Source organism: Trachurus japonicus, chromosome 8, assembly GCF_045865225.1.
Source record: "Trachurus japonicus isolate A0001 chromosome 8, Traja_1.0".
Classification (NCBI taxonomy): domain Eukaryota; kingdom Metazoa; phylum Chordata; class Actinopteri; order Carangiformes; family Carangidae; genus Trachurus; species Trachurus japonicus.
Genome location: NC_140914.1, coordinates 19848950 through 19910855, shown reverse-complemented (window position 1 = coordinate 19910855; position 61906 = coordinate 19848950). Strand labels below are relative to the sequence as shown.

The 61906-nt window shown below is 39.6% G+C and overlaps 3 protein-coding genes and 1 gene segment (V, D, J or C); all 4 read left to right on the top strand.

Annotated features, from left to right (window-relative positions):
* Nucleotides 1-1498: 1498 nt before the first annotated feature.
* LOC146983115 (Ig mu chain C region membrane-bound form-like) lies at nucleotides 1499-5112 on the top strand. The segment is given in 5 exon segments: nucleotides 1499-1569; nucleotides 2412-2711; nucleotides 3728-4069; nucleotides 4175-4480; nucleotides 4622-5112. Coding segments are annotated over 5 exon segments (1362 nt in total).
* A 1768-nt stretch (nucleotides 5113-6880) lies between these two features.
* Nucleotides 6881-18737, top strand: LOC146983114 (uncharacterized). The gene is given in 22 exon segments (XM_085784543.1): nucleotides 6881-7251; nucleotides 7347-7664; nucleotides 7902-8189; nucleotides 8285-8596; nucleotides 8685-8969; nucleotides 10398-10685; nucleotides 10781-11092; nucleotides 11181-11465; nucleotides 11650-11937; nucleotides 12033-12344; nucleotides 12433-12666; nucleotides 12669-12713; nucleotides 12898-13185; nucleotides 13281-13592; nucleotides 13681-13965; nucleotides 15400-15687; nucleotides 15783-16094; nucleotides 16182-16466; nucleotides 16947-17273; nucleotides 17451-17768; nucleotides 17914-18198; nucleotides 18335-18737. Coding segments are annotated over 21 exon segments (5595 nt in total). The 5' UTR covers nucleotides 6881-7251; nucleotides 7347-7576; the 3' UTR covers nucleotides 18493-18737.
* An 11603-nt stretch (nucleotides 18738-30340) lies between these two features.
* On the top strand, nucleotides 30341-36185 carry LOC146983113 (uncharacterized). The gene is made up of 11 exons (XM_085784541.1): nucleotides 30341-30470; nucleotides 30664-30954; nucleotides 31034-31345; nucleotides 31434-31709; nucleotides 32531-32818; nucleotides 32914-33225; nucleotides 33308-33583; nucleotides 34443-34766; nucleotides 34931-35248; nucleotides 35394-35678; nucleotides 35768-36185. The coding sequence occupies exons 1-11, from the start codon at nucleotides 30383-30385 to the stop codon at nucleotides 35923-35925; spliced, it is 2928 nt and encodes a 975-aa protein (XP_085640667.1). The 5' UTR covers nucleotides 30341-30382; the 3' UTR covers nucleotides 35926-36185.
* A 6450-nt stretch (nucleotides 36186-42635) lies between these two features.
* On the top strand, nucleotides 42636-58569 carry nacc1a (nucleus accumbens associated 1, BEN and BTB (POZ) domain containing a). Of its 3 annotated transcripts, none has more exons than XM_085784539.1 (8): nucleotides 42636-43020; nucleotides 47068-47221; nucleotides 49229-49501; nucleotides 50318-50936; nucleotides 51163-51333; nucleotides 51910-52015; nucleotides 52217-52314; nucleotides 54087-58569. In XM_085784539.1, exons 2-8 carry the CDS (start codon nucleotides 47096-47098, stop codon nucleotides 54395-54397), a joined length of 1704 nt encoding a protein of 567 aa, XP_085640665.1. In that variant the 5' UTR covers nucleotides 42636-43020; nucleotides 47068-47095; the 3' UTR covers nucleotides 54398-58569. The 3 variants fall into 3 exon arrangements, with proteins under 3 accessions (XP_085640665.1, XP_085640664.1, XP_085640666.1); XM_085784538.1 differs by lacking the exon at nucleotides 42636-43020 and adding an exon at nucleotides 43200-43719; XM_085784540.1 differs by lacking the exon at nucleotides 42636-43020 and adding an exon at nucleotides 43543-43719 and having other exon boundaries at nucleotides 51166-51333.
* The last annotated feature ends 3337 nt before the right edge of the window (nucleotides 58570-61906 follow it).

Genomic DNA, 61906 nt, shown 5'->3' with positions numbered 1-61906 from the left:
TTTAAGAAACATTTTGTGAAAGTGGTCTCTTATTTTGACCACTTTCACAAAATGTTTCTTAAACAGTATGTGTTTTTTGTGAGTTTTATCTGTCAACAGTAGTGGTTTCTTCCCAGGAGTTGATGGTAGTGGCATAGTGATTGAGTGAGGTCTCTGCTGCAGGATCTGGAATTGACAGGAGGGTCTGACAAAGAGGAAGTTCACTAACCGTTGGCAAACACAACATTTTATATAAGACAGACCACAGGAACTGAATATCTCAAGGGAAATGGTTTATAAATACCACAGTGGAAACTGCTATGTCAGTGAAACATGTTTATGTTTCTACATTAAGGGGAAAAACATATTATGTATTTGTATTAGGATCAGATTGTAATGTATGACCGTGATGGCTACTTTGACTACTGGGGGAAAGGGACACAAGTCACTGTGACTTCTGGTGAGTAACAATCAATCTACTTATAATTGAATTATTTACAGGTTTACTATCACATTTGATTTTGTTTAAATTGTACTTAAACTAGGATGCAGTCTGCAGAAAAGAGTAGATCAGGTCAAACCTGAGGAATACACAACAATTACTGATTAACTACTTTAGTTTATTAGTAAATTAGATAATACAAACTGTAAAATATTTTTTGCACTGATGCACTATTGAAATCTATCACTGTGACTACTACTTTGACTACTGGGGAAAAGGAACAATGGTGACTGTCACATCAGGTAAAATAATCTTTACTTTATCTTCATATGAAAAATGTAATATTTCCATTGTTTAATACGGCATATTGGCGTCAAAGTGGCATCAAAAGCCCTTTACGGCTAGTTTTTGCATGTTGAATGTGTTAACATACTACACTGTGACAATGCTTTTGACTACTGGGGAAAAGGCACATTGGTCACAGTAACATCAGGTAAGCAAAGTTTTCCTTTCTCTATTAATTTGATTTTTTTATTATAATTATGTATTTTTTAAAGAAATGCAGCCGTGATACCTTGCAAGTAATTGATTTATTGAATAATGTATTCTAAATGTGTTCAACGCATTCAATTTTAACTTGAACTTCTTTGCAAAGGCCAAAGAAAATATGAAAAAACGGTAGGTTGTCGCAAAATAAACTATCACGGTAAGGGAAGATATTTGGGAACAGGTTTTTGTATGTAGTGAGTAATACTTTGCTGAACTGTGACTACGCTTTTGACTACTGGGGAAAAGGAACTATGGTCACAGTCACTTCAGGTATGTCAATTTGTTCTTTCTGATGTGAAAATTAAATTACTAATTGTTTCAGAAAAATTGATATTACCACTTTTATATAGTCAGAATGACCAATAATCAGACAGCCAACAGCTGACAAAGAATTTGACAAAAGTCTAAAACGAAATTGGTTGTTAGTTCAAATATTTATTTCTCTTTGGTTTTAACAATTGTTCAAACCAAACTCTGGCATGAAGGAATGGGTTACTAGTGTAATGAGTTTTTGTGACAAGTGTGAATTGACTCTCTTAACTGTGACAACTGGGCTTTCGACTACTGGGGGAAAGGCACAATGGTAACTGTGTCATCAGGTAAGATTTATACCATTTAAAATGCACAGTTTCAGAATGTCAAGTGTCTTGTTTAAGTTATATTGAAACTTTTCATTATCTTAAGTCTCAGTTCAAGAGGGAATAGGTTTTACACAATATATATGGTAAAAAGTCAAACAGCGATAATCTCAGTAGAACACAATGATTTATGACATTCATGGCTGATGCGTTTTAGGTCATTTCAATGGATTTTATAAGATTTGTATTAAATGAATTTCTGGTAGACTTTTTGCACTCGGCAGTAGCAGCTGTAGCCTTTTTATACTAAGAGCTAAGTAGATTCAGCACTGTGCTACTACGGTGCTTTTGACTACTGGGGAAAGGGTACAATGGTAACCGTTTCATCAGGTAAGAACACTTTTTATCGCATACAAAATTGCTGAATTTGAACAAAAATGATACATTTTTGCCAGAAAATGCCATCAGCTCACTTGATGAATCTTCACTGACTTTACACCTTCCTTCCTTCAAATTCAAAAACTTATTAATGAATATTGTCAAAGTTATGCATTGAAAGTATTTCACCAATTTGTATCTAGAATAACACAATATTGCCACAATTTATATTGTTGAGGGAGGTTAATCTTGGCACAACAAAAAACTTCTAAATAAATGGGATAGAGAAACATAAAGCTCTTTGTTTGGAGGTTACTTGAAATTTCATCATTCAACATTTTAAAGGTAATGTCTTACATGCTGAGCGTTGTTCCAAGAATCATGGCTCAGTTCACGTCTGTCTGTTTTAACCGATGAAAAATTCCCATGTATGTCACATTCATGTTTTTGGTTCTTTAATCCCATCTTTCTTGTTTCTTTCTTAGCCACGGCAACTGCACCAACTGTGTATCCCGTGATGGCATGTGGTTCAGGGACTGGAGACATGATCAGTCTTGGCTGCCTTGCCACCGGCTTCACACCGTCATCACTGACTTTCTCATGGAAAAAAAATGATGCTGCCTTCACGGACTTCATTCAGTACCCTGCAGTACAGAAAAACGACGTCTACACAGGAGTCAGTCAAATCCGAGTAAGGAGAGAGGACTGGAATGATATCGATACTTTCAAGTGTGTTACAACTCATCCAGGAGGATCGGGAGAAAAAGCCATCCCGCGCCCACCAAGTAAGACCTTTGCTAAGGCTTATATGATTCCCTTTTTAATTGTTGGTTTCAGTTGTTTTACATTGTAGAGCTGTTGGCATTTTTTAAATTTCTGCAACATTTTTTAAATCTCAAGATGAAATGTATTGAATAGAAAATGTGACAATGTAAGGGTAGGACTGTAATAGTAATTGATAATTGATAACTGTAATACTGATAACACAGAAAAAGAGGTACAATGCAGTTGGAGACAGTAAATTAATAAATAAATTACTCTAATTGAGCATTAATACGATACTTATGACAATGAGGATACGTGCATACTTTACTTAGAATTATGCTTTGTAGAAGATCTAATTCAAGTTGTTAATCATCACATTTATTATATTTCTACAAACCAAATTGATTAATACATGTCAAGGGATCATTCAATAAACACAGAATGTAAGTGTTTCAGAAAAAACTATGCCGCTACTCCTGATCCTGTCAGGAAAAGGAACAACAAGTATTTCTAGCAGGCAAACCAAACAGTGAGGTGGAATTAGAAGGCTGAGTCTTGCTGGTGTATATTCTTCCTGCTTCTGAATGTTTTTTACTAATACTCTGTTGTCTGTAAGAACAGTTACAGTGCACTCCGCTTCTTTCCATCTGTCTGCGTAATACCTTCTTCCTAATCTGTCTGCTACCTTTTTCAATGTGTGTTGACATTCCACTTAATTGTAACAATCATTCATTAACATGAAATCTGTGTTAGCCCGCCTGAAAAGTCAATATAGATGCAGAGGCAAGCATTGAAGAACTGGTATTCAATTATGTAAATGTTTTATTTGTAGGTCTTGTTTTCCTTTGGTTAGTTCTGACCAAGTTTTATATCATACAGAAGGAAAACTCATGAAATTGGCTATATTCCAAATCTACTGTAAATTTAAACTACATGAACTTTGTTAATCTCTGCTTACGTAGAAAGATGCGCCCTGTGCTACAGCTTCTGCACATATACATGTATCTATATATTTGTGTATGTGTTTGTTTTTCAGAGGAATTTTGTCATCTGCCAACTCTTAAAGTGTTGGCCTCCTCTGACGACACAAACGAGGCTTCCTTCTCCTGCTTTGCTTATGATTTTGCACCAAAAGATTATGAGATCAAATGGCTGAAAAATGAAGAGGAAATTACCGGCACAGTAAACAAGATCACAACACCCCTTGGGGAAAGACAGTTGGAGAATGGAACTAAGTTGTACCAGGTAGCAAGTTTTCTCACACTCCAAGATGTGCATGCTCAGACCCAGTTCACATGTGAGTTCAAGGGGAAATGTAAGGAAGGAGATGTATTCACTAATTCATCTGTGATGTACAGTCCCCGTTCCGTTAATCCTGGTGAGTAAATTTCTGCCTCTCCCATTTTTTTAAAGATATGATTTCAGTTTCTGTTGTTCTCAGTCATTTCTGTTTATTGGTATGGTTTATAACTATGTCTTTCAGACTGTCCTGGATCCGTGGAAGACATTGTTATCGAAGGGCCCACATGGGATGATATGTTCATGCGTCATACAGGAACTATAAAATGTTTCGTTAAGGGAAACAAGATATCTGTTGCTAACATTTATTGGCAGGATGAAAGTGGAAAAGACCTCACTGACAGCCAAGCAACCCCCTCTAACGGAAAACCATCAAGCAAATCACTTGACATCACATATGATGAATGGAGCAAGGGAATAAAAGTCTTCTGTGTTGTTGAAGATAACAATTCACCAGAGCCATTGAAGAAAGCCTATGAGAGGAAAATTGGTAAGACTATTCATCAGTTATCATACTTATTATACTTATTAGTTATGAGTGTTATTTGTGGCTGTTTGTCAGCACACAGATTACTTCTTGTACACACTTTTATAAGCAGCAGAATGGCTAATTGTTCTCTGATGCTTTCAGGAGGAGAGATTCAGCGCCCTTCTGTGTATATGCTCCCACCAGTAGAACATAGAACAAACACAGTGACCCTGACTTGCTATGTGAAAGACTTCTTTCCTCAGGAGGTTTTGGTGTCTTGGCTTGTCAATGATGAGGCAGCAGGCACACCATACACGTTCAGTACCACAAACCCTGTCAAAAGCAGTGGCTCCTCATCCTACTACGCTTATGGCCAGTTATCACTCGACCTCGATGAGTGGAAAAACAATGACAACGTGTATAGTTGTGTTGTTTACCACCAATCTGTGGTCAACAATACTAAAGCCATTGTCAGATCCATTGGGCACAGAACATTTGAAAAAACCAACCTGGTCAACCTCAACATGAACATCCCTGAGACGTGCAAGGCCCACTAGATGTTATGTTGTGTTGGTGTGTCCTCTGCTGTTTGTTGTTAAATGTCGTCTTTTTAATGCAGATTCAAAATCAAAATAAAAAAAAGCACTTTGTAACTCTGTTGTTGTTTTGTCGCTTGCAGTTCATGTCTTTATTCAACCAGTGTTTTGAGCTACATGTTGATTATATGTGTGTAGCCACTAAAATTGCAATGCAAAAAAAGAATTGGTGGACTTGGAGGATGTTTGACTTCTCAAGCAGTAACAGTAATAATATACCAAAATATCAACATCATAATGTAGGATCACTAGAAAAATGCTGCAAAACCACCTCACTAACCTCTAGAGCAAAGTCTATTGAGCAAATCATATTTGTTCATTTCTGTTTGTAGATGTTGCATGAACGGTGTGTAACCTGTCCTTGTGTATGTGTGTTTCCTCTACTGGGTCTTGCATCCCAAACACAAGTTAGATGACTTACTCTGTGGTTTCTCAGTCAAATGATGAATATACTCATTCACAAGCCAAGTCATGCATGTCACACTAATAATGTAGTCTTTCAAAAGCAAATCAGTATCACTGAAGGTCATTTAAATCAACAGTATTCGGGCAATATTTTAGATGATCATTGACTTTACAATGCACTCATATCAATGCAGTTATAAATATTTTGATTTACTGTGGGTAACTAATTTACCTCACTGATCATTGTCTCACAAGTCTTTATTCAAAGTTTAGTGTGTGCATTAACTGAGTAATTACTTTATAGCCAATCCAGTGGTAGAATTTGATCCAGACAGTACCATAGAGGCCGAGGAAGATAACATGGGAGGCACAGCCATCACCTTCATCCTTCTTTTCCTCATCACTCTGCTCTTCACCATTGGAACCACTGCCTTCAAGGTAACAGTCAATTTATGAGTGAGATGTGCAAAGATTTGCAGATAATACTTTAGAATTGTTGCAATAAATCTGTGCTAACATGTTGCATATCTAATCAAAGTTTGATCATTTCTATCACGTTATAGGGTTATGTTAATTCATTGTTTGATGTGCATTGCTTATTTTTGCATATTCAACATCCAATAATATTATTTTTATTCAATTCAAGCTTAATTAATTTATAAAATATGTCCAGAAACCTAAAAAAAAATAGGCCAGTTGAAGCATATAGTATATTTAATTTGCAATTTAAGTAGTTTAGTGCAACACTTCCAAGTTGAGACCTCTATTTATCATTTCCAGTCAGTGAATGTTTTATTTGAATAATGTAAGACACTCTTTAGACCAGCATTCAGTATAGGGTTGTATTGTAATATTTTATCATGCTGCAAAGTTGCAACTGTTATGCATTAGTTGTTTGTATAGTACATTTTCTGGATAATCGCATCTTTGGGTGGTGGCAAATAAGAATTCAAGGATTTGAGTGCATATTACTAATCCATGCTTTTTTTTATTTCATATCATTTCAGGTCAAATGAAACAAAACAAACTTTATAAGAAAAAAATGTATATATTTCTCTCGTTTGTTTTTCTGATATACTCATAACATCATGTAAATAATCACTATAATCCTCTTTTCATTTTCAAAAATTACAGAATTTAAAAATATGTGTTAAAGCACTGTTTTGTTTTGTTTTTAATAAATGTTTATATGATGATAACACGTGACTGACATTATTTTCTTTATTTTGAACACATTTTATCTACTTTTACTTACTGATGTGTAAAACACAATCAGTTAGAGATCTATTAATATTTAAATATGTATTATTTTTTTATGTAATGTGATGCTATGTGCACTACCAGCACCTGGATTCAACAGACCCTTTTCAGCTAAATATGTAAATGTAAAGATTTTACAGTTGGCCAGTTTTCAAAATTAAGAGCACATGAAGACTTTGTGAAAAAAATGCAAATGTTATGAGATATTAAAATGTGTTTTTTGTTTCTCTTACTGGCACAACCGCACCCCACACCTGGTGTGAGTGATGCACCGTTGCTCCTTGTGTGCTTTCACTTCTGCATTTTCATATTTTTGGGACCTGGGTGTTACTCAATGCTTCCGCTTGCTGCTTGCTCTGATTGCTCTTGCTTGTCGTGCCACACCATCTGTGCAACGGACTTCCAGCCTGATCTCCACCTGACTTTGAAACACCAGAGAGTGAAAGTAGAACTCTGCCATCTAACCTAAATACCCAGTTATTACATGTAGCACTGAGATTATATAGTTGATAACTTGACCAAAATCAGAAGGTATGTATAACTGAACAGATCATATCAGCTCATACTTTCTCATATCTAATAATTGGAATGAGAAAGTTAAAGACTAACTCTCTGTTCTATCTCAGAACCAAGGGTCGTCTCTCCAAACATCACACTGTACCCTGTCTGGGACGGTAAAATTGGAGCTTCACCAGTCCGACTCATCTGCACCCTTAGTGGCTTCTTTCCAGACCAACTGACAGTGGAATGGAAACAGGAAAACAAACGTTTAAACACTGTGCCAATTGAAAGGAAGCTTCAGAGTGTGGGGGAAAAGGAGGAAACCTTCAGTCTAAGTAGCGAGATTCAACCACAAATGAAAGAGTGGGAAAAAGGCTCAAGGTTTACATGCAGCGCTGTTCACAACAAAATAACCTTTGAAAGAGGAACATATATTTGTGAAAGTGAGTATATCTACTGATAAAGAGAACTATGTAAACATTGCCATAATAAAGAGAAAAAAATAAATTCAGAAAGAGATCATCGGGTAAATATGTTGTATATTGGTGGATGATGTGGTTGTGTTTAAAATATCACTTCAACAGTCTCACTATGTACACAAGCATCTTTTAGAACTGTACAGAGTACGCAGTATTTCACCTTGCTTCATGATTGTTTTACTTGGTTGTTTTCACTGACAGTTTCTTCAAGTTCTCCTCCACCAATTCATGTGGAGATTCCCAGCTTCAGGACTGTAATGACAGCAGGATCTGAAGTGACTGCAACATGCTCTGTCCTCACTGGTTTTGATGTCAGCATTACTTGGCTGATGGATGGAAAACCAGAAAGCTCTGTGAGAAAGGTTGATAACACAACGCATAAAATCAGTCATGTGACAGTTGCTGTGAATCGGTGGAAAAAGGCCGGGATGATAACCTGTGAAGTTGATCATAAGTGTTTCTCTTCCAATGAAAGAGTACCTGTTTCAGGTGAGGCGACTAGACAAGATGAACATCACATACATTATAACTGTAAGGTACTGTTAAGAAATAATTTTGCTTTCTTTTCTTTCTCTATTATACAGGAGCTGCAGTTGGAGTCCCATCAGTGGAGATCAAGAGATCTCTCACAGATCTGTTGAAGGGGAACCCTTATGTGCTGGAGTGTCACATCACACAACTGTCCTCAAGTGACCTCTACGTCACCTTTCAGGCCGACAATGTTGACATGTCTGACAAACAGTTTATTGATCTACCTGAAACCCCAGACCTTTATTCAGTCATTAAACACTTCACTATCCCAAACCCTAATCAGAAGAAAGGCACAAACTTCAGCTGCACAGTCAATCAAGGCTTCTCCTTAAACTTCAGGTCAAACACAACAGGCAATATCTTTGGTGAGAGGAGTTACTCTTCTTTCTCAATGACCATTGAGTTTATGTCTCACATTATCTTCATTAATGCACGAATTTGTCTCCCTTTTAGTGGACCCATCTGTGGAACTTGTGTTGGTCCCCAGTCAAGAGTCAGGACCACAGAGACTCTTGTGCACTGGATGGGGCTTCAATCCTCAAATCGAATGGTTTCCTGACTCTCAGCCACTAAATGCTTCAAAAACTGATGTCACCATGGGTGCAGGTGGACATGTGGCAGTGACCAGTGAACTTCACATTGCTCAAGACCAGTGGGCAACAGGGATGGTTTTCACTTGTAAAGTGTCTGACAGCTCTCTGAAGAAAGAAGTCAGCAACAATATCAGCCTGTGTTCAGGTAAAAATTTGTTACATTTTGCAGCCCCAGTTTTTTTTTCTTTAAACTGTGTGCCCGTATTGAATGAACTAAAATGTCACTTCCACAGTCTCGCTATGTACACAAGCATATTTTAGAACTGTACAGAGTACGCAGTATTTCACCTTGCTTCATGATTGTTTTACTTGGTTGTTTTCACTGACAGTTTCTTCAAGTTCTCCTCCACCAATTCGTGTGGAGATTCCCAGCTTCAGGACTGTAATGACAGAAGGGTCTCAAGTGGTTGCAACATGCTCTGTCCTCACTGGTTTTGATGTCAGCATTACTTGGCTGATGGATGGAAAACCAGAAAGCTCTGTGACAAGGGCAGATAACACAACTCATAAAATCAGTCAAGTGACGGTTGCTGTGAATCGGTGGAAAAAGGCCGGGATGATAACCTGTGAAGTTGATCATAAGTGTTTCTCTTCCAATGAAAGAGTACCTGTTTCAGGTGAGGCGACTAGACAAGATGAACATCACATACATTATAACTGTAAGGTACTGTTAAGAAATGATTTTGCTTTCTTTTCTTTCTCTATTATACAGGAGCCTCAGTTGGAGTCCCATCAGTGGAGATCAAGAGATCTCTCACAGATCTGTTGAAGGGGAACCCTTATGTGCTGGAGTGTCACATCACACAACTGTCCTCAAGTGACCTCTACGTCACCTTTCAGGCCAACAATGTTGACATGTCTGACAAACAGTTTATTGATCTACCTGAAACCCCAGACCTTTATTCAGTCATTAAACACTTCACTATCCCAAACCCTAATCAGAAGAAAGGCACAAACTTCAGCTGCACAGTCAATCAAGGCTTCTCCTTAAACTTCAGGTCAAACACAACAGGCAATATCTTTGGTGAGAGGAGTTACTCTTCTTTCTCAATGACCATTGAGTTTATGTCTCACATTATCTTCATTAATGCACTAATTTGTCTCCCTTTTAGTGGACCCATCTGTGGAACTTGTGTTGGTCCCCAGTCAAGAGTCAGGACCACAGAGACTCTTGTGCACTGGATGGGGCTTCAATCCTCAAATCAAATGGTTTCCTGACTCTCAGCCACTAAATGCTTCAAAAACTGATGTCACCATGGGTGCAGGTGGACATGTGGCAGTGACCAGTGAACTTCACATTGCTCAAGACCAGTGGGCAACAGGGATGGTCTTCACTTGTAAAGTGTCTGACAGCTCTCTGAAGATAGAAGTCAGCAACAATATCAGCCTGTGTTCAGGTAAAACATTTTGCAGCCTCAGTTTTTCTTTCTTCAAACTGTGTGCCCGTATTGAATGAACTAAAATGTCACTTCAACAGTCTCACTATGTACACAAGCATCTTTTAGAACTGTACAGAGTACTCAGGATTTCACCTTGCTTCATGATTGTTTTACTTGGTTGTTTTCACTGACAGTTTCTTCAAGTTCCCCTCCACCAATTCATGTGGAGATTCCCAGCTTCAGGACTGTAATGACAGCAGGATCTCAAGTGGTTGCAACATGCTCTGTCCTCACTGGTTTTGATGTCAGCATTACTTGGCTGATGGATGGAAAACCAGAAAGCTCTGTTACAAGGGCTGATAACACAACTCATAAAATCAGTCATGTGACAGTTGCTGTGAATCGGTGGAAAAAGGCCGGGATGATAACCTGTAAAGTTGATCATAAGTGTTTCTCTTCCAATGAAGGAGTACCTGTTTCAGGTGAGGCGACTAGACAAGATGAACATCACATACATTATAACTGTAAGGTACTGTTAAGAAATAATTTTGCTTTCTTTTCTTTCTCTATTATACAGGAGCTGCAGTTGGAGTCCCATCAGTGGAGATCAAGAGATCTCTCACAGATCTGTTGAAGGGGAACCCTTATGTGCTGGAGTGTCACATCACACAACTGTCCTCAAGTGACCTCTACGTCACCTTTCAGGCCGACAATGTTGACATGTCTGACAAACAGTTTATTGATCTACCTGAAACCCCAGACCTTTATTCAGTCATTAAACACTTCCCAATCCCAGAAACTAAGCAGAAGAAACGCACAAGCTTCAGCTGCACAGTCAATCAAGGCTTCTCCTCAAACTTCACGTCAAACACAACAGGCAATATCTTTGGTGAGAGGAGTTACTCTTCTTTCTAAATGACCATTGAGTTTATGTCTCACATTATCTTCATTAATGCATTAATTTGTCTCCCTTTTAGTGGACCCATCTGTGGAACTTGTGTTGGTCCCCAGTCAAGAGTCAGGACCACAGAGACTCTTGTGCACTGGATGGGGCTTCAATCCTCAAATCAAATGGTTTTCTGACTCTCAGCCACAAACTGCTTCAAAAACTGATGTCACCATGGGTGCAGGTGGACATGTGGCAGTGACCAGTGAACTTCATGTCGCTCAAAACCAGTGGACAACAGGGATGGTCTTCACTTGTAAAGTGTCTGACAGCTCTCTGAAGAAAGAAGTCAGCAACAATATCAGCCTGTGTTCAGGTAAAAAATTAGTTACATTTTGCAGCCCCAGTTTTTTTTCTTTAAACTGTGTGCCCGTATTGAATGAACTAAAATGTCACTTCCACAGTCTCGCTATGTACACAAGCATCTTTTAGAACTGAACCAAGTACGCAGTATTTCACCTTGCTTCATGATTGTTTTACTTGGTTGTTTTCACTGACAGTTTCTTCAAGTTCTCCTCCACCAATTCATGTGGAGATTCCCAGCTTCAGGACTGTAATGACAGCAGGATCTCAAGTGGTTGCAACATGCTCTGTCCTCACTGGTTTTGATGTCAGCATTACTTGGCTGATGGATGGAAAACCAGAAAGCTCTGTGAAAAAGGTTGATAACACAACGCATAAAATCAGTCATGTGACAGTTGCTGTGAATCGGTGGAAAAAGGCCGGGATGATAACCTGTAAAGTTGATCATAAGTGTTTTTCTTCCAATGAAAGAGTACCTGTTTCAGGTGAGGCGACTAGACAAGATGAACATCACATACATTATAACTGTAAGGTACTGTTAAGAAATAATTTTGCTTTCTTTTCTTTCTCTATTATACAGGAGCCTCAGTTGGAGTCCCATCAGTGGAGATCAAGAGATCTCTCACAGATCTGTTGAAGGGGAACCCTTATGTGCTGGAGTGTCACATCACACAACTGTCCTCAAGTGACCTCTACGTCACCTTTCAGGCCGACAATGTTGACATGTCTGACAAACAGTTTATTGATCTACCTGAAACCCCAGACCTTTATTCAGTCATTAAACACTTCACTATCCCAAACCCTAATCAGAAGAAAGGCACAAACTTCAGCTGCACAGTCAATCAAGGCTTCTCCTCAAACTTCAGGTCAAACACAACAGGCAATATCTTTGGTGAGAGGAGTTACTCTTCTTTCTAAATGACCATTGAGTTTATGCCTCACATTATCTTCATTAATGCATTAATTTGTCTCCCTTTTAGTGGACCCATCTGTGGAACTTGTGTTGGTCCCCAGTCAAGAGTCAGGACCACAGAGACTCTTGTGCACTGGATGGGGCTTCAATCCTCAAATCAAATGGTTTTCTGACTCTCAGCCACAAACTGCTTCAAAAACTGATGTCACCATGGGTGCAGGTGGACATGTGGCAGTGACCAGTGAACTTCATGTCGCTCAAAACCAGTGGACAACAGGGATGGTCTTCACTTGTAAAGTGTCTGCTCTCTGAAGAAAGAAGTCAGCAACAATATCAGCCTGTGTTCAGGTAAAAATTTGTTACATTTTGCAGCCTCAGTTTTTCTTTCTTCAAACTGTGTGCCCGTATTGAATGAACTAAAATGTCACTTCAACAGTCTCACTATGTACACAAGCATCTTTTAGAACTGTACAGAGTACGCAGTATTTCACCTTGCTTCATGATTGCTTTACTTGGTTGTTTTCACTGACAGTTTCTTCAAGTTCCCCTCCACCAATTCATGTGGAGATTCCCAGCTTCAGGACTGTAATGACAGCAGCATCTCAAGTGGTTGCAACATGCTCTGTCCTCACTGGTTTTGATGTCAGCATTACTTGGCTGATGGATGGAAAACCAGAAAGCTCTGTGAGAAGGGCTGATAACACAACTCATAAAATCAGTCATGTGACAGTTGCTGTGAATCGGTGGAAAAAGGCCGGGATGATAACCTGTGAAGTTGATCATAAGTGTTTCTCTTCCAATGAAGGAGTACCTCTTTCAGGTGAGGCGACTAGACAAGATGAACATCACATACATTATAACTGTAAGGTACTGTTAAGAAATAATTTTGCTTTCTTTTCTTTCTTTATGATACAGGAGCCTCAGTTGGAGTCCCATCAGTGGAGATCAAGAGATCTCTCACAGATCTGTTGAAGGGGAACCCTTATGTGCTGGAGTGTCACATCACACAACTGTCCTCAAGTGACCTCTACGTCACCTTTCAGGCCAACAATGTTGACATGTCTGACAAACAGTTTATTGATCTACCTGAAACCCCAGACCTTTATTCAGTCATTAAACACTTCCCAATCCCAGAAACTAAGCAGAAGAAAGGCACAAGCTTCAGCTGCACAGTCAATCAAGGCTTCTCCTCAAACTTCACGTCAAACACAACGGGCAATATCTTTGGTGAGACGAGTTACTCTTCTTTCTAAATGACCATTGAGTTTCTGTCTCACATTATCTTCATTAATGCATTAATTTGTCTCCCTTTTAGTGGACCCATCTGTGGAACTTGTGTTGGTCCCCAGTCAAGAGTCAGGACCACAGAGACTCCTGTGCACTGGATGGGGCTTCAATCCTCAAATCAAATGGTTTTCTGACTCTCAGCCACTAAATGCTTCAAAAACTGATGTCACCATGGGTGCAGGTGGACATGTGGCAGTGACCAGTGAACTTCATGTCGCTCAAAACCAGTGGACAACAGGGATGGTCTTCACTTGTAAAGTGTCTGACAACTCTCTGAAGAAAGAAGTCAGCAACAATATCAGCCTGTGTTCAGGTAAAAATTTGTTACATTTTGCAGCCCCAGTTTTTTTTCTTTAAACTGTGTGCCCGTATTGAATGAACTAATGGCGCATTTCCACTAGCACGGCTCGGCTCGATACGGCTCGGCACGGCACGGCTCGGCTCGGTTTGGTTGTGTTTCCATTACAACTGAGTATCACTAGTGCCGCCGTGACGTCATTTACACGGCGCCGAGCAACGCTCTAAACTCTGTAAATATATAACTTTAGCAACATTTGAAACATTTTCAGGCGAGAAAGTAGTCGTTTAGATCCCCAATGTGTTGAAAATATGACAAAATACCAGCTGTTTACAATTTTGTTTCAACGAAGTCGGCGTTACTAAAGCTAGCCGTAGTGAGCAACGCACTTCCGGTTATTTTCACAAAATAAAACACCTGTTGCCTTTTATCATAAGGAAAGCCATTACGATAGAACTGGTGCTTTTACTTTGTAAACAGGAAGTGAACCTACCCTCGCTGTAGCTAGCTTTAAACCGCCGTTTTGACTGCTCTCGTCCCCATAACGGCATTTAATTTTCAATATGCCTTACCGGAGAGTCTTGCCAGCTCCGAGATCGGCCTGGTTCATTGTAAAACATTTATTTATTGATGTAAATGTGGTGTTTTCTGTGCGTACAGAACCCAAGGCAGTGCTGCTCTTCTTTCTAACCACAAACAAACTGCTGCTACAGCCACAATTGTTAGATTTAATCAATGAGACCAACATTTAAGAGTTTAACCAGCCGGTGGTAAACCTCTAAAAAGCCATCGGGGAAGTTAATTAGCGGTCTGTTCTCCTCGGGGTGACGGTGGTAGGCTGGCCGGCGGAGCACGTCAGGAGCCGGGCTGCTGCCTCTGTGATGTCGCGGTCGCTGCTCGGACCTGGAGCTTCACTTCTCCGAAAAACATCGGGGCAAACTTATAAACAGCCGTCGTTTGGATAAACTAACCGCACATTGGGGATCTAAACAGTAACTTTCTCGCATGAAAAAATATTAAAACTTAATAAAGTCACGTAATAACAGAGCCAGTCTAAATATTAGAAATTCTCTGGTAATAACAGCTTCAGCAGGAACATTTCTGTTGTCGGTCGTCGAGTGGTTATGACGCTTCCAGTGACGACACTCATCGGCCAATCAGTGGAAGGCAGTCGGCTGACGTCACGTTTTAGTAACGCTTCGGCTCGCTTGGAACCAGGGCTGAGGTGATACCAAAACTGTACCCGGTTGCAGGTACTGCGTGCTAGTGGAAACACGCAATAGCGCGCCGAGCCGTGCCGTACCGAGCCGAACCGTGCTAGTGGAAATGCGCCATAAAATGTCACTTCCACAGTCTCGCTATGTACACAAGCATATTTTAGAACTGAACCAAGTACGCAGTATTTCACCTTGCTTCATGATTGTTTTACTTGGTTGTTTTCACTGACAGTTTCTTCAAGTTCTCCTCCACCAATTCATGTGGAGATTCCCAGCTTCAGGACTGTAATGACAGCAGGATCTCAAGTGGCTGCAACATGCTCTGTCCTCACTGGTTTTGATGTCAGCATTACTTGGCTGATGGATGGAAAACCAGAAAGCTCTGTGACAAGGGCTGATAACACAACTCATAAAATCAGTCATGTGACAGTTGCTGTGAATCGGTGGAAAAAGGCCGGGATGATAACCTGTGAAGTTGATCATAAGTGTTTCTCTTCCAATGAAAGAGTACCTGTTTCAGGTGAGGCGACTAGACAAGATGAACATCACATACATTATAACTGTAAGGTACTGTTAAGAAATAATTTTGCTTTCTTTTCTTTCTCTATTATACAGGAGCTGCAGTTGGAGTCCCATCAGTGGAGATCAAGAGATCTCTCACAGATCTGTTGAAGGGGAACCCTTATGTGCTGGAGTGTCACATCACACAACTGTCCTCAAGTGACCTCTACGTCACCTTTCAGGCCAACAATGTTGACATGTCTGACAAACAGTTTATTGATCTACCTGAAACCCCAGACCTTTATTCAGTCATTAAACACTTCCCAATCCCAGAAACTAAGCAGAAGAAAGGCACAAGCTTCAGCTGCACAGTCAATCAAGGCTTCTCCTCAAACTTCAGGTCAAACACAACAGGCAATATCTTTGGTGAGAGGAGTTATCTTCTTTCTAAATGACCATTGAGTTTATGTCTCACATTATCTTCATTAATGCATTAATTTGTCTCCCTTTTAGTGGACCCATCTGTGGAACTTGTGTTGGTCCCCAGTCAAGAGTCAGGACCACAGAGACTCCTGTGCACTGGATGGGGCTTCAATCCTCAAATCAAATGGTTTTCTGACTCTCAGCCACTAACTGCTTCAAAAACTGATGTCACCATGGGTGCAGGTGGACATGTGGCAGTGACCAGTGAACTTAATGTCGCTCAAGACCTGTGGACAACAGGGATGGTCTTCACTTGTAAAGTGTCTGACTTATCGCTGAAGAAAGAAGTCAGCAAGAATCTCAGCATGTGTTCAGGTAAAAGAAAAAAAGAAGTTATACTATTATACACACATGGCCTACTAAAAGTATAAATATAATATATATGATAAAAAAGTCTATATTTGAAAAAAGGTTAAAAAAAACAAAAAGGAAAAATTCTTGCTACGTTTTCTTTATTTTGAATATTGTTATTTCCTTGCTGACATTTCTCTGATTTATATTTTCATTTGCCTGTTTATTCAGTGATTAGCCTATGTGATGTTTTTTCATGTCATTAAAAGAGAAATGTTGTTATATGTTTATCACTGCTTACCTTGTTTGGAGAATTAAATGTCCCCTATACTGATGACACTTCACAAATAGTATATCAGTGTATCTCAATATGTCTTCTTGTATTGCTCTGCCCCCTTGTGGACACAATTAGGTATTTCAGTGATTTAAACCTTTGTATTTAATTTTCCTTTCTTTCTTTAATTTCTTTCTTTAATGTCTTTGATTTCATCTGATTTCTTTCAGTAACCCCAGCCTCATCTCAGTTATTTGGCGTGTATGTTCAGGGACCACCACTCCAGGAGGTTCAGGACATTAAACAGTTGACTCTCACCTGCCATCTGGTCGGCGTCCGTCTGCAGGATTTCTCCATCACTTGGAGAATTGATGGACAAATACAGTTAAAGAATTACTATACTGAGCCATCAGTAGGCCACAGTAATGGAACAGAAACTTTGCAGAGCTTCTTCAATATTTCAGCAGAGGATTGGCATGACTATAAACAAGTGTCTTGTGAAGCAACGCACCAGTACTCCAGCCACAGCCAAAAGGACCAGATAAGCAAAAGCAGAGGTAGTGTTACACATACAATGCATTAAGTTAAATGTCTGTGACTGTCAACAGCTTAATTTCTAGAGGTTCTACAAAGCTTCAGAGTTCAAAATTGGCTTTGTCCAAATAGTAAAGCTGATATAGGTTAAATAAAAACTTCTTAGTTGTTTTCTTTTTCTTCTTTTCTTTTTTCCCAAGTCTTGCATAAACCAAGAGTGACGATAATACAACCAACTCTATCGGAGCTCTCTACATCTGATAGCCTTACTCTCATTTGCCTGGTGTCTGGATATTTTCCGTCCAACATCATCGTGTATTGGGAAGAGAATGGTCAGAGACTGCCAGAAGCTCGCTACACCAATGGTGCTTCATGGAAACAGAGAGAGAGCAAGACTTATTCAATCTTCAGCAGACTAAATGTATCCAAGGCTGAAGACAGGAGCTCCACATATTCATGTGCTGTGAGACATGAGTCATCTAAACAACCATTTGAAAGGTCGATAGAACATGTGTTTGGTGAGTTTAACAGTTGTCATTGACTGGTAATGGTCCTCATTCTTGTCTGGCCCTGTTGTTACTAAATAGCAGTCATGGAAGCTCAAAGATTAAAAGAAAAGTAGCATTTTGCCTTTAATTTCTTCATTATTTTATCTTTGTTCAGCCTCAGTGATCCACAGCAAACCTTCAGCCACCTTGCTCCAGGGTACAAATGAACTTGTATGCTTGGTCTTTGGGTTCAGTCCTGCATCCATTAATGTCAGCTGGTATGATGGACCAAAGGAACTATTGAACTACAACACCAGTGAACCCAACAGAGATGAAAATGGGAAATTCAGTATCCAAAGTCACCTACGTCTGTCCCTGGACAACTGGCTACAAGGCAAAGTCATCACCTGCAGGGTGAAACATGTAAACACCACCCTATCCCTGAACATATCCAGACCAGGTAATGGCTCATTCCTTTATCTCTTCCCTCTTGTAGTAAAAGACTAGATGAATCGTTTGATTAAAAACCTCTTCACAGTCCTTCCATAACAAAATCAATGTAATAGTTCAATATTGAACCCCCCCTTTTTTTACAGGCACATTGGAGCACTTCGACTTCTTTGATGACATCATGCATGTTGCGGTTAATGAGGATATGGGTGTGGAAAGCTGGTATATAGCATTCACGTTTCTCCTTTTTTTCCTCATTTCTTTCATCTATGGTGTTTCTGTTACCATAGTTAGGACTAAATGATAAGGACAGATACCATTTCATTGTTCAAATGTTTGATAACATCTGCTGACTGGATTTAGAATTATTTCTTTTGCATATACTTTTGTTATCATGGAATATCCCTAAGTGGTTTCTTTTTTTTCATAATGTTTTTCATTCATGTTCATTTGAGTGTAACCATAATTCAGAATTTTTAACATAGTGAAGAGAAGATCAATGAGAAGTGGGCCTGTATTCATGTTCTTTAATGACATTAAAGATTCTGTAAAGAAAAAAAAGTGAGTTCTGACTTTGTCACAAAAATGAGCCATATGATACCACGACAAATTTGAATGAATAAAAATACTGACAAATAAGTAAACATAACTGGCATTGGGAACAGTTCCACATCCCTGTTGTCAGTTTACTTAATGCTAAAGGGTTATAAACATGACTTAATCCATCAACCACCATGACAAAATACCACTCAGAATATTCAGAGCATGCAGGGGAGTATGGTGTTGCACTGTTGCTTCACAGCAACAAGGTTCTAGGTTTGAGGGTTTGATCCTCCTCTGTAAGGAACTTGCATGTTCCCCATGAGTGGGTTTGTTTGATAAAGCTTCCTGGACAGTTCAATACATGCACATTAAATTCATTGATGACTCTGAATTGTCCACAGGTTTGAAATGGAATAAGCCGTGTTTGTTTGTCTCGGCGTCAGCCCTGTGATTGACTGGCGTCCTGTCCAGGGTACACCCCACTATGATTTTTTATTTTGTATGCAAAATAAGTGTGAAATGGCCTCTCTCAGCTTGAATTACATTGGCTTCAGATAACATCAATGTATTCATTCATTACTTGTTAGATTGCCAGTTTATAACAATACATTTTGGTTCACACACTAAAATGAGGGGAGAAACAACATGTGAGTAAAGACTACCATCTAGTGGAAAAAAGGCTTTATAGACTTAGTCCTTTTTCTTGAGACAGAAAATTAAAAGGATGTTTGGTTGGAATTGCCAAAACAAAGCACAAGATAAGTGCAAGCAATATGTATTGTTATGGTTTTCTAACACATTTATGGCTATTTCTACTATAACAGAAGATAATCACTTGATGGGTACAGTCAGATATCATTATTGCGTACAAAAACTCTTGGCAGTCCTCTCTCTCTCTCTCTCTCTCTAAAGTTTAAACATGTCTTTTGGCTTCTATGTCTGAAAAAAAAAGAGAAAGGGAGAAAATAATGGATCAGGCAGTTTCCCAATATCATATGCTCTAAAGAAAGTACAGTAGATATTCTAAATGTGAGCTAAGGATCATGCGGGCCATATTTGTGTTACCAAGATTATAAATAAGTGCCACTCTCACTCATTGTATCTAATGTGGCCACAGTGATATGGCCAGTGGTGGACAGTAACGGAGTAAATCTACTTGAGTACTGTACATATCCAGAGGATTTGTACTTTACTTGAATATTAGATTTCTTTGGTACTTATTACTCTTACTTGAATACATTTCCAAGACAAATATTTTTACTTTTACTCGAGTTAATTTCTAGGAAGGCTGAAAAGTACTCGCTACTTTCAGGTCTGCTCTTTCTTTTTTTTTCTAAAATACTATGAACACAAGCTGTGTTTGTCAAAGAAGGAAACCCTAACCCCTAAAAGCAGCACATCAGTGCAGGTGGTTTCAAAGACTTAATTCTCAGAAACAAGAGTTAAAAGGTCCTTTAATTCATTTAGAAAAAATTATAGTAATTCATTGATGTGAAAAATAAGAAATTTACTCTTACTTTTACTTAAAGTAAATTTAAAAGCATGTACTTTTGGATACTTAAGTAACTTTAAAAGCAAGTACTTTTTTACTCTTACTCGAGTAACATGTCGACTGAGCTACTTTTACTTGTAACGGAGTAAATTTTGACTAGTAATATTTGTACTCTTACTCAAGTACTGGGGTCGAGTACTCTGTCCATCTCTGGATATGGCAATAAAACTTTATTTATTTCGAAATGTGACAAAAGCACAACTAAGAAAAAAAAACTTGTCACCTTGATAACCTGATAGGAAACTGGAAAAATCAACAAAAATATAAAAATACCAATACTTGAAATGTGTTAATCAAAAAAAGAAAAAAAAAAGAACAAGTGAAAATGAAATCAGAGGCAAAATAAAAAGATCACATGTGCATCCTTGTGGTTGCTGTTTGCAAAACTTACCACAACAGTACGCAGCCAATTAACAGACTGAAGCTGCTCTGAATGGTGGAATTGTATTTGTTCAAAAACAATGTAAATTAAATTTGATTGACAATTTTGATTATGACAGTATGAACACCACTGTGTATGACTGAAATGGAAACCAGTTCCACAGATCTGGATCCCACAGTTTTGGAACAGTCTACTCCACAGCTTCATCTGCAGTTACTTTGTTTAAGGTCACAGCTATCTCATTTTACAGCATTCAAATATAGCCCTATAACCACTGAGCCACTGAGACTGTTCCCGTGGTAAATGCTGAAGTTATGGTGTCCCTTCTTACTATAGGGAGATGAGAGTACAGGATACTACTCAGGTTATTTTAATTGTGCCACTGTTCTGTCTTTCATTGCAAGCACAATGCATGATGTGTTGTTATGTGTTGATGCCTCTGTAATGGATAATGTAAGTATACCACTTGAGTTGATATTTCAGTTGTTGTGTTTCTGCTGCCACACCACTAATTTCAGAAAAACTACTTGATGGTTAAAGCAATATTACCATTTGCCTTTATCATTATTGATTTGAGTGGTCTGGCACATTAGCTGCAGTTGCCATGAGTGCATCTTAACATAACCATAAATCTACATAATATTTAGAAACACTGTCGATTGAATTGTGAAGTAAAGGTTTGTATTATTTGTATTAGGCTACACCAGAATGTTAAGTTTCATACTTGTGGTGTACTGTACATCAAAAGCTGGCAAAAATGTGACTTAATGCTTATTCATATGAATCTAGTTCATCTGGTTGTGTTAACTTCCCTGCTACAAGAACTGGGGCTGATATGAGGGTCTGACAAAGAGGAAATTGCTAACCGCTGGTAAACACACTTAATTTTATGTAACCCTGACCTCAGAAATTGAATAAGGGAAATGGTTAACATGGTTAACAGATGTAAAGTGGAAACTGCTTTGTCAGTGAAACCTTGCATTCCTTTATTTAAAAAGCATTTAACTTATTTGTATTAGGATCAGATTGTAAAATGTGAGTTACGGCATAGTGTGAGGGCTACTGCGGAAAGGGACATGTGTCACCGTGACTTCTGGTGAGTAACAATCAAATTACATTAATATTGACTGAATTATAGGTTACGGTCACATTTCTGTTAGTTTAAACTGTAAATACGATTCAAAGGTCAAAGTTGAGGTATATGTCATACTGACTATTCAATAGATGATTCAAGCTTGTAGATGCACGTACAGTATGTGCTATTTAAAACCGTCACTGACTAGATGACTGGGGAAATGAACACTGGTGACTGTCACATCAGGTAAAATAATCTTTATTTTATCTTCATATATATTTCATATATAATATTTCATTATTAAATTCTGCACATTTAGGTCAAAGTCAAGAGCTTTATAAGCTCATTTTTGAATGGTGAATGTGTTAACACACTGTGATGATGCTTTTGATGGTCACAGTTAGATCAAGTAAGCAAGTTTTCTTTTCTCTCTTATTTTGACTTTTTTTATCTCTGTATTTTTTAGAAATGCAGCTGTGACACTTTGCAGGTTATGAATTTATTGAAAAATGTATTTTAAATGTGTTCAGCACACTCAAGAACAATTGTTCAAACCAAACTCTGGCATGAAGGAATGGGTTACTAGAGTAATGAGTTGTTGTGACAAGTGTGAATTGACTCTCTTAACTGTGACAACTGGGCTCTAGACTACTGGGGGAAAGGCACAATGGTAACTGTGTCATCAGGTAAGATTTATACCATTTAAAATGCACAATTTCAGAATGTGAAGTGTCTTGTTTAAGTTATATTGAAACTTCTCGTTATCTTAAGTCTCAGTTCAAGAGGGAATAGGTTTTACACAATATATATGGTAAAAAGTCAAACAGTGATAATCTCAGTAGAACACAATGATTTATGACATTCATGGCTGATGCGTTTTAGGTCATTTCAATGGATTTTATAAGATTTGTATTAACTCAATTTCTGGTAGACTTTTTGCACTCGGCAGTAGCAGCTGTAGCAGGGGCGTCACTAGGTTTTAAGGACAGGGGGGGCTTAGCCCCCAGTAGATGCACAGGATATGAGTGAATGTAGTGCGCAAGCACGAACTTTCACAATGGCCCGGAAAAAACACAATATTTAGAATTTAGAGTAAATTTAGAGTATTGAATCATGGGCTAGTTGAATTGAGGAATAAGTAAAGTAGTAGGTAACTGGGTAAAAGTAGATGCTAAAAAAGTTAACCTGAGTAATTTTTCAGATCTTTGACTATCATGGATATGTCCAGGCGGAATTTGACGTACCAGACTGGAAAACTAATTATATTTCACTAGTAGCCTGTGTCATAATGGTTATACACTCCATCCAAATACAGCTGTTTTTGGCTCATTTTGATTTCACCCAGACCTCCTCACATTTTCCCATTCAAATAAGACCAGACAACAGAAATGAAGTGCGACTCCAACTGGAGCAGATATTTATATGCACATTTCCCCCTAGAAATCCCTTCATCTTCTACACAACCAGGACCTTCACAAGAAATTTCAGATTTTTTTTTTTCTGAGCTGAAATAGACATTTGGGGGTGGTTTAAATGACTGACCCTGAGAATCATTTAATTTGAATATTCTGCTTTTATTAGTAGTTTTATTTGGACTAGCCTACCTATATATTGTTATCATGCTGTTTTATATTCCTCTGTCTTACCTGATCTTCTGCATCTTCAGGGCATGTCTCTGTCTGGCCTCTCCCTACAGCATTTCTCTCCCTGTCTGTCTGAGCTGCTGCAGTGTCACCAGATATCATTAGTATTTTAAATTGATCCATTAAATAATCAGTTTTTACTGCTAAATGTTATTTTCTTTAACACAGCCAAGCTACAAAGTACCAGATGCATGTTAACACATTACACACATACACAGCACACACACACACACACACACACACACACACACACACACACACACACACACACACACACACACACACACACACACACACACACACACGGCACATGAGACAAAGAGAAAGAGAGAGAGAGAGAGAGAGAGAGAGAGAGAGAGAGAGACATGATGACAGGAGTGTTCAGGATCCCCGTTTAAAAGTTTTCCCCACCAGAATCTAGCCGAACTTTGGAGCATTATTTAGCCCGTTTTCTGACAAACTATCATGGCATGGTTGGTACCAACAGAAGCCTAGCATCTCCTGGTTTCATATAATATCTGTATCTTCGCTCTAGCTTTAAAACTGACCTGTTTACAACGCGATTAATATTTCACATTAATTAAAAAAAAATATTGCGGTCATTTTGACATCAACACTGCTATTTAGAGATGTATAGCTTTAGCTTACTGTCTGATGCCTGCTGGTCCTACTTTTAGCTACAGTTGGACTGACTCTCCCTCTGTTGACATCAGAGCTCCTGCAGCCCGTCACTGCAGGCTCGGAGCGGAGCTTCAAACAAGCCGCCGCTACATGGGCGCAACCAACTCACAGCTGGGAGGGGGGTGGTCACACACTCAACAAACTAATTAAATTAAACAAATCAGAAATAACAAGAGACAAATGCGATGACAGCTGGGGGTTCTTAAAAGGAGAATATATGTCACATATATATATATATAAAGTCACATAATAAAAGAACACCAAATTATTTGGGGGGGCTTAAGAATATTTTAGGGGGGCTGAAGCCCCCCTAAAATAGGCCTAATGACGCCACTGAGCTGTAGCCTTTTTATACTAAGAGCTAAGTAGATTCAGCACTGTGCTAATACGGTGCTCTTGACTACTGGGGAAAGGGTACAATGGTAACCGTTTCATCAGGTAAGAACACTTTTTATCTCATATAAAATTGCTGAATTTGAACAAAAATGATACATTTTTGCCAGAAAATGCCATCAACTCACTTGATGAATCTTCACTGACTTTACACCTTCCTTCCTTCAAATTCAAAAACTTATTAATGAATATTGTCGAAGTTATGCATTGAAAGTATTTCACCAATTTGTATCTAGAATAACACAATATTGCCACAATTTATATTATTGAGGGAGGTTAATCTTGGCACAACAAAAAACTTTTAAATAAATGGGATAGAGAAACATAAAGCTCTTTGTATGGAGGTTACTTGAAATTTCATCATTCAACATTTTAAAGGTAATGTCTTACATGCTGAGCGTTGATCCATGAATGAGCTCAGTTGGCTTCTGCATGTTTAACAGATGCCTGGTGAAAAATGCCATATCTTTATTTTAATTCCACTGTGGGGTTTTTCCTTTATCAGAATCAGATGTGTCAAGACCAACTGTGTTTCCTCTGATACCATGTGGTCCAGAGACTGGAGATATGGTCAGTATTGGCTGCCTTGCCACCGGCTTTGCACCGGCATCACTGACTTTCACATGGAACGAAAATGGGACAGCCTTAACGGACTTTATTCAGTACCCTCCAGAAAGGGAAAAAAACACTTATATGGAAATCAGTCAAATTCGAGTAAGGCGACAGGACTGGGATGCAGGGTTGTTTTACCAGTGCGCTGTGTCACATCCTGCAGGAAAAGCACAGACCTTAACCATCACAAAGCCACGTAAGATCTAATTTACACTCTCCATAAATGCTTTTTTGGAAGTTGATTTGAATAAGTTGTTTCACTTGACAAAGCTGTGAGCTGTGTTTTAATTGTCCAACAATTTTAATGCATCTGACCTTTTGTAATGGCCCTTTTTTTTAATAGATGAATGCATCTGAGTAAATGTAAATGTTAAATCAGATGTAATTATTACAGAATTACAGAATATGACAATGCATAAGCAGTTTGGTAATATTATACAATAAATCTTGCAATTCTTAATTGATAGATTTTTAAGAATAATTTAGGTAGAATAAGATATCAATCAATTAAACTGAATCAACCATGATGCAACTTCTGATGAAGACACACAAATAACCTTGAAACGCAAGTCATATAATGTTATTTGGTGTATTAAATAACCATTTCAAATCGCATAATTTAGCCAAAAATATAATATAAAATAAAATATCACTAAAATAATATGTGCACTGAGTGTAGATAAAATACTTTATGCAAAACAAACAAAAAAAAACATTTTATCAAGAGACAAACACATAATAGAGCAGATAACTCGATACAATATTTCATAGGTAGATACTACATCCTAACCAGAGTTAACTTAGTACACGTGGTAGCAAGTTTAAGTGCATAAGCTAATGATTCCTTGTATGTATTTATTTTCTACATATACTATTATGCTATGACTAAGAACAAAACTTTGAAGTGTGCTCTGCTTCTTCCCATTTGTCTTCTTAATATTTCTGTATGTTTATCATGAACGTGCACATTAAATCATTCGCTCATACTAAAAAGTCAGTGTATATGTACAAACAAGCATAAGATCTACTGTCCAATTATGTAAATGTTTTCACTTTGACTAGTTAGAGTCAGACCAAGTTGTATGTTGTGTACAGCAGTAAGGAAAAGTCATGAACTTGGCTATATTCTAATCTAAATCTACTGTAAATTTAAATTACATTGACATTGTTCATCTCTCATACAAAGAAAGATGTGCCCTGTGCTCCAGCTTCTGCACATAAACATGTATCCATATATTTGTGAATGTGTTTGTTTTTCAGCGGGGTTTTATCAGGCGCCAACTCTTACACTGATGGTCTCTTCTGACGAGGCTTCCCTCTCTTGCTTTGCCAACAATTTTTCACCAAAAGATTATGAAATCAAATGGCTGAAAAATGATGAAGAAATCACCAGCAAAGTAATCGAGGTCAAAACACCTGTTGGGGAAGGAAAGTTGGCGAATGGAACTAAGGTGTACAATGTAGCAAGTTTCCTAACATTCCCGTCTAATGATGGATTTTGTGGCGCCAGGTTTAAATGTGAGTTCAAGGGGAAAGACGACAAAGGAGATGTATTTACTAACTCATCAGCGATCACGATTGATGGTCAGTAAATTTTGCTTTCCAACATTTATTTTAATTGAATTTCATCTTCAGTAGTTCTTAGCCATTGATGTTTATTGATATGGTCTGTTGATATGTGTTTTCAGGTTGTTCTGGTTTAGAGAGAGACATTCACATTGAAGGCCCCAAATTGGAGGATATTTTTCTGCATGGCAACGGAACTGTAAAATGTCAGGTCAAGGGGAACAAGATATTTGCTGATAGAGTTTATTGGCAGGATAAAAATGGAGAAGAGGTCCCTCCCACCAAAGCAACCCCCTCTAATGGAAAACCAGCAAGCAGTTCACTTAAAGTCACATATGACGAGTGGAGCAACGGAGAAAAATTTGTCTGTGTTGTTGAAGATAACAGTTCACCAGAGCCATTGAAGAAAGCCTATGAGAGGAAAATTGGTAAGACTATTTATTAATTATCATAATGTTATGAGTGTTATTTGTGGGTGTCTGTCAGTGCAGAGATCACTTCTTGTAAACACTTTGATTAAGCAGCAGGATGCAGCAGAATGGCTAATTGTTCTCTGATGCTTTCAGGAGGAGACATTCAGCGCCCTTCTGTGTATATGCTCCCACCAGTAGAACATACTAGAACAAACACAGTGACCCTGACTTGCTATGTGAAAGACTTCTTTCCTCAGGAGGTTTTGGTGTCTTGGCTTGTCAATGATGAGGCAGCAGACTCAAAATACAAGATTAGTATTACAAACCCTGTCAAAAGCAATGGATCCTACTACGCTTATGGCCAGTTATCACTCGACCTCGATGAGTGGAAAAACAACGACATGGTGTATAGTTGTGTTGTTTACCACCAATCTGTGATCAGCAATACTAAAGCCATTGTCAGATCCATTGGGCACAGTTCATTTGAAAAAACAACCTGGTCAACCTCAACATGAACATCCCTGAGACGTGCAAGGCCCACTAGATGTTATGTTGTGTTGGTGTGTCCTCTGCTGTTTGTTGTTAAATGTTTGTTGCTTGTGATACATTGTTGTGTGTTTGTCTTTTTAATGCAGATTCAAAATCAAAATAAAAAAAGCACTTTGTAACTCTGTTGTTGTTTTGTCCCATGCAGTTAATTCATGTCTTTATTCAACCAATGTTTGAGCTACATGTTGATTATATGTGTAGTCACACTAAAAATTGCAATGCAAAAAAATAATTGCTGTACTTGAAGGATGTTTCACAGTCAAACTAGTGACAGTAACAATATATCAAACTTTCAACATCATAATGTAATCACTAGCGAAATGCTGCAAAAACACCTCACTAACCTTTAGATAAAAAGTCTATAGAGCATATCATGTTTTTTAATTTGTGTTTGTAGATGTTGTGTAAACAGTGTGTAACCTGTCCTTGTGTATGTGTGTTTCTTCTAGTGGGTCTTGCATCCCAAACACAAGTTAGATGAATAACTATAGATCTGTGTTTCTCAATCAAATGAAAAATGTACCGACTCACAAGTCAAGTCATGCACCATCAATAATGGAGTCTTTCATAAGCAAATTGGTATGGTCCTTTAAATCGACATGGTCAGTATTTTTACAAAGACCATTGGCTTTACAGTGCACTCATATCAATGAGGTTATAAATATGTTGATTTCTTTATTCAAAGTTTGGTGTGTGTTGTCTTGATGTTAACTGAGAATTTACTTTATACTAGATCCAGGGATAGAATTTGATCCAGACAGTACCATAGAGGAAGAGGAAGATTACATGGGAAGCACAGCCATCACCTTCATCCTTCTTTTCCTCATCACTCTGCTCTTCACCATTGGAACCACTGCCTTCAAGGTAACAGTGAGTTTATATAATTGAGACATGCACCGATATGAATTTAACACAACTGGGTAAATTGAATCACCTATTCAAAAATATAACATACAACGTCATAGTTGAATGTTTGACTCGTTTTTGCGGTCGTGAATTAATTAATTAACAATTCTGCTCAATATCTATAACAACAACAACAGCAACACTTGTAGCTCCATACAGTGATAGGGTTCTTTATTTCAGACCGATGGAGATCCATATCACAGTAAAAGAACAGCAGGAAAAATAATGAATCACAGTCAACATTATTAATCATAAAGAGATTTGCAGATAATATTTAAAGGTTGTTACAATCAATCTGTTTTGTGTCTAAATATATGTTGTAGGTATTGAAACCTCTTATCCAAAATTCAAATTGAAACTTGCAATTTTTCTGTATATTCAGCATGATCCAATAATATGATTTCCTCTTAATTTAAGAGTAATTAATGTAGCAACACCCTAAAACAGAGGCTAGTTGTCTAGCATATGATTTCCCCGAATTAATTTACATTTATGTGATTTATATTTGTTTTACAAATAATGTACATTTATGGTGCAGAACTTTATTTAACAATAATGAGGTAATAAATTATTTGTCTTAGTAAATAATGTTTTACTTAAACATTATTAGACATACTTTAGACAAGCATTCAGTATTTGGGTTTATATTGTAATATTATAGGTTGTAACTGTGTATGTAATGTTTGTAACTGTTATTGTCATGAATTGTTTGTATAGTACATAGGTATTCACATTTTAAGGTGGCAACAAATAGGGATTTGATCATTTCAGTGAATTTTACTAATTCATGTTTTTTTCTGTCATTTCAGGTCAAATGAAACAAAGCGAACCTTATGTGAATGAGAATATTTCTCATATGTTTTTGTTTTCTTATATACTCACAACATCATGTAATTAATCTTTTTTTTCTTTTCATTAACAAGAATTTCAACTTAAAAAATGTTACAAAAGTATTTTGTTTTGTTTTGTGAATGTTAACATGAGGATTGATTTGCAGGTTTTCTCTCTTTTGAACAGGTTTCATCTACTTTCACTTCAAATATTTCTATTAAAACTGTATCTTTTTTATCTTATTTTATAATGTAATGTGATGCTATGTTCCCCACCAGCACCTGGATTCAACAGACCATTTTCACCTCAATATGTAAATGTGAAGATTTTACAGTTGGTTAGTTTCTAAGTGTGTTATTAATACACTTGAAGACTTTGTCAAAAAAAAAAAAAAGCAAAATGTTATGAGATATTAAAATATCTTACTGGCACAACCGCACTCCACACCTGGTGTGAGTGATGCACCGTTGCTCCTTGTGTGGTTTCACTTCATAATTTTTGTATTTTTGGGACCATGGTGTTACTCAATGCTTCCGCTTGCTACTTGCTCTAATCACTCTTGCTTGTCGTGCCACGCCATCTGTGCAACAGACTCCCAGCCTGATCTCCACCTGACTTTAAAATACCAGACAATGTGAAAGTAGAACTCTGCCATCTAACCTAAATACTTAGTTATTACATGTAGCACTGAAACAATACAGTTGATAACTTGACCAAAATCAGAAGGTATGTATAATTCAACATATTATATGAGTTCATACAGTACATTCTCATCTAATAATGAGAAGTTTAAAGACTAACTCTCTGCTCTATCTCAGAACTAAGGGTCGTCTCTCCAAACATCACACTGTACCCTGCCTGGGATGGTAAAATTGGAGCTTCACCAGTCCGACTCATCTGCACCCTTAGAAGCTTCTTTCCAGGCCAACTGACAGTAGAATGGAAACAGGAAAACGAACCTTTAAAGACTGTGCCAATTGAAAGGAAGCTTCAGAGTGTGGGGGAAAAGGAGGAAACCTTCAGTCTAAGTAGCGAGATTCGGCCACAAATGAAAGAGTGGGAAAAAGGCTCAAGGTTTACATGCAGCGCTGTTCACAACAACATAACCTTTGAAGACACAACAAATATTTGTGAAAGTGAGTATACCTACTTTTAAACTGAACTATGTAAAGGTTGCCATAATAAAATTAATGGAAAAAAAATATTCAGAAAAAGATTATCAGGTAAATATGTTGTACTTGCAGTGCATGTGTAGACTTCTTGTTAAATTCATGTGGAGATTTGTGTTCTTGCTTCATGATTGTTTTACTTGGTTGTTTTCACTGACAGTTTCTTCAAGTTCCCCTCCACCAATTCATGTGGAGATTCCCAGCTTCAGGGCTGTAATGACAGCAGGATCTCAAGTGGTTGCAACATGCTCTGTCCTCACTGGTTTTGATGTCAGCATTACTTGGTCGATGCTTGGAGGAACTGGATCTAAGCCATGGATAAGGGCTGATAACATAACTCATAAAATCAGTCAAGTGACGGTTGCTGTGGATCAGTGGAAACAGCTCAAGAAGATAACCTGTAAAGTTGATCATAAGTGTTTCTCACCCAGTAAGACAGTAAATGTTTCAGGTAAGACAACTACAAGATGAACATTACATACATTATAACTAGTGTACTGTAAAGAAATAATTCAATCTCTATTATACAGGAGCTGCGGTTGGAGTCCCATCAGTGGAGATCAAGAGATCTCTCACAGATCTGTTGAAGGGGAACCCTTATGTGCTGGAGTGTCACATCACACAACTGTCCCCAAGTGACCTCTACGTCACCTTTCAGGCCAACAATGTTGACATGTCTGACAAACAGTTTGTTGATCTACCTGAAACCCCAGACCTTTATTCAGTCATTAAACACTTCCCAATCCCAGTCGCTAAGCAGAAGAAAGGCACAAGCTTCAGCTGCACAGTCAATCAAGGCTTCTCCTCAAACTTCACGTCAAACACAACAGGCAATATCTTTGGTGAGAGGAGTTACTCTTCTTTCTAAATGACCATTGAGTTTATGCCTCACATTATCTTCATTAATGCACTAATTTGTCTCCCTTTTAGTGGACCCATCTGTGGAACTTGTGTTGGTCCCCAGTCAAGAGTCAGGACCACAGAGACTCCTGTGCACTGGATGGGGCTTCAATCCTCAAATCGAATGGTTTTCTGACTCTCAGCCACTAACTGCTTCAAAAACTGATGTCACCATGGGTGCAGGTGGACATGTGGCAGTGACCAGTGAACTTCATGTCGCTCAAAACCAGTGGACAACAGGGATGGTCTTCACTTGTAAAGTGTCTGACACTTTAGAAGTCAGCAACCACATCAGCATGTGTTCAGGTAAAAAACTGGTATATTATACTATTATACATTATTATACTTCTAATTTGAATTTACATCACCTAAAATATAATATATATTCAAATACAAAAATGTTAAAAAAGAAAAAAAAAAATCAAATTTTGAATTGAATTATTTTGAATATTTCTTCTGGTGTATTTCCCACTCAATATTCTCTGATTGACATTTTAATTTGCCTGTTTGTACATTTTTTGAATTTGGTTCCTTAATGAAGGGCCGACCCCAAAAAATCGATAATGAAGTCCGTGATTGAATTTTTTTTTTTTGTCTTCATTTTTGACACAGGTTGTCATCGGCAATTGTTACATTGCAATGAGTAGGCTACTTGACATACTGGAAACCTGCCTGATAAGTTTTGGAGACATGCAGGGTTTCCCATACATTCATTATGTCCGCCACGAATAGACACCTCCCACCGTTGGACATTCCTATCGCATTTTATGTCCGCGAGTAATCGATTCTCTAAATATAGTAATCGGACAGCCCTGTGGCCTCTGTAGAGAGTTTATGCACTGCTTGGTTGATGGTTTTTTCATGTAAAAAAAAAGAGAATTGTTGTCCATGTTTGGAGAAATGAATGCCCCCAATATTGATGATACTTCACAAATGCATTCATTTACTTCAAACTGTCTTCTTGCATTGCTCTGCCCCCCTGTGGACACAACTAGGTATTTCAATGATTTAAACCTTTGCATGTTTTAGTCAGAATTTTTAAATATCTTTTTTTTTTAGAACTGAACCAAGTACGCAGTATTTCACCTTGCTTCATGATTGTTTTACTTGGTTGTTTTCACTGACAGTTTCTTCAAGTTCTCCTCCACCAATTCATGTGGAGATTCCCAGCTTCAGGACTGTAATGACAGCAGCATCTCACGTGGCTGCAACATGCTCTGTCCTCACTGGTTTTGATGTCAGCATTACTTGGCTGATGGATGGAAAACCAGAAAGCTCTGTGAAAAAGGTTGATAACACAACTCATAAAATCAGTCATGTGACAGTTGATGTGAATCGGTGGAAAAAGGCCGGGATGATAACCTGTAAAGTTGATCATAAGTGTTTCTCTTCCAATGAAAGAGTACCTGTTTCAGGTGAGGAGACTAGACAAGATGAACATCACATACATTATAACTGTAAGGTACTGTTAAGAAATAATTTTGCTTTCTTTTCTTTCTCTATTATACAGGAGCTGCAGTTGGAGTCCCATCAGTGGAGATCAAGAGATCTCTCACAGATCTGTTGAAGGGGAACCCTTATGTGCTGGAGTGTCACATCACACAACTGTCCTCAAGTGACCTCTACGTCACCTTTCAGGCCAACAATGTTGACATGTCTGACAAACAGTTTGTTGATCTACCTGAAACCCCAGACCTTTATTCAGTCATTAAACACTTCACTATCCCAGTAGCTAATCAGAAGAATGGCACAAACTTCAGCTGCACAGTCAATCAAGGCTTCTCCTCAAACTTCACGTCAAACACAACAGGCAATATCTTTGGTGAGAGGAGTTACTCTTCTTTCTAAATGACCATTGAGTTTATGCCTCACTTCATTAATGCACTAATTTGTCTCCCTTTTAGTGGACCCATCTGTGGAACTTGTGTTGGTCCCCAGTCAAGAGTCAGGACCACAGCGACTCCTGTGCACTGGATGGGGCTTCAATCCTCAAATCGAATGGTTTTCTGACTCTCAGCCACTAAATGCTTCAAAAACTGATGTCACCATGGGTGCAGGTGGACATGTGGCAGTGACCAGTGAACTTCATGTCGCTCAAAACCAGTGGACAAGAGGGATGGTCTTCACTTGTAAAGTGTCTGACACTTTAGAAGTCAGCAACAACATCAGCATGTGTTCAGGTAAAAAACTGGTATATTATACTATTATACATTATTATACTTCTAATTTGAATTTACATCACCTAAAATATAATATATATTCAAATACAAAAATGTTAAAAAAGAAAAAAAAAAATCAAATTTTGTATTGAATTATTTTGAATATTTCTTCTGGTGTATTTCACACTCAGTATTCTCTGATTGACATTTTAATTTGCCTGTTTGTACATTTTTTGAATTTGGTTCCTTAATGAAGGGCCGACCCCAAAAAATCGATAATGAAGTCCGTGATTGAATTTTTTTTTTTTTGTCTTCATTTTTGACACAGGTTGTCATCGGCAATTGTTACATTGCAATGAGTAGGCTACTTGACATACTGGAAACCTGCCTGATAAGTTTTGGAGACATGCAGGGTTTCCCATACATTCATTATGTCCGCCACAAATAGACACCTCCCACCGTTGGACATTCCTATCGCATTTTATGTCCGCGAGTAATCGATTCTCTAAATATAGTAATCGGACAGCCCTGTGGCCTCTGTAGAGAGTTTATGCACTGCTTGGTTGATGGTTTTTTCATGTAAAAAAAAGAGAATTGTTGTCCATGTTTGGAGAAATGAATGCCCCCAATATTGATGATACTTCACAAATGCATTCATTTACTTCAATAACTGTCTTCTTGCATTGCTCTGCCCCCCTGTGGACACAACTAGGTATTTCAATGATTTAAACCTTTGCATGTTTTAGACAGAATTTTTAAATATCATTTTTGCAAGTTTTAACAGCTAATACAGACTTTCTAAATCAACAATCAAGATGTGAAATATGTTTTTTCTCATGTTGCCTTTTTTCTGTCTTTTGATTTCATCTCATTTTTTCAGTAACCCCAGCCTCATCTCAGTCAGTTGGCGTGTATGTTCAGGGACCACCACTCCAGGAGGTTCAGGACATTAAACAGTTGACTGTCACCTGCCTTCTGGTCGGCGTCCGTCTGCAGGATTTCTCCATCACTTGGAGAATTGATGGACAAAAGTTTCAGAATAACTATACTGAGCCATTAGTAGGCCACAGTAATGGAACAGAAACTTTGCAGAGTTTCTTCAATATTTCAGCAAAGGATTGGGATGACTATAAACAAGTGTCTTGTGAAGCAAAGCACCTGTGCTCCAGCCACAGCCAAAAGGACCAGATAAGCAAAAGCAGAGGTAGTGTTATGTATTAAGTCAAATCTTTGTGACTGTGAATTTCTAGAGGTTCAACAAAGCTTTAGAGTTCAAAATAAGCTTTATCCAAATAGTAAAGCTGAAGTAGTTAAAATGAAACCTATTTTTTACTGTTGTTTTCTTTTTCCTCTTCTTTTTTTCCCAAGTCTTGCATAAACCAATAGTGAAGATAATACAACCAACTCTATCGGAGCTCTCTACATCTGATAGCCTCACTCTCATTTGCGTGGTGTCTGGATATTTTCCGTCCAACATCATCGTGTATTGGGAAGAGAATGGTCAGAGACTGCCAGAAGCTCGCTACACCAATGGTGCTTCATGGAAACAGAGAGAGAGCAAGACTTATTCAATCTTCAGCAGACTAAATGTATCCAAGGCTGAAGACAGGAGCTCCACATATTCATGTGCTGTGAGACACGAGTCATCTAAACAACCGTTTGAAAGGTCGATAGAAAATGTGTTTGGTGAGTTTAAAACAGTTGTCATTGACTGGTAATGGTCCTTATTCTTGTCTGGCCTCGTTACTAAATAGCAGTCATGTAAGCTCAAAGATTTAAAAGAAAAGTAGCATTTTGCCTTTAATCCTTTTATGTTTTTATCTTTGTTCAGCCTCAGTGATCCACAGCAAACCTTCAGCCACCTTGCTTCAGGGTACAAATGAACTTGTATGCTTGGTCTTTGGGTTCAGTCCTGCATCCATTAATGTCAGCTGGTATGATGGACCAAAGGAACTATTGGACTACAACACCAGTGAACCCAACAGAGATGAAAGTGGGAAATTCAGTATCCAAAGTCACCTACGTCTGTCCCAGGACAACTGGCTACAAGGCAAAGTCATCACCTGCAAAGTGACACACGTAAACACCACCCTATCCCTGAACATATCCAAACCAGGTAACAGTTCATCATCCCTTGATCTCCATCCCCAAATCCCTTCACAGTCCTTCCATGATGACACTAACAAATCTTGATGCTTTTTGCAGGCACAATGGAGCACTGCGACTTCTTTGATGACATCATGCATGTTGATGTGAATGAGGATATGGCTGTGGAGAGCTGGTATATAGCTCTCACGTTCCTCCTTTTTTTCTTGATTTCTTTCATCTGTGGTGTCTGTGTTACCACTGTTAAGACTAAATGATGATTATCCAATTTTATCATTTAAATCTGGTCTTTTGATGACATGACCTGACTACTTTTACATTTCTTTCTTTCTCATTTGCCTTTGTTATCATGGATCTTTATGGAGGTGTTTTCTTCTAGGTTCAAGTTTTTCTATGCTTTAGTGTGTTTGCAGTGGAATGTATATGTAATGCTTGAAATAGTATAGGTCAATAACATAGTCAACAGGTACTTGATGACTGGCCTTTACGATTAAAAAGATGAAATATGGAAAACAAAGTGTGTCATAATTTCATTCAATTATTACAATAAATCAAATAATGAAATACACTCATTTAAAAAAAAACACCATTAATATTGACATGAGGGTCACTGGTCAGTATTGTGATTTTAAATGCTTGATACGACAGAATGCCACAGTGCCACACTTGCATTACTCTGATTGTCCACAAGAGGATGACAGAGCTCCACATGCAGCAGCTGTGATTTACCACCCCTTTGTAAAACACTGGTCATGCAGTAATTTGAAGATGCTGACAAGTCTGAACTGAACTTCCTAGATGGCATGACACCGAGGTACATTCACTGAAAAACATAGAAACAGTTTTTAAGTCTCTGCTGTCTGTATAAACACATACACACACAGAGGCACTGTAAGTGTGTGCACACATTTGAGTAACTTTGAGTTAGACCTGCATGTTTTGGTCTCCATTTGTGTACCTTGTGGGTTTAAAGGAATTTACATCTGGGAGGGATGACACAAGGCACATCCAGACTTACCATTGGCTACCTCTAGGTAATCTGGCACTGTGTGTGCCCTGATTGGCTAGAGATCCTGTGGCAGCCAACCCAAATTTGTGACGCTGTTGCTGGGATGGAGTCACAGCATGCTGCTGCCAGTCTCAGTACCAAGGGGCCAGCAACAGGGAAGCAGGGCACCATGCCCAGAGTGCTGCCTGAGAGCGTCTCCCTGTCTAATACCCTCAAACCCTCCCATTCTCTTATACCATGCCCCCCCCTCCTTCCAGGTCCTTGCTTGACCCCCTCAGTGGGTCCATATAAACCAGGAACAAGTAAAAACCAAACATCCTCACAGGTACAGGAGAACTATCATCTCATCAACAATGACTGTTGAGGCACCGAGCAAGGCCATCAACCATAAACTGTCCAGCAGCACAACAGTGGAAGGAGCTCCTAGTGTTGAATTTATTGTGAACCATGGCAGTTCTGAAACATGCTCAGTCAACTTTAAGTAGAAATAAAGATGGATCTCATAAAAGATGGATCAATGACACCTTGAGTTTTTATCAAGAGAGGAAGGTCTGTTGTTGAACAGTCACACCTTTTGTAACATTTCCCTTTCAACCAAATCAAGAAGAACCTAAAGATGTATGAGGAGAAAAAGACAAACAACAACATCATCAGTGATTGAATGTTTTCATTCCAATGATCATTATAGTATTATCAAAGTTAGAACTGTCATGGCATCATCATCTTCATGCTATGTTGAGATCTCACACACTTGCAGTACATGCATTTGCATTATGGTCTAGCAGGTTGGGAATTAAGATAAGTGTAATGCAACTTAAACTAGTTTTACTATATGACAAGCTTGACTGTTAAGGAAAAGCCAAGTGTTCTTCTGATATATGTGCTGTACTTATTTACATGGCAGTGATTGACTCTGATCTTAGACTACTTTCTAAACCACAAAATCATGAAAAAAAAAGACATGAATAAAACTTTTAATGCAGTCTCAATAAATCAGAAGTGGAAGTTTGTTAATGTGAGCGTTGGTGCACATATTTTACACAATTCATGACCTTAGCCTTAGCTGAACAAGTATTCATCATGCTCATTAAAACAGTAACATCTCAAATTCCCTAATATGATCACGCCATGTTCACTGAAGTTATAAATACTTCCAGCAGGTGGCTGCATTTTATCAAAGGTCCCATATTTCTTTTTTTTCTTTGCTTTATCCATAAGAAGAAATTGAGATTTTTATTTGAGGTTTTAAATTCCCCAAACCTAAACTGAGCCTGGTTTTATATCTCCCTGTCATCTTCTTATCATCCTTGTCTTAACTTTCGCTCTTCAGTCCTTTCTCACTTCCTTCCTACTCTAGGTTTTCTCCACTTTGCTCTCATACTGACTGCCTGCACACATGTTAAAAATGAAACCATTAAGCTGTTCTATGTAAACTTCAAAGACTCCCTGAGTTGTCGAGAGGACCTATAAATTGTGACAATCACAACCTTGACCATTGGTTATTATTAAGAAAAAATGTTGTACCATAAAGATAAATTACAAGAAATGATGGGTGTTGCAGTGAGTGGGCCACATGTGGGATGGTGTATTGTGGTGTAAATAATGAAGCAAGAAGGTTCCAACAATTTTATGAAACATAGCAAGAAAACTAGCTTGGGCAAGTCAAAAAAGAGATCAAAAAGCAAGATCTCAGAGCAAAGATGTCTAATAAAAAACCAAACCAGTATTCAAAATGGTTAGCTTCTTCTTTGAATGCTAGAAAATGTGTCATATATTTAGCCGTTTCACTTTCTTACAATCTGAAATGTTGGTAATATACCATTGCCACAAGGTCAGATACCTTAAGCATACTGTTGCTGAAATCTTCTGTAGGCCCAGGGGCAAATGGTATTGGACACTGAAGCATTGGAGCATAGTACACAGTCTACATCAGCCTTCTTTTCTCACCTTGGAAACACATGCAAACAAAATTAAAAAAGGTTTCTCTCATTAAACTCTTGCTCTAAAATTGTTTATATCAAATGAATGCACACGTCCTTGTACAGCCTGATCCTTACTGGACCCTTGTCATTTTACCCAGATACACAATATCCAATTACTGTACCTTTATGTGTACGTTTGATCGTGTTCCAGTTGCAACAAGAAGTTCTTTTCGTTGCACAAAATGTCAATACCTGCTTCTAGGGAGATATTTAAGAAGCAACTGAAACTTTGTTTTCTTTTCCACCTCAACCACTGAGTAATGTTCTGCAATTTTAGACAGATGCTCTTTCGTGCACTTTTCTTTCGTGCACTTTTCTAATTCCTTGGACAGTGACGATTAACACCCCACACTGCAAAGTTTTTACAATGACTGTCAACTAACCAGCGAATGCGTAGACAGGCCCATCAGAAATATAGGGTATTTATGTAGTGGGTCAGGGGGAAATAAAGGGGGGCTAAATCAAAAATCAGTCACATCACCTCCTGGGAAATTTAGAGCAGTTTGTTTGATAAGATTTGGCTGAAAGCATAACACAAAGAATCACCAACATGACACTAGTGGTGCCCTGAATAGTCACACTCCTGCTGTGTGCTTTGTAATCTGAAGTTCTCTGTTCCTTGTTTTGGTATAGTACATGTTAGCACATGTGAGTCCCTCCCTGTTAAACCATTGACCCTCCCCATGATTATAAATACAATGGGACTGACCACAGGCAAGATGGCACAATGTGAAAGCCGCCAAGGCTTAATTTCTTTTTCAATCTGATTGTGGACCAGAGCCACAGTTACTGGTCTAGGTTTTCCCAGACCTGTATTTGCTCGTTCCTTTTTCATGCAAACAAAGTAATTATAAATCCATCTTTAGTTGCATGAAGCTGCTGCTTCTGTTGCTGTGCATGCTGCTTACTGCCATGACCTGTTGGAATGCTTGAACACTACCTGAAATTACTTGTCAAACTTGATTACAATTTCCATTCAAACATTTATAAAGTAACAGTTTCCATAAATGATGACTTGAGGTGATGAATGCTAACTATGAATTTGATATGGAATTTGTCATGAAAGTACTTTTCAAATGATTAGCCAATACATCTTCTATTTCTACTTGAAAATTTGTACTTCTACTTGCATTCAAAATGTGTGTGTGTATATATATATATATATATATACAGTATACACACACACACACACACACACACACACACACACACACACACATACACACACACACATATATATATATATATATATATATATATATATATATATATATACAGTGGGTACGGAAAGTATTCAGACCCCTTTAAATTTTTCACTCTTTGTTTCATTGCAGCCATTTGCTAAAATCAAAAAAGTTCATTTTATTTCTCATTAATGTACACTCAGCACCCCATCTTGACAGAGAAAAACAGAAATGTAGAAATTTTTGCAAATGTATTAAAAAAGAAAAACTGAAATATCACATGGTCATAAGTAACCCTTTGCTGTGACACTCATATTTAACTTGCATGCTGTCCATTTCTTCTGATCCTCCTTGAGATGGTTCTACTCCTTCATTGGAGGTTACCGAAGCATTTCTGCAGCACTCAAGGTTCCTAAGAGCACAGTGGCCTCCATAATCCTTAAATGGAAGAAGTTTGGGACGACCAGAACTCTTCCTAGACCTGGCCGTCCAGCCAAACTGAGCAATCGTGGGAGAAGAGCCTTGGTGAGAGAGGTAAAGAAGAACCCAAAGATCACTGTGGCTGAGCTCCAGAGATGCAGTGGGGAGATGGGAGAAAGTTCCACAAAGTCAACTATCACTGCAGCCCTCCACCAGTCGGGGCTTTATGGCAGAGTGGCCCGACGGAAGCCTCTCCTCAGTGCAAGACATATGAAAGCCCGCAAAAACCACATGAAGGACTCCCAGACTATGAGAAATAGGATTCTCTGGTCTGATGAGACGAAGATTGAACTTTTTGGCATTAATTCTAAGCGGTATGTGTGGAGAAAACCAGGCACTGCTCATCACCTGCCCAATACAAAGGGCTGCAGTGATAGTTGACTTTGTGGAACTTTCTCCCATCTCCCCACTGCATCTCTGGAGCTCAGCCACAGTGATCTTTGGGTTCTTCTTTACCTCTCTCACCAAGGCTCTTCTCCCACGATTGCTCAGTTTGGCTGGACGGCCAGGTCTAGGAAGAGTTCTGGTCGTCCCAAACTTCTTCCATTTAAGGATTATGGAGGCCACTGTGCTGCAGAAATGCTTCGGTAACCTCCAATGAAGGAGTAGAACCATCTCAAGGAGGATCAGAAGATATATATATATATACATATATATAATAAGCTAGACTACATACTGTATGACAATAAGGGAAGCGCCAAGACATAAATGTAATACTATATATGGAGATATGGAGTGATGTTATGCCATTACTACCACATTCATCCACTGTATAGATGTACAAGATATACAAAAATAATACCCATAACATTATTTGCATAATTAAAAAAAATAGATAAGATGATTTTTTTGGTACATGTTGCAAGCATTTATGGTAATTATAGTTATTTAGATTATTTAATACTTTTAATTATATAGAATTATATATGTTAATGTTTTACTGTTACATTAAACATAGGCTGCATGTCAATCAATCAATCAATCAATCAATCAATCAATCAATCAATCAATCAATCAATCAATCAATCAATCGAAGGCTTTATTGGCATGAAAGTTTCAAAATCAATTTTGCTATAGCATCAATATTGAAAAACAAAATAGAGTAAAACAAACCAACTATCAATTAACAATTTTTATTTATTTTATTTATCTTTTAACTTTACCCAGGCAAGCAATTAAAAACAATTTCTTATTTACAAACAATAAAAGAGCATGGAGAGCATGGGCGGTTATGGAACGCAGAATTATGTGGGGCAGAGTTGCTCTGTGAAGCTAATGACGTGCTGCTATATATTTTGCTGTAGCAGTCCTCCCTCTCTCCCAGTCGGCCTGGAGATATTTTTATTACACATCACGCATGTCTATTTTACTAGCACCAAAACATTCCAGTTTCATTGTTTTGTGCAATGACAGTTAAGTGAGTAAAATACTTAATTGTCATTGCACAAAACAATGAAATTGGAAATTGGAAATGCAATATTCTATTCTATTCTTTCCCCCCGGGTTTACAATATTAAAAGGCTTTTGGGCAGATGCATATAACATATCTGCATTGTAAGAATCCATACATAATCGTTGGCTATGCCTTTGTTTCGTTTCGTTTTATTTTTTTTCAGTATGTTTTGTTCCAGTTTATAGGTTTCATGAATACTTTATGTTTTTATTTTATTTGTACATATGTCATATGTATTCATGTAACGTACATTTTAATGTGGGATCTCACTAATTTTCTAAATAGAGTAACTAAAAACCATAACTGATTAAAATTTGGGACTTGCATGTACCAGAAAAGGGCCCCATATAGTCGAATAGCGGTTATAAACTTTCCTGGTAGTTTCTCAAGTATTCAGTTCAGATATTCATTTTATTTAAATTGAGATGTACATGGTTGAATGAATACTATGCAGCACCTATTTCAGGAGTAGATTTTCCTTGTCAAAATCCTGGTGAAGAATTTTGTTATAAAATGAGAACAGCTAGGGCCTGTCAGTGAGACACATCATAGAATAGGGTTGGGACAGAACAGGACAGAAACAGCAACAGTGCAGTGTTAAGAGATTTACTTGCAATTTTTGCTTTTAAAAACCTTATCCCATCAAAACTTTTGGCTGATATGCAGCGGTTTCCAGGGATAGATTTACTCCAAGCTATAGAATAACCAGTGAATTGTCCTCGAGCCTCCCATGAATAAATGTAAGGGCTTTAGAGAATGTATATCAATGCAGAGGTTACTGACCTCAGTTCACCCAAGTTAAAAGAACACACACATACACACACACGGCCTACTTTTCCCAATTCTATCACTCATGCACAGAGAGAGCCAGACAGAGAAAGAGACTCAGAGAGAGAGAGAGGGGGGGGGGTGAGAGGCAGTTTCTCCTTGCAGACTGCTGCTGTTGCTGTGCCAATGCGCAAACAGTCTACGCCGTGGGATAGGTCTCCCCAAATTGAGGCTGCGCTCGGAACGATCATGCGATTGAATGACGAGCGCGTCATGCCTGTCTTCCTCCTCTCCGCGCGATCAGTGGCTCTGTGTTCCGCAATCCCCTGGGATACTGTACCGCCCTCGATGGCTCTGCTATCGGCGCTTCGCTCACACTGAATGGCTGCCTGGAGCAAGGGAAAGCCGGGAGAGAGAGCGCAGCGTCTCCCCCTTTGAACCAGCGCTCCGCATACAACTTTCCCACAGCGAGGGAGGTGAGTTTCTTGTCCGCGGTTTAGCAGTAAGTGTTCTGCCGGGGTCGATTGAGGATCCACCGGCGACGGCGGCAACGGGAGGGGAGGGGAAAGGAAAGAGGAGGTGTGTGTGCGTGTGCGTGTGTGTGTGTGTGTGGGGGGGGGGGGGGGGTGGGTAGGTCTATCTGCCGGTGTCCATGGATGATGGACGGTCCAGCAGACAGACGAGACTACGGGACAGTAAAAGTTTGGGATAAGCACGCGCCTTAGAGGGTGGGTGCAGATTGGCACAGTCCTAAACTTTATCCTATCCCAGCCTGTTCAAAACAGCGGAATCTGCTCCGCTACCCCGGCATGGAGTGCGGTGTTTGTAGTTAAATGGTTAACTTCACGTGGCTCTTCTCTCAAATATGTGAAAATGAGATGGCAGCTGTTTTTTTTTCACTCTTTTCTTTTCTTTTTTTCTTGGCAACAGAAGCCCTTCCGAGCGCCGGTTGTAAAAGAATTGTGCCTTGTTGTGCTCCCACCCCCCGCTCCGTGCCGCACTGGTTCCGTCTGGCTCGCCCTCAGCTGCTGCGTGTCCTGGGATGACCTGTTGATGTCGGTAGAATGGAGAATGGCAGGGGGAGCGATTTCCCCCATCACCAAAATATTTAAATAAGCGACATTTGGGCTTGACAACCGGCGTCACAGCACAGCTACCTCGTACCGCTGTAGGCAGTAAGTGTCTTTGTTTATCTTTTGAGCGGTGGGAGAGACTATCGCGGAAATGCTTGACATTGTGGAGCCGGGGCTCAGCGCGCATGAGGTGGATGGTGCGCCGGGGCGAACCCAAAATATTTAACAGTAGTGTTAGCTTAGCCATTAGCCACCTCGACAGGCCCGCCGCGGATGGGAGAGGGCATGAAACATTTCAGCGGTGACAGCCACAGGGGAGAAGCGGAGAGAAATAGTCCGCCGGGGATGCGTTAGACGGATATAAGTGAGTGTCATTTGATGGGACGTAAACAGTAACTCACCGTCACCCTCTTTCGGGTATCACCGGGGTTTTTGCTGCCATCCTTGTGTCGCCCCCCCTCCTCCTCTCCCTCCCTCCTCCCTCCCGTCGCCTCCTGGCTTCGGTGCCAGCAGACAGTGGAGCACTCCCGGCGGGTAGACTGGCACACGGCGCGGTCATCCCGGTGTGTTCAGCAGCCCCATTATCTGTGTCCCTGTGTAATATCCAGACTCCTATCCCGTTTAAAGATTTCAATACAGAGGCGGTCCATAGTCGGGAGCGCTCGTTTTGGTGGCTGGCACAGCTTTAAGTAATATGGAGTTAAGAAGTTTGGAAGCTCGGTGCCCGTGTGTCTGCTTTAATGGCCAGAGTTTCCCTGTTATACGATATAAAGCAGGAATCAGGCCTGTGTGTTAAGTGTCGTACTGATAGGGGCAGCACAGCCATGCAGACATGGGCACATGAGAACCAGGAAATGCCTATAGAGGGAATGCATTGTGTGCCAGCTGCACCAATGACTCCACAGTTATCCACATAGCAATGAATATAATTGCTATTTAATGCCTTTAATTATAGAGTGATATGAATGTCGATGTTGGTAGGTGGTGTGTTTATTTACTGCTCATCATTTGTCAATATTCACAGCTATCTATGCTGCTTTGGCAGTGTGGGTTTCTTTTCTGCCATGCCAATAAAGGTTATTTGAATTTGCATATAAAAGCCAAAGCAGTTTTCAATGGTAGTAGCCTACTGGATAAACTGGAAAGTAATTACACAGTATAGATTTAGAAATATGTTGATAGCCACCCCATCATAACATAAGCCCCTTGAATGCAGGCAGAAAAAAAAATCTTAAGGCTTACTATCAAAAGTCTAAGGTCTTAAGTATGTTGTGAGTATGTTTGACCTACTTTCCTCTCCAGGCTGGTCGGTATGCGATCTAAGCCACGGGGTGAGTTTGGGTGAATTACGTTTGTTCGCGTCGCTGAACTCTATATGTATAATGGAATAAGGACATGAGATGATCCCTCTCATCTCTGCAGGCCCCAATGCCCCTCCTTGTTGCATAAAGACACACATGCACACACACACACACACACACAGTCACATTCTCTCTCACTGTCAGGGCAAACTGTGCAAACACACCCTGCTCTCAGCCCTGCGTTTGTGTGTCTTTATGTGCACGCATGTGTGCTTACTGCAGCTCGCCAAACTGTAAACAAGCAGTATTGTCTAATGTCTGTGTGTGACTCAGTGTGCCTTTTGTGGGTTTGTTTGAGTTTGTGTGTGCGCATCTGTGTTTTAGTATGAGGGAGAGGGAGCTTGAGTGAGACAGAGACAAAGAGAGCATTTCTCTTTACCCTGGAGCTTGGCGAGGTCCCAAATGAAAGGCTTTGGATATGATGGGGCGGCTCACTCCGGCCCTCATCAGTCAGTCACACCAAAGTTGGTTGTACGGCTCTCACAGGGTGGGCTGCAATCATTTTTGTTCTCATGCTATCAGGGATTGTCTTTGTTTGATATGTATCTGTGTGTGAGTGTGCAGCGTGCATTTGTGCAACACTTTAAAGTGGTAAAGCTTGGTGTGAAAAACAGCTATGGGTACACATGCACACTTCTGTGCCTTGCAGGCCCGTATCTTCATCTGCGTATACATTTATATACTGTATATGAAACCCCTTGTGAATGGTTGTCTATTTCAAAGGTTTATGGTCAACGAAATGCCACACATGGGCTTATCAGTGCACACTACTGTATGCTTAACTTGTTCTGTGGGAGTAATGGAGGGATTGAGGAAATAGAGGGCAAAACATGTGAATCCCAGCACTAAGAAGTACATTCTTTTTCTTTCTCATGCCTTTCTGTGGTACTATAAAACCTGTACCTGTGTCTCCACATAACCTGTAACAGAATATAAAGCTATCTGGCAGTATGAAGCAGAAACACCAATGTTGAAATCCACAGCAGGGGAGACTTTAATTCAACACTGAGGGCCATGATATGGGAATCTTTGAGAGGGTGCAGGGCAAGGGGGTATGTTTGCCTTTGACTGTTTAGAGAAGTGAATGGAAACATGCTATGTGGTGTTTGTTGAGGCCACACACACACAGACACAGAGACACACACACTTTTGCACATAGAATAACAGAACATGACCCAGTTATCTGAGGACACGGGATTTTATAGCTCATAGAAGAGAGAAAATAAAAAGGCTTTTACTGAGACTGCTCCTGGCAATAACAACAGTGTTGCGAGGCTGAAGTGATGTATAGAATTATTGCAATGCAGGGTATCCATGGAGGCCTCAACAGAACTTTGTTTCAAATATCCGCGTCCCACGAGCCTGCCAAAAACTCCCAGTAGGACTGTGTGAAGAAATATCTGTGGCCTATGTCAAATGCATATGCCAGGAGGAGACATAATTCTTATTGGTGGCTGCTTTTTTCTCCAGAAAAAGGGCCACTTCGTCATGAATAATTTGGGCTAACCGTAACAGAAAGTAGACTTTGCATTTGTGTATGTATGGAGTTTATTCTGTGGCAGTGAAAGGCCGTCAGCCATTTTATTGCGTCTGTTAATGTGGGACTCTGACATTCCTCACCTGTTTTGTTGTAGGTCTGTTCTCCTTGAGCTCTCTGTTTTTTAACATACCCTTGTTACGTTACACCTCCTCCTCACATTTCCTGCTGATGCCCTCCTCCGCCGGGGAATCAGCACAGGATGAAACAGTTTTTGTGATTGTTGTGAATGGGTCCGACCAAGTTACCCCACCTGGGACCAAAACCCAACTGATAAAGCTGAGTGACCCTAATGTGTGAATAGATGTTAAAAGAGGGGACTTTACATGAGTCACTCATATGCATTATCTCATGTAGTCAGTCCCCCATGCTGTGTGGTTGCACAAGAATAAGAAATACAAAGTGTTTTAAAGCAATTTTGCAACAGCTTGACACTTCTAAGTGAAGCTGAACCTATGTTTAATCACTCACCAGTTTGTGGCTTAACACATGCATGGGGTTTAACAACTTAGTCATTTATTTCTCTCTGTCTCTCTTTCTTTCCCTAACAAGACCCTTTGGTGGTGTGCGTAGGCGCACCATGGCCCAGACCCTCCAGATGGCGATCCCAAACTTTGGCAACAACGTTTTAGAGTGTCTGAACGAGCAGCGGCTGCAGGGCCTCTACTGCGATGTCTCCGTGGTGGTCAAGGGCCATGCCTTCAAGGTATGAACGTGACATGTAGTTTGTTGTACGATCTATATACTTTTGTAAATTGCATGTTTTTAGTGGTAGACGATGCATGGTGCAGCCTTTCACAGTGTGCAGGTTTTCATCTGTGCATCAAAGGCTAATTGTGAAGAGTTTGTTCTTTGTAGGTGAATGTTGGAATTATTTCAATCATTTGTTGTAGACTTTAACTTTAGTGACAACACACAAACACTGGACCAACTTTAAATGTTACAATGCCCCTTTCTTCTGTAAGGGTCCTGGGTTAAATATGTTTTAATATTCAAAGGGCCCTTAGTTTCAGTTTACATGTTTGGATGTCATTTTTCGTATGTCATACAGATAAAGTTTTCTATTCTGAATTGTCACTGCACTGCAAAGATTAAAGTGTACATGTATATAGTTAGGTATACATGTAAGGTATATAAAGAAATTTAATGTTTCCACATTATAGTCTCCATTAAAAAGTCTGAATACTGTGGTGCCCCTGACAACTCAATGCAACTTAAGAAAACACATATACACAGACATGCTTTCAAATCCAGAAAACATCTTCATCATAAAGAATAAAGAAACCCTGAATTTCAAGACACATGCACTGCAAAAACAGGCAACACAATGTGAGTGTTTCTGGGGACAGAAAAAAGTGATGGTCTCGTCTATAGACTAATGCTAAGCTAACATAAAATATTTGCAATAATATCTGAATAATGCAATATTAATGTTATGATAAACCAAACAAAGTTACGGCACCACAGGTAGCGGCCTTCGTGATTTCTAAAGTCAAGAAGCATCGAGCAGAAGCAAGTCTGTCACTTTTTTTGTGTCCCCAGAAACTCTTCTGTCGTGTTGTAAGTTTTCCAGGGCATATATTGTGACATTGATGAAGTTGTTCTCTGAATTAATAGTGTGTTTGTGTCTTTTGAATTGACTTTCTTAAGTTACAGTGCATTAAGCTGTCAGGGCTACCATAGAAAATCACCTATACTTACATCACTAAAATTGTTCCCAGAAATCTTACTTTGAGAAATCCGTAACTATTGTCATTGTAACGGTCATTTGGTTGCCTGTTAATGGTGATATCCCCTTTTTGCATGCATCAGCTTTGTTGTTGCCTCCCAGAAGTGGTCAAAATTGAGTTTTAAAGCCACTTTTAGGCCATATTTATTCAAGAGCTATTGGTGGATTATAACTGGATATCCTAACTGGATAAAGGATTTTAGTCATCATACATTTGGATCTTAACATATTAGGGAAGAGGTTCCTGCATCTTTTACGGCTTCTGGTAAAAGAAAAACCTCCTGAATATCTGGATGACAAGTTATCAGAGAAGCAATCTGAGCAAACATTAGCTGCAGCTCTGCTCATGGCCCATGATGGATGATTTCTAATATGAACCAGATTTATTCAGTGTTTTTACTGGTTTTGATCACCTGCTGCATTTGTTTTGGAGAGGAGCATACCTCTGAGTATAACACAGCTCCCAGTAAAAACCTCTGGAAAGATTTGACACTCAAGGAATTCTTACTGGGAGATGCTGATCCTACAAATCCCACAAATCCCAAGATCCCACATAATGTCACCAAAGACCAGTGGTGAATCCTTTTCTGTCAGTAAAAATTAAGGATTGTTTTTGTTTCATTTTACAAGCTAACTTTCACTAAATAACCGCCAAAAAGTGTAGCCTTAGTTTAGATACCAAAACTCAGTTAGGTTATTAGAAAATACGAGTGATATCCAACCTTTTAACAAATCAATAAAGTAGTTTATAAGAATCTCCTGGGAGCCCCATCTTCATAAGCAGGAACTCGGCATTCACCACATTACCCACTGCTTAGAGGCTTTGACCTGAGGTGTCTTACTGCTGCAATATCTTTGGTTGGATCTCAGAAACAATCCTGAACTCAGTCAAAACACCAAATGAAAAAATATTACATTAACCATTTAATATTCCAAATCACAGTCACTCTCATAAATACTCATACTTATCCTCTATTGTCTTAGGCTCATCGAGCTGTTCTGGCTGCCAGCAGTTCTTATTTCCGGGACATTTTCAGCAGCAGCAGCAATGGTGGAGGCGGTAACGGCAACGAGAGCAGCCCAACTGTAGTGGAGCTCCCGCCGGCAGTGCAGCCCCAGAGCTTCCAGCAGATTTTGGCTTTCTGCTACACAGGCCGCCTCAGTATGACGGTTGGGGACCAGTTTCTCCTCATGTACACTGCCGGCTTCCTACAGATCCAACAGATCATGGAAAAAGGCACAGAGTTCTTCCTCAAGGTAAAGCTCAAGCGGTTTTCAGTAGAAACTTGTCAAAGTAATTAAAGCAGAAGTAAGCGATCCGGTCGTTTTGGCTAACTTCTTGTCAGCCGATGGAGTTAGCAGTCCCCGCCCTCGTCCCTACGTCACCACATTCACGCGCATCCCTTGGCTGCACACACAGAGAGGACCGCCCCTTTATGCCGTTCTTTCTCCTCATTGGATAAAGGTTGTAGGATACAAGGAACGTTTTCTCCTCGGCTTACAGCAGAGCAGAGCAACTGACAGACCCGTGTTTCAGACCAAACACTCTATATAAGTGATTGCTGTCGGAAGATATAACTATTTAAGACTTATATTAACACAAACATTCCGCTTACTTCTGCTTTAATTGGCTGTTAAGTCTCTGCATTAAAGTTTTCAGTGTATTGAATGTGATAAATACACAAACCAAATGCCAGTGTATTTAGGTCAAATCAAACTTTAAAATAACCAAAGTTTGCCAAAGTGCTGTACAGGTCAAAAAATGTGAAAACAATTCTACATATATACGTACATGTGGGATGTAACATGCAACGAAAGCAAGGAAATTTATCCTGGAGTTTACCTCAACCTGAGTTGAAGGCCTGGTTGAGGTAAACTCCTGGATAAAATATCTTGCTTTTGTTTTATATAATATCCCACATGTATGTATGTATGTTTGTAAAATTGTGTTCACTGGTGATAGCAAACGTGGCCAAACCTAAGATCAACTGAAACAATTGCTTAAGATTTAAGTACATTATCCACTGGTTGACCGTTGTGGTCTTGAATCCTGACATAAATGCTGTCATTTAGGTCTCCTCCCCCAGCTGTGACTCCCAGGGTCTTCACGCAGAGGAGGCCCCACCCTCTGAGCCCCAGAGCCCAGTAACACAGACCAATAACGGCGCAGCCCGGCCCGCCTCCTGCCTGACGCCGCTCCCTCTGGTATCACGAGTGAAGACGGAGCAGCCGGCTAGCCAGCCAGAAGCCGCCACTCCTTACTCAGTGGTCTGCACTCCGGTGGCCAAACGGCTGTGGGAGGGAGGCAGCAGCAGAGACGGAGGTGGCGTCGGCTCGGGGGGAGGGGGCGGGGCCAGGAAAGCGGCCCGTTATTCCCAGGAGGCCGTGCGGGGCAGCGCCATCCAGAGCCCCGGAGCCCTCGGACTGGCCATGGGTATGGGCGCCACCACGACCAGCCTGGCGGGCATGGTGGCCGGCGGCAGCGCCAGCACCAACGGGAGCTCTGCGGCGGGGCTCGGCATGTCGGAGGGCGCGAGCCCGGGCACTCTGAGTACCTACGCTAGTGACTCGCCTATCAGCTACCATGACGATGAAGAAGAGGAAGAGGGGACAGATGAATGTGCCGAGGAGCAGTACAGGCAAATCTGCAACATGTATACCATGTACAGCATGCTCAACATGGGAGCTGCAGGTAATGAAGAGGAGATAAGCATCCATGCAAATAAAAAAACCTTAACTCACCTGAATGTGAACGATATTTTTCATCTTCTCTGTTGATGTCTTTTATCGATTTAATACCCTGGCACATTTCCGGTTCGACCAAGCATTACACAGTCGGCTCATGAGCTCCAAATATTGTCTCTTTGTCTAAACGTTGGGTGGTTTTATTCTAATTCTGGAGTCATTTGTCTCTCCAGCAGCAGGCGAACGTGTGGAGGCTCTACCAGATCACACGGAGACGCGGGGTCGGATGCGAGGCAGAGATCTCACGTGTCTCCCCGCGGAACTCATCGCTCAGATAGGCAACCGCTGTCATCCCAAACTGTACGAGGAAGGAGACCCTGCTGAGAAGCTAGAGTTAGTCTCAGGTATGTGTGTGTTTTAGATAGAGCGGTAAAATGCACACGAGTGTTTTCCAGTGTTTCTCCCGTGTTTATATTAAAGATATGCAGCCGGCTCCAGAAGTCTATGACCACTTGGAACCCGGTGCACAAGAAATATGCAGAAATATATACCAATGTTATTTGATTTAAGAGACAAGGCCAATGGCAGTGATATGTATACAGATATCTACAAGAGGCTGTCCACAGACGACTGGGCTCGGCATTGGCATGCAGCTTACGCAGACGTATTGCACATGTGACTGAGTGTGTTTATGTCAAGGACATCCTGTGACAATGTCTGTGTTACCTTACGGGCTGGGTCACATACCTTTTCAATAAACTATGACACGTGACAGAGAGACTGAGACGTTAACACAATAACAAAAAACATCAAACATACAAAAAAAGAAACAATCCTCAAAAAAATTAATGCTCCATTCCAGAAAATGAAATGAACTTTTTCATTCCTGTAGATGACCCACAAACAGGTCAAAAATGTCTGAGTTGTGATACGTCATGATTATGTTTGGTGTTTCATTTGTTTGTGAATATTCTTTGCAGGTACTTCTGTGTATATATCGCGAGCCCAGCTAATGAACTGTCACGTGAGCGCGGGGACTAGACACAAGGTGCTGCTGAGGAGGCTGCTGGCCGCCTTCTTTGACAGGTTTGTTCTGTCTGCCTGTGTGACTGGGTCTATTTCTGCAACCGTTTCATGTAAAGTTAAGAACAGCTTTGTTTTAATATAGAAATCAGGTGTTTTGTTTTTTTGTTTTTTTTTCTTCAAGCATAGAAGGGATGAAACAACTATTTTTGTTTTCCTCTGTTCTGTGCTGTGTGCTATTCATTCTTATTTTTGATGCATCAGGAATACTCTGGCCAACAGCTGTGGAACAGGCATTCGCTCGTCCACCAATGACCCGAGCCGCAAGCCCCTGGACAACAGAGTGCTGCATGCGGTCAAATGTGAGCCTACATGTTTTTTTGTCTGTCTGTGGGTGTTTGCCCACAAGCATGCAAACAATTTTAACATTTGCCTGTGATGTTGGGTACAGTTAGAGGGGACCAAACTGAACATGCATCCATCTTGTACAACATCTATTAGATTATATAGCATATTGCTAAACACATTGTTGCTAATTGTAATGATCGGCTCTTAACCCGCAGTCTTGTAGCAGTCAAATCTATTTGTTTATTTGAGGCAGTTTTGTTGGATCAAGATGGAGACAGTAGATTATCTGGTACCTGCTGCACTTTTATTCCTAAGGATTAGGTGTTGTTCTAAATGTAATAACTCACAGTGACCACAAGGTAGCAACATATATCCTGAAGCTGAATGTCAACAGGAGACACTACTGTATTATTTGGGTGTGTATATTTGGGAGTCCAACTGATAGTTTCAGCTTGCTTTTCTGTAATAATCATTAGTGCAATAATGAATGCAAATGGAAATTTGTCTCTGAGCAGATTTTGAGTAGATTTCAGTGTATGGGTTCTGCAGGATCCACAGGAGTCCAGCAAGCACAACATATTCTTTTACGTTTGTCTTCTTAACACTACCTCAGGGAGATTGTTGTATTTGCTTATATTAAGGCAAAAGGCTTTCTGGCAGATTAGAACGTTTTCCTCCCTCTGGATAAACAATACTGCAAGCTCACAACATAAGGTGTCACAGCGTGAAGAAGAAAAGCTCTGATACTTAAGGCCTCTTCAGTTCACCATGCACCAGTCAGGCAGGTGAAGCGGCACCAGAAACTAACCAGCACCGAATCAGCGAGTACCAGGGAAACATTTCCATTCTTCATCAGAAAACAAACGACAAATCACTTCACTTGAGAGAAAACACTTCATGGAGTAGACATAATCAGGTTGATAAGCATCAAATGAGAGACACGAGATGCAGCTTTACAGTTCATTTGAAATGTGTCAAAGATGTAGCCTGACAAGCCAGACTACTGTATATCATTAAAATGTCTAGTCTGGCAACGACCGGTAGACCTCGGCTCAATCCAGGGGGCGGGATGAAGGCTGTCTTTCAAACTGCCTCTGCACGCAATAGGGTAGCGCTACGACCTATCAGAGCAAAGAGCAGGATGACGTAGATTAAACTTCTCCCATATCCCGTCGGCAAAACACCAAATACATCCTTCTTCGAAATGAATGACTTCAGTGCAGTTTCTTGCTCAACTTTTAAAGAAATTGACAAGTTTAATTCTTTCAAAGTCGATGCCGATTCAAACGATTCCTTTGCCAAAGCCATCTTGTCATGTTTTTCACCGTCGCAAGTATGTCGTCATCGCGCCCAACGACTCTCTAAACAGATAGAGCGCTGTGATTGGTGAACACAAACGGTATTCGAGACTCAAAAAGTTCCTATGGCTCGTTTCTAGACGGACCTGCTGAGCAAATGTTTTTGCTGCCGCTAGGGTGCGTCTAGATTTCTAGGCTATCAAAGATGATGAGCCAGCTGAAATTCTAATTAAGTGACATTGAACTCTTAACACTGGACTTCAGACATTAAACATACATAATCATATATAAATGATTCAAATATACACAGAAGATACTGCACACTTCTCTTTGTTGACATCTGTGCAAAATCAAAGCATCTACTATTTGTTATCATTGTGGCTCTGACAGTTTGAGAATCAGAAAAGCTGTTTTTCATCAACAGTAAACAGCTCAAAATAGAGGGTATGATCTGACTAAGCCGTGTCTGTCTTTCTTCCCCGTGTCAGTTTATTGCCAGAACTTTGCCACCAGCTTCAAAGAGAGCGAGATGAACGCCATCGCCGCCGACATGTGCACCAACGCCCGGCGTGTGGTCCGCAAGAGCTGGATCCCCAAGTTGAAGCTACTGATGGCCGAGAGCGACGCCTACTCCGCTTTCCTCCCCGACGGGGTCAAGACGGAGGACGACACCCTGGGGGCGGATCAAGCCTTTGACCCCGCCTCCCTGGAGGCCGCCGGGGGTGCGGGCATGGAGTCGGGTGGCTCTTCAGGTGAATCACTACCAGGTGTGGGCGGGGACGGAGGACCGTTATTTTGAACACTGTGTCTGGGGAAAGGTTGAAATTTGGTGACACACACATGCCAGTACTCCCCAGTTCTGCTTGCCTCCTCACTCTTTGGCCCACGCTGATCTCTCACATCTGACTGTCTATACTACACTGCTGGGGTCAACGGTTGTTGTTGCCCTGATGTAACCAGGACGTGAAAACTTAAAATTTTTTGCTTTATGACTGTACGATGCAGTTAGTCGAGGAAAGGGAGAGTTAGTTATATCCTAACTGCCCTCTGCCTCCCCTTGTCTTTTTAAGGTGTGTAAGCTCATCCACTTTTGCATATTAAATACATTCCCTGACGTACGGGTGGCGGGAGGAGTTACGAATGCAGCCTGGAGGAGGAGGAGGAGAAGGATGAAGGGGATGGCTGATGGACAGGCTAGGACTAGAGGTGGCGAGTATATTGAATGTAAGTGTCAGAGGCATTTTTCTCTATGCAAGCCTGACACCTTGTATTCCAGCCTCGGGGAAAGGAGCTAAATTTAAAATAGATACATTAATGAAATAAATTAACACTACATGTTCTTCCTCCCCTCGCATCTTCCTCTCATCGTCCTGCAAGTATTCTTCACCCCACCTCACCTTTCTTGAGACCAGAGAATCTCACCCGAGTGTTTCACTGTATGGTGTCTTATAGAAATTTATCTCATTTTTCTGTTTTCTAAATTTTTAGCATGTTTGTCTATAAAACTGAAAAGTGATAGAGAGAAGGGGGAAAGCTTTTTACTGAGATGATTGTAAAGAAAATTGAAGGGCAACAGGTAATCAAAGATGGTCATATTTTTAGAAGACAAACTATATTTATACAAGTGCCCATGCCTCGAATGGCATGAGTGAAGCGAGCGAGAGGGATTGTTTTAAAATCTCGATCTTCATGTTTTATTGAAAGAGGTCTTGTCAAACAAGGAGAAGTGCTATTTTTGCAGAAAAAGGAGTATATTAAAGCAGTCTTATCATAGGACCCATAGTCATTTATTTTTGTCTTTATTTTACAGTGCGGAGTGATGGAATGAGCAGTTGAACTGCTAAATTTGAAGCGTTTCATCTTCTGTTCACTAGCTTAAAAGGAATAATAAGACTGATTCAGCTGGCTTGACTGTTGTCTATGATAACCATTTCTTGTTAGGTTAAGAACCTGCAACATTTGCCTCCTTCGATAGAACTTTGGCCCACAGTTTTGATGATTACTTGTAGAAAGCCAGTAAGTGTAATGTAGAAATACAAAGGTTATATGGATATGAAAACTCGGTTTCTTCTTTGTACTAAAGATATTGAAAAGGAAAAAAGCTGCTGACTTTGCTGAAAATGCAAAAGTCAGTGGAAATAATGATACAATTTTGGAATGTGCCTTTTAATTGAAATCACTAAGCTGAAAGTCGGTGGGTGCAGTGATGGCAAGGAGGCAATATTGCTTGAAGAAAAAAAGCTGTTATGGTACTATCCATGTGTGTGTGAGACAGTTCTTTGGTAAAGGAGAGTCTGTATTGCACGGCTGTGACTTCTGGTATGTAGTTTATTTACGTATCTAATGCACCACCTCTTTAATATGGAAATTCAAAATGGCTGACAGTTTTATTTTGGAGTTTGAAATGATTTTGCACCTTCCATGATAGGTAGAGTGGAGGTTTCTGCACCTTAATGAGAAGAACCAGTGGTTCATGCACCTTTTGAGAAATGTTGTGTAGCAATCGAACCCCTTTAGGTGGAATTTGTCATTTTTTTCCATGTCTGCCCATGTTGATTGTCTCTAAAGTGGCACAAACTCCTCCTGTAAATAGTCAAAAAGACTGTTAAGTTGAATCCCAAGTGTTCCTCTTTTCTGTTGCTCGATGTGTCGGATTGTGACATGTCAAAAGCTGACCTTTTTTTATGTGTCTGCAAGAATTTCTTTTCTTTTCTTTTTTTTTCTTTGAATGCATGTTGATTAGTAGAATGGAGGTTGGAGCAGGGGATTCATTATTCCTGTTGCAGGTGGATATATACATGACAGTGGTCAGAGTCTGACTTAGGAATGTGTTCTTGACCTGAAATGCTCTCACAGACGACTGATTACATTCTCCTTCTGGAAAGGCATTTCTAAAAAAGGCTTTATTTTTCTGAAGACCAGTACAGCGTAAAAACTGAGAAGGAGTGCTTCTTATTCAAGGCAGTTGGGTCAACCTTATTGAAAAAACTTAACAAAAAAAAACGTAGATATAGCTCAACCTACTGTATTTTCATTATTGTTTGAAATTATAAAACTTAGTTTACTTAGGTGCTTTGACCAGGAGATATATGGAAAGAACAACAATGCAGTACCTTATAAGTATTCAGTAAGGGTAATAACAACAAAACCTCAATTTTGCATTTGACTGTAGATGCCACATGAGCACCCCTCCCCCACTTACCTCCTCAGTATCTGAAGACTGTTGTGCTTCCTGTCCCTCATGCAGCTGGTGTCACGTTTCACTTCCACAAGTTTATTCATGTGTTTCTGTGAGAGGCAAAGCAGTGGTTTTAGGTAGTTACATCTGATTAAAATACATGTGTTTCATTTGCTTAGTGGCTTTCGAAGGTTAGTGGCTTTTTTTCTTATATCAGGGCTCAAAAGGTAAACTCTCTTCATTATGACAGGATTTAAGTTAGTCTTTGCCCATTTTCTTTAAAAGTTACCATCATACATTTGTTGAGATACATACCAAACACTCATTCAAACTTAAAATATTTTGCTCAAGGTTTTCAGAATTTAGCTGCCATTGTAGCAGATTCTTAGGTAATTGCCTTGAGCACTAAAGGATGAACAATTCCACCACAAGGGCCTCATAATTTAATGTACAGAGTTCTGAGACATCTAATCTATCAGTGAAATAGAAATCTAAGATCTATGTAACTTCATGATGCATCATTCCATGTAATGTCTATTAAATCTGTCAATGTTCCTACCTAAAGAAATTAGATCAGTTTTGAAAATAGCCAAAATATTGCTCAGATGTCTGACTTTTTCCATAATTACAGGATTGTTTTTATGGGTCCCTCAGGAAGATATCTGTAAAACCATAGTATAATAGTGCAATGACACTCTCAGAAAACACAAGAAGTCTCCCATTGGAGAAAAAATAAGATAAGATGAAAATATAAACATGAAGATGCTTTTAAAAAAGATGTAGAGCAACAAGGGCTAAATTAGCTTCTAACCATAACCGTGTAACACAGTTATCTACTTAATCACTTGTACTCTGTTCTGAGCCGCTGGCTTGAGCTGGAATATCACCAGTGAACCAGCACTAATTATGAGGAAGCCATATTAGTCTGCTCTCACCAAACAGCAGCCCAAAACAACACCAAACATAGACATAATCACACTGAACCTCCGACAAAGTCTGAATATCCTGTTGTTGTGCCTCATAAGCATAGCCTCACAACACAGGCTTAAGGCCTACCAGTTTAAGCAATGAATAAGAAATAAATATGGTTACGGTACGTGTCAGGGGTTTTCCTTTTATTCAACTTTCAGGGCCAACTCCTCTTCTTATGACTCAACGTAAGTCCCTCACTCGCAACCTACTTGCACACTTCCTCCAATGCAATAGGTCTGCAAGTTTGGTTGCATTTTACTTTGTGTGCATTTGGAATCTTTTTTTTTTCAGTATTCTCCAGTAAAATGTAATTTCTGTACCTTCAGCATATATGTTTACATTTCACAAAACATGTAGACCTACACACTTGAATGGATAAGGAGTGGCACGGCATGGGGAACCTTTTGTGACTAAACAGTACATATATAAATATGATTATATACATGTATAGATAAATACTGTACATTATATATAGATGCACACATAGAGGTCAGATTGTTTATTGTGCACTCGCAGCATGAGGTATATATTTACCTAGAAACAGCGCTTCTTCACAACCTCTGCAGTAATTGGTCTGCCCATGTCTTTGCCCCTGCGCCTTGCCCTCTGTAACCCTGTAGCTCCAGTTGACCTCCTGTACTGCTCATCCTATTCTTTCTGTGTTCCAAGTGCCAATAACTTTGTGAAAGCCCTGTAACTGTGACCCAACATTATCAAAGGTAATTGCACATTAACGACTGTAAAATAAAATACAAATCATAGAGAAAATGTCAAAATGGATTAAATAATGAATATCTTAATAAAAGATTTGTAACAATTTCTGTCAGAGTCCTTTTTACCTAGATGGTACTGCTACAGCTGTGTGTTTGATGTCCTTTCTTTTAACTAACGCTTTAAAACTGCACCTGAAACTTATGGCTTGAGGTATTTTTTCATATGAAACTATAATGATATATGTAAAATTAATAGATTATACATACCAGCATAAATTTGTGTGCATTTGCATGCTTTGTTAATTTACATATAAATCAAGAAGTCTAGTTTACTATTAATAAGTCATTTTTGCATGTCTCAGCATGCATGCTCAGTGTTGAATGTTCCTCTAGCTGCACACTTCAGTACTCACACCTGGAGACTGTCACATATGAGCAGTTATCTTCATGGGTTCAGAATATATGTCATGCAATTGTTTTAGCCTTCATTTGACTACAGTTTTGCTTTCATACATAGTGTCTCATGAGGCCATTATTCACTGCCATGTCTCATATTCTACTCTGAATTACAAAGACCAACTCAGTATTGTAAAAAAAAAAAAAAAAGTATTTATATGTTCCTCAAAGGGAAGACATGTTGTAATATGATTAAATATTGAATCTGTTTAAATTGTAAAAACCTAACTAGAGACTGGAGTAGAGAATAAGCAGTAGGTATTAACTGCATTACATGAGTTTCATAAGTGCAAGATCTTGTCTATGATGGTATTTCAATCTCATAGTTGGGGACTCTTCACCATCTTCAGCAGGTGCCTTAGGTTCACTAGTGTTTTGGCCCTTGACTTGAGTTGGGCAGCAAAGACGAATTAACCTGATGGGTTCCAGTCATGACCTCACATTAACCTCAGCTATCTTTGACAGATTTCACTGCCAAGGCTATAGTATGTACCTAGCAGCTTTCTTCGGGTCTTTGGGTTCTAGTTCGGCCCTCTGAAAGAAATAGTACACTTATCTTGCAGGGAAACCATGACAACCAACTTTGATTGGTGCACAGGTTGTGCCATCCTCTGAGATGAGCCTTGTTAATCATGTCCTGGTGCTTGGCTTCCTTCAGTTCAAGGCACTGTATAATTTCAGCATTTTAGATGGACAGTAGAACCATGCCTGGCTGGGTGGAGGTTAATGCCACATCATCTTGGAAGATATGTCTCCTCTTTGGGTGCACTTGCAAGCTTGGTGCAGAATGGAAGACAGGTTCCATGCAGTTGTTCTTGCCCTAGAGGCCTTTTCACCTTCCCACAGAAAAGAAAAAACATGTTGGGGTGGACATGACTTGCTCATATTGACTTTTACTCCCTGCAGATCAACCCATTTGGCAATTTCAGCAAGGGCCTTGTCATGTCTGCATCTATACCTGCTTTCTTCTTGTGCTTATAGGCATCCAATGACAGAGTGGGTCATTTTGCACAGGGATGTTCTGCACTGCTTGCAGGATGTGTCTACCGCCTTGTCCTGACTGTTTATGTTGTTTGGGGATTTCAAAAGGAGGAAAGCCAACTTCCCTTGATTGGGGCCACAGAGTTTCATCCAAGACATGCATCAGACCTTTGGGGGTGAGACCATCCACTTTTCACCCAGTGCTCTTCTTTTACTGCATCTTAGACCCTTTGCATCTCCAACTCTATTTTTCTTTTTCTGTAAAATTGCTCCACCTCGTGGTATTGACAGTCAATGACTTCTTAATGCTTCCTGTGCTTCTGACACTGCTACCTGAGGCTTCCACTTCTGGCCACACTCTATGGTCTTGCTAAAACTAATTAATTTTCATCAAACATCTTTCCACCACTGAGAAATTTTGCCTATGTAATCAGGAACAGTTTTGGTCAGTTATCCTCTGTGGATCAGCTGAACAAAACCACTTATTGAGAATTCCTTAACGGTTATTTCTAACATCTAAATCACACAATCTAGAATGATGCATTGTAATGTTCTGAATAAAAGTTTAATTGAAGATACACAAAGAACTATTGCCACTTCAGTCTCTACCTCCTTATCTTTGTTTTGTCTCAAAAGCTGATGCCAACCAACCAACCAACCAACAGCCTTGAGAAAAATCCAGTAGCCTAATGTTTTTAATTTCCCTGCTTATTGTAGCCTGCCACCTGGTGTTGAAAAGCTGTCAAGACAACTGACTTTAGGAAATCAAGTGGATAAGACTGCACAATGATTTTTTATGAGATGAGATGTTTCTGTGCAACTGTTCAATCTTGAACCTGTTGGTATTTTATTTTTTTTTATTTTTTTGTGATTTTGTTACACAACGGTCAAGTCTAAACTACTTTTACAAACCAATCAGCATCAGGCAGCATTTCATAAACCAAATGTACAGTGTATTTAGTACCAAACAGAGGACAAATCAGAGAAACTAGCAGCATCTACTCAGTTTATTTCCTACATCCGTGGAACCGAAAACACAACTAAAATAAATCCTGTCAAAGATCTGAAACATAATTCCAATGAGATGTGATTTTTTGCCCTTGACTTCTTGTTATGTTATACTGCTCCCTAGTGGAAGAACATTGATTAACACATATTTGAGATGTACATGGTGAGGATTGAATTAAAAACCAGTGTCAAAGTCATAATGTAGTTCTTCAGATGTGGAGCGAAAGCATCTCAAAAAGCTGCTGATATATCTGTGCAGGATTTTGCATGACACTGGGAAAACGCAAAACACTGTTGATGCCAACAGTAAAACTCTAAAACTAACTGCCTTTTAGTGCTGGACCCCTCTGACCGAAGGGCAGTGTCTTGTCTAACATAAAAATAATGAATGCAGCCAGGCCAGATCTCAGATACTGAATTAGTAAGATTAGAATTACCACCCACAGTTTTGCTGCAATTCCATGGTATGGCCACAGGATGGCACTATTTTACAACAATTTGCTGAGATATTGTTACACTGCTCAAAAATGAACCCAAACCAAGGTTCTCTCCATACAGTTGTTGATTTGAACCTTAACCAGAGTTTGAAACATCGGATCCAGGTTAGCATGACACATCTGCCTTTTGGGATGATTAGAGTGTTGTAAGAGAAGCAACCAACTGCTTGAAACTACTACGGGATTTACCCTACTTGTCATTTCCAATAGGCCTAGAGGATTTGGTTCTTTCTTTCTTTCTTTCTTTCTTTCTTTCTTTCTTACCTTGATCCCAGCACAAAGACAAGTTTTTTTTGTTTTTTTTTGCAGTTGCATCATTTGAAAACGTCAGCCTGTTATTTTGTGCAGGTGGTGTTTTTGTTGAGCTGCAGCCAAATCAGAGACCATAATCTGCATACCACAAATTCCTCTTGGAAGCAAGGTGCATCCTGGGAAGTCTCTCTTCCTGTTTCTCTATGAAATCTTAAAATCTAAAATCTGCAGTGACAACACACCTTCAAACT

Excerpts from the sequence above, each read along its gene's own strand:
- nacc1a (XM_085784539.1), top strand. The coding sequence starts at position 47,096 with ATGGCCCAGACCCTCCAGATGGCGATCCCAAACTTTGGCAACAACGTT. Across the intron at positions 47,222-49,228 it reads TCAAGGGCCATGCCTTCAAG|GCTCATCGAGCTGTTCTGGC; the intron begins GTATGAACGTGA and ends CTATTGTCTTAG. Across the intron at positions 50,937-51,162 it reads GCTCAACATGGGAGCTGCAG|CAGCAGGCGAACGTGTGGAG; the intron begins GTAATGAAGAGG and ends TTGTCTCTCCAG.
- LOC146983113 (XM_085784541.1), top strand. The coding sequence starts at position 30,383 with ATGAAAGAGTGGGAAAAAGGCTCAAGGTTTACATGCAGCGCTGTTCAC. Across the intron at positions 31,346-31,433 it reads CACAACAGGCAATATCTTTG|TGGACCCATCTGTGGAACTT; the intron begins GTGAGAGGAGTT and ends TCTCCCTTTTAG. Across the intron at positions 33,584-34,442 it reads CAACATCAGCATGTGTTCAG|TAACCCCAGCCTCATCTCAG; the intron begins GTAAAAAACTGG and ends TCATTTTTTCAG.